The 71795-nt window shown below is 34.0% G+C and overlaps 5 protein-coding genes, 1 long non-coding RNA gene and 1 pseudogene across 12 annotated transcripts in view; 3 read left to right on the plus strand and 4 right to left on the minus strand.

Moving 5' to 3' along the window:
• The window catches only part of LOC112294358 (proteasome subunit alpha type-5), a 3060-nt gene extending 1610 nt beyond the window's left edge, over positions 1-1450 (plus strand). Inside the window, exons 5-9 of the mRNA XM_024544682.3 lie at positions 73-174; positions 312-370; positions 479-581; positions 814-879; positions 1088-1450. Of these exons, the coding sequence (XP_024400450.1) occupies positions 73-174; positions 312-370; positions 479-581; positions 814-879; positions 1088-1180 (423 nt within the window). The 3' untranslated portion in view covers positions 1181-1450. The remainder of the gene's footprint in view (positions 1-72; positions 175-311; positions 371-478; positions 582-813; positions 880-1087) is intronic.
• A 1343-nt stretch (positions 1451-2793) lies between these two features.
• On the minus strand, positions 2794-5732 carry LOC112294359 (uncharacterized). 2 transcript variants are annotated; one of them, XM_024544683.3, is made up of 3 exons: positions 5370-5732; positions 3935-4318; positions 2794-3798 (listed from the first exon to the last, which is right to left on the minus strand). In XM_024544683.3, the coding sequence occupies exons 2-3, from the start codon at positions 4147-4149 to the stop codon at positions 3501-3503; spliced, it is 513 nt and encodes a 170-aa protein (XP_024400451.1). In that variant the 5' UTR covers positions 4150-4318; positions 5370-5732; the 3' UTR covers positions 2794-3500. The 2 variants fall into 2 exon arrangements, with proteins under 2 accessions (XP_024400451.1, XP_024400452.1); XM_024544684.3 differs by lacking the exon at positions 5370-5732 and adding an exon at positions 4842-5143.
• An 8729-nt stretch (positions 5733-14461) lies between these two features.
• LOC112294752 (uncharacterized) lies at positions 14462-20589 on the minus strand. Of its 2 annotated transcripts, none has more exons than XM_024545542.3 (14): positions 20357-20589; positions 19469-19626; positions 19217-19282; positions 18828-18908; positions 18518-18698; positions 17909-17992; positions 17679-17785; positions 17193-17316; positions 16881-16955; positions 16414-16542; positions 16114-16168; positions 15743-15865; positions 15069-15286; positions 14462-14904 (listed from the first exon to the last, which is right to left on the minus strand). In XM_024545542.3, the coding sequence occupies exons 2-14, from the start codon at positions 19495-19497 to the stop codon at positions 14881-14883; spliced, it is 1296 nt and encodes a 431-aa protein (XP_024401310.1). In that variant the 5' UTR covers positions 19498-19626; positions 20357-20589; the 3' UTR covers positions 14462-14880. The 2 variants fall into 2 exon arrangements, with proteins under 2 accessions (XP_024401310.1, XP_024401311.1); XM_024545543.3 differs by having other exon boundaries at positions 19469-19596; positions 20357-20578.
• A 7066-nt stretch (positions 20590-27655) lies between these two features.
• On the minus strand, positions 27656-30373 carry LOC141046398 (uncharacterized). 3 transcript variants are annotated; one of them, XR_012219350.2, is made up of 3 exons: positions 29219-30373; positions 28665-28981; positions 27656-28099 (listed from the first exon to the last, which is right to left on the minus strand). It is a non-coding gene; the product is annotated as an uncharacterized LOC141046398 (long non-coding RNA). The 3 variants fall into 3 exon arrangements; XR_012219348.2 differs by having other exon boundaries at positions 27656-28378; XR_016498007.1 differs by having other exon boundaries at positions 27656-28981.
• A 1202-nt stretch (positions 30374-31575) lies between these two features.
• LOC112294235 (uncharacterized) lies at positions 31576-33815 on the plus strand. 2 transcript variants are annotated; one of them, XM_024544505.3, is made up of 5 exons: positions 31576-31717; positions 32013-32189; positions 32335-32775; positions 32988-33103; positions 33277-33815. In XM_024544505.3, exons 1-5 carry the CDS (start codon positions 31650-31652, stop codon positions 33735-33737), a joined length of 1263 nt encoding a protein of 420 aa, XP_024400273.1. In that variant the 5' UTR covers positions 31576-31649; the 3' UTR covers positions 33738-33815. The 2 variants fall into 2 exon arrangements, with proteins under 2 accessions (XP_024400273.1, XP_090099987.1); XM_090243861.1 differs by having other exon boundaries at positions 32335-32538.
• A 24387-nt stretch (positions 33816-58202) lies between these two features.
• On the plus strand, positions 58203-63620 carry LOC112294296 (subtilisin-like protease SBT2.5; annotated as a pseudogene). The gene is made up of 10 exons (XR_016498033.1): positions 58203-58458; positions 58584-59365; positions 59470-60027; positions 60251-60657; positions 60789-60957; positions 61014-61151; positions 61500-62206; positions 62294-62555; positions 62658-62954; positions 63069-63620. The product of XR_016498033.1 is annotated as a subtilisin-like protease SBT2.5 (transcript).
• Positions 63621-66985: 3365 nt separating this feature from the next.
• On the minus strand, positions 66986-69367 carry LOC112294127 (uncharacterized). Its single transcript, XM_024544320.3, has 4 exons — positions 69294-69367; positions 68267-68442; positions 67837-68020; positions 66986-67597 (listed from the first exon to the last, which is right to left on the minus strand). Exons 1-4 carry the CDS (start codon positions 69358-69360, stop codon positions 67341-67343), a joined length of 684 nt encoding a protein of 227 aa, XP_024400088.1. The 5' UTR covers positions 69361-69367; the 3' UTR covers positions 66986-67340.
• Positions 69368-71795: the final 2428 nt, after the last annotated feature.

Genomic DNA, 71795 nt, shown 5'->3' on the forward strand with positions numbered 1-71795 from the left:
ATTTTAAATTTTTTCTGTGGCAAGTCTCATTGACATTAGGTTTACCATGACCCTGCGTGTTTGGTGCTGCAGAATCACAGATTCTCCTACAATGAGCCAATGAGTGTAGAATCTACTACACAAGCTCTGTGCGATCTGGCTTTGCGCTTTGGAGAAGGCGATGAAGAATCAATGGTATCTGAACAAATTATTGAAACCTGGAATGAGTTCTACCATATATTTCTTTCTTAGGAATGATATTTGTACATGTGTCGTGGCTTGTGTTGAAGATTTATTAGTATCCTAAGGCTTTTGTTGTGTTCACTGTGTAGTCACGTCCTTTCGGAGTCTCACTGCTTATTGCTGGTCATGATGAAAGTGGACCATGCTTGTAAGTGACTCTCTTTCTCCTTTTGTGGTGTTTCTTGATCCTACTGCAATATGCTTGGATAGTTGCGCCGTCTTGGACGAAGTATGTGAACTTGCGGTTGCGATTCAGGTATCACACAGACCCATCTGGAACATTTTGGCAATGTGATGCTAAGGCAATCGGTTCAGGATCAGAAGGTGCCGACACTTCCCTCCAGGAGCACTTCAACAAGGTACGTCACTGTTCTACAGTGCAATTCTTGAAATTGAGTTTTGTAATTCATCTCTACCAGTATTTGGAATAACATTTGCAAGATTCTAGTTGTATGGCACAGTTAGGTTTCACACAATTAACTAACTTGGATGATCGTGCATATGAACTTGGGAGGCTTCGCTGTCTGTTGTAACTTTCAACTGAAATTCCAGTTTTTAAGGGGTTTCTCTCTGGATGTATTTTAAACGCAGAATATGACGCTGGAGGAAGCTGAGACTTTGGCACTGTCTACCTTAAAGCAAGTCATGGAAGAAAAGGTGATAGCAGATAACCAAATTAGATCCTTGAGCACATGTTGTTCACCTTGTTTACATTTTTCCGGCTGGTTACTTGACATGGTTCAACTAGGTAGTTTTGTCGCAATTCTTTCGTGATTTTTATGATGATTGCGGGACATCCACACTGTTTGTCGCACCTGAGCACATCTTGATGTCTGAGCGGAACCATGGTCACGTCTCGTGGCAGGTAACATCTTCTAATGTGGACATTGCTAAGGTGGCTCCCAAGTATCATTTGTACTCACCCGAAGAAGTTGAGGCTGTTATACAGCGATTGTAATCATCTGGGTAGATCAAAACTCGAAGTTTCAGAACTTGAGGATGCGGTTCTTCGGCAGCACGTACATTTCATAAGCTCTTATTGCAGACTCTTCAATCCTAAGATTATCTTTCACTTAGATTCAAGCTTCTACGTTCGTGGAACTGTTCAGAGTGCAGAGCTCTGTTACAGGTGGCCATGGCTCGGACTCCAGTAATTGGTTAAAGTTGGGTATTCATTTTGAGTATATGTACTAATTCAAATTGGGTAACTGGAGTCCATTTTTGAGAAGACCGTTTCCAGTGTTCTTTCTACTTGCGTGCGTCTTGGATTGTTAGTTCTCGTGGGCATGTCCCACCTCATTGTTTAACCTTACTATGGTGCTGGTTCTGGTCGTGGAAACGTAGAATGACAGAGGATTTGGTGCCCTTCCCATCCTCGTCAATGATTCACCACTTCAATTTGATTTCGCTACAGAATTTGTTAATGTTTTGTGCATGTCACTTCCTGATTTCAAATGTACGCGACTTCCTGCCCATAATTATACATTGCGTTCTTAGGTGTTGTTCTGTAGGCTAATGTAAACTTCATGTTTGCCAATTCTGAAAGTGATGCACAAGTTTGAAATAGCAGAGCTTTTGCTATTATGAATCAAAAGTTCTGAGAGAATAATACACTTGTCCCATATTAAGTATATGCATGCCTTTGTGATACAAATCATAAATTCAGGTTGCGTTTCTCTAGACACTGTTGCTACAAAACTGCTGTCATTTTCAGAGCCGATGTATGAAATTAACTACATTGTTTCCTATTTCAAAAAAAAAAACATCTAATTTTTGCAAGTGGAACCAATAAAAACTCGTGTATCACTTCCAATTCCTGCACAATTAATGCATGATAGTAACAAAGGTAGACTTTGTCATCAGTCACAAGTTCCTAACCAGTCACCACAAGCTTTCAGTACACACCATGTGAAAGACCTCAGAATAACTTAACTTCCATCACAAGAAATGGCATTCAAGTCCACCAGTTGCATGTGACAATGAAGCATCAGCCCTGGAAACAATCCCACTATGGCATTGGACTCGTTGGGGGGTGGACTAAGTCCATCATGGACAGCTGTTGGCAGCTCCGATAGTAATCTATTCAGCAACAAAATAGTCATCACTTTGATAAAGACAACTGCTGTGGTCCTCTCTGATATTTACGCGGCATCAACATTTCATTCAGGGAGAAAATCATCTCCACCAGATGACCCGTGTGAACATCGAACTATGAATCCAGTTATTGCATGAAGCTCACGAACAGTCGATCAGATCCACAATTAGAAACAGAAGGGCACATGAGCATGGTACAACCCCACCGCCTTGTCAGGAAGTAGATTTCTGGGTCAGTGTGTCTGAGTGTCTCAGGTTTTGTCTTCGGCTTGCTCACGTGAAACCTTACAACTTTAGAGGACCATTAAGACCGAAAGAGTTCCATCCTGTTTATAGATGCAATTCGAGGCATATCTCATATAGAAGTTTGTGTGTGCGCGATCTAAGAAACGAAATATTCCCAAAATAAAACTTAGGAACAAGGACAAAGCACGCAACATTAGGTTACATCACCTCCCGAATGACCAACACAGAGAATAATTAATAAGCGAATATGTTTATTTGGGGAAAACAGTCTGGTATTCAGAGTGGAATACAACAGTTCCAAGCGGGAAAATCAAGTTACATGATATTACAGGATTTCTGTACAGACTAAAAGCCGTGGAAAATTTTGAGCTAAAATCCTCTCAAGGCTGTGACATACCTGTCAAGCCTCGATCTAAACTGCAAAAACCACAGAGTTGGCGACGCGCCTTGCACACTAGCTAAAGGTGACTGGTGCTACGCATCTTGCACTAAATGCCTCACTGCCGCATCGTGAAGTGGTCCTGATTGTTTGAAATCTACTCTTCTTGTGTACAGCGTACGAAATGCAACACTCAACGTAGATCACTCACAAGCCGATAGACCATGGCTCTACCGGAAGAAACTATGCCTACAATGGAAGGTCAAACAGACCTTTAAGAGCCAATGTAAAAAATAAAAAGTAAAAACCGAGCGAAGAGGGAGGTTTGGGGAAACCAATGCAAGGATCAGGTCATTATAAAACTAGCTCTGCTGCACCGTCATCCTTATTGGGTTGGTCCACCTGCTAGCCACAGGAGTCCATCCGCAGTATTGTTGAAATGTCAACAGATAATCCTCAAAAAAAAATTGACTCGCAAAATACAAACTGGAATTTTTACTCTGAACTTTGTACATCCGATTCACCCACATTCGATCACACAGAAGGGCCCGGGATGATATTATGCAAGGGCAGACACTTGAGATCCGAATGAGCCAAATCCTTCGATTCGCACAGTTGGTTTGGCACTGTGAGAAGAGGGTCCACATGAGTTCATCTGAAGTGAGAGGTTGGAAGTCGTCCTCTGATGCAGAAATGCCGCATCGTGGATTAAAGGGTTGCCTGCTCGACTCGGAGGAGAGCCACAAAAACTTGGGGGAGAAGAGCTGAAGTTAGAAACGCCCCTGTATCCCCCTTTGTTGAGAAATATGTCGAGCAACTCGAAGCAAACCACACCTTCCGACCGAGCTGAAGATTTACTGCATAAGTAGATAGTACCTAGAGTTATGCACAGGTTGGGTGCCTCCGGAAAATGAACGAACCGGAAAACGAACGAAGATAAGCTGAATAACCCGCTAAATAAACACCTTTGAAGAGACTGTAAGAAGTTAATACCTTCGGTGTCGATGAGAAGGCTTCACAAACTCGTTGACAGGGCAATTTACAGTGGTGGGACGTCGAGGTCTGGGGCAAATAACCTCGTCTTCACCTCCTTCGACTCGCAAACCTGTGCGGGATCTTCTCTTCTCGTTCATGTCCGTCCTATTGTCCATGGGGCTCCACACCCTCTGGACGTGTTGCACGCTACTCATGTTCCTCGTGAAATCCATGTTGTACAAGGCCTTAGAAGAAAAAAGATGTTTCCTGCTTTCTACCAGCTCCAAGCAGATATGTTCAAAGGACTTCTGCGGCAGGCTACCAATCCGGTGCTGGTGACCAAATTTTAGACTCAAAACGTTCACTCAGTCAAGGATACTATACAAGCGAGATGTAGCGGACCTGCACGTAAAAGAGGGAAAAGTCGGTAAGTATTAAGATGACACATCCTTCTCGGAAGAGGAGACGTTCAGGCTACAATCAAATTGGAAGAGGATAGTCCAAGTCCGTGAAATATTAAAGCCAAGGGGTTGACAGACTCTCTGCCGTTTGGTTACGACTTGACAAAGATTAACACGCACTTCACTGGCGCCTCAGACGGACAATTTCACATCCACAGGCTCCAAAAAGCCTTTAGCGTTGAAGCTCTAACATACCACTACCTCCAAAATAACTACAAAGAGGCAGGTTACAAGCATGAAGCAACTACGGAAGAAACTCAGGATCCTGAATTCAAAAGATCACATAACCACCTAGTTAAAGAGATAGAGCACGAAGAGATGGAGAAGCTATGAGTATGACATAAAACGCCGTAGCCAGAGACTACAAAAGATAACGGGCGCCAGAGGTGGTCAAGATTATATCTTTATCTGACTACTTCCATGACGTTCAAAATCCATCAGCAGAAGGGAGCACTCCCGAGTACCAGAATGAACCTTCTTTATATTGTACAACTGTCACTCATTTCCTCCAGCTAATGCTCAAACTTGATCGTTCACCATAGCCTCCTTATCATTTCTCACGAAGCGCAAAAATTTCTAAAACGACAGAACTATAGCGCCTCACTTCATACGAATCAAGTCAATCTCGCTCACTCAAATTGATGAGCCAGATCCATAGTCCGGGAAACAGAGAAATTGCGACGAGTAAGAACAAAATCCTATCAATAAGCTCAGGCCATCTCCACAAAACACTCAACAGGCGTCCCAAGAACATTTTGAAAGCCGCCAAACTCGTCTGAACAATACTTTTCGTCTCCCTCGTAAGAAAAAGCAAGCAGTCCTGCAGGCGAACTCCTCCACATACCCAACTCCAACTCCTAATTCCCTCTCCAGCTTTAACATGTGAGAGAGAAAGAGAGAGAGAGAAAATAAATAAATAAATAAATAAATAAGTAAACCCCGCATCTCCAAGAACCCAACTCTCGTGATTCAATATCCAACCAGGAGCATACCTTTCCGCAACAAATCACACGTCGCAGCCCCAAACCCGCTGTCCTCTTCGCACAAGGGTGATATCGTCCCCAACATGACCCAAAACTGCACAAAACTGCCTACGCTTACAAACGGACGTCCCCACGCCTGAATCCGAATCTCGTGTCCAGGCTTCAAACTTGCGCGCTTCGAGCACGCGCACACACACACATACACACTCACACTTCCGCCTCGACCTTTGCCCTTCCGCTTCTACTTCTTCTGCTTCTTCCTCTTCCTCTACTTCCTACTTACAAACACAACAGCGTCAGCCTCGCTTCCTCTGCTTGTGCTGCTGCTTCTGCTCGCTGTAGGTGCCCATGAGATTCTGACTGCACGCGGACAGGTTTAGCTACACTCGTAATTGATAGCCCCAGCGGGCTAAGTAGCTGTGGCGCAATCCTACTTTTCCTCGATTCGTTCCCACCATCACCCGCAAAAAAGCCCTTTTAGCGTTACCCACCTGCCTGACGAGCTTCCACAGCACATCACACAGAGAGTATCGCTACCAGTGCCCGCGGCCCACGCTGCTCGCCGTATCCGACTCCCTCACCGCGAAGCAACGCGGCCGCCGAAAGTGCCTGTGTTTGTTTGTGTGAGTGATTATGTGTGTATGTGTGTTCCTCTTTTTTTTAACCTTCTTGCCCCTTTTGTTTCGGGCAGCCATACGCCTCCCAGCATAGCGTTCTGGATAGGAGGAAATATGTGGCCGCGGGCAGGGGCAGGGTGGAAGAGTTGGTCCCCGAGTGGGATAGCGTCCCCAACGTTCTCTATTGTTCCCCTCGGCGTTCCCCAACTGATGCGCAATGCCTTTTCTGGATTAATAATTGGACCCAGTGCACCTCCACTTTTGCGTATATTTATACGTAACATCCGATGATTATATTTGACGTATTCTCGATATTCCATTCCTACGCCACTCCGAGTCCAGTTGCGGCGCTCCCTTACTGCCCCTTTCTCACCTTAACCCACTTCTGTAATCCTTGACTTAGTGGGAATTTTTCCAAGTGACAGGATTTTAATGAGTTTCCTGGAGTTACTAAAGTTCCCAATGGAATTGCCAACTCGGGTGACATTAGGTCAAGTAGGTGACCCATTTCCAATAACTTAAGCATTTTAGCATATCTGCCATAAGTTTATGAAAAAAAATATTTACATATATATATATATATATATATTCCAATGTAGGGAAATAGAAATCATGAAGATTCCATGCGTTTCCACACAATTATGCCCAAAACCAAAATTAATATTATTTTTTTAGTTGAAGATTCTCTTTGACCCAAATTCAACACAAAGGCCAACCCAATTTCAACTAGTGGTTGGTTACAAAATTGAGAATGCTTGATTTCATGACAAAATTTATGAGCTGGCATAAAATTCTTAATTTGTTATCCAATGGTGCCATGGAGTTGAGGAAAAATGTGAATTAAGTAATGTGAAACCATAAGATGTCAAAACTGATCAGTATTATCATGTCAAATTGATCAAAAATATTTCGCCTTGTAGGTCTGAAATGGGGGCGTGGTCGAGAATGGGTTGGCTACCTTAGAGGAGAGGGCACTTCCTTCACTTTGTGCCACTCTCTACATCTATGTGTCAGTGCCTAAAGCACATCCAATTAAAATATATACATATGTATAAAATAACAGGGTCTTGATGGAACACACTTTGGAAGTGGGGTTCAGTTTTGTTGGGGGGGGGGGACACAGGTGAGAAGGGATGCCAAAGCCAGTATTCTGTGCAATGAGAGCACACAACTAACATGACTAGTTCACATGAATAAATGAATAAATAAAACTTGTGTAATTTCACTTCTAAAGTGCCCTTGCCATTGAAAGAGAGGACTAACTTAGACCCAGAAATCTCTCTCTCTCTCTCTCTCTCTCTTTTCTATCCTTGAGTAATATTCAAACTTCATGGACAATACTGCTGTAGTATTGCTTTTGCCGATTTGGGCAGCAAGAGCTGAGCCAGCAAGCACCCATGTGCCGGGAACTACAAATTTGGAGGGGAAATGGCTAAAAGAACTTGTGGGGAAGCTTCAGTGCGGTCCCAGAGGATAAAGCCTTTGAAACCAAAGGGCCCATTCTTCATCATGTCAACACTGAAAGTCAGTGCAAAAATTTGTTACAGCTGAAAAGCTGTGTTTATTCAATGCAAAAAACATAATTAAATATAAAGTTACTTTTGAGCAAGTTGTGTGTTTTGTAGCTTGTTCCAGGCAAAACAGTCACCCCCCCCCCTGGAACTGTAACCACAGAATGCACAAAAAAGGGATGAAAGTGAGATTCCTCTGTGTAACATGTAAGTCTACTTCACTGGGCACATTTATATATAATTTGTTTCCAGAGGGGGTCATAAAGGAGAAATATCTCTGCATCTGTTCCACTTGACCTCACTACTTGGTGCTAAATCTTTGCATGGTACACCAAATCCAACTTTTATAATATATTTGTTTTTCTAGCAGAGAGATTTATTTCCCATCTCTTGTAGCCAATAATTAACCAATGTTTCAGTTATCTCTTTTAATGCAACAGGAAGAAAAAAAATCATTTTTTTTTGATGAATTGTGTGCCAATTCCATGTGTGCATCCACTTCTGCTTTGGAGAATATATTAAGTGTGTGAATGGGTGCTGGTTGGTGATGGGTTTAGAAAAAATGGGATGGGTGGGCATTGTTGGACTCCCCACTTAAGTTATTAACCCAACAGCAAATAAAAATACATGCGTTGGCAACAAGCAAAGGGGGTTGGACAAAGAATGATTAATGTGTGAATAGAGAGATGCATGCATGGTTGCACTGCATCCACACCCAAGTTGACATCACTTAATTTATATATATACATATTTCAAAACTTTTTTTTTCTTTTTTTTTGTTGCTTAGATTGTGACTTTGGAAAGGGTCGTGGAGAAAGACCACACAGTCAGATCATGGAATGGAAGAAGACCAAATCATAAGGAAAACAAAAAGTGTCTGAAGATGACCATTGGAAACATCACCATTCCTTGTCGTGGATGAAGTGAGAGAGTTAGAGCAGTTCTGTGCATCACAATGAATGAATGAATGAACAAGCATAAATTACCTTTAGAAAACTGCAGATACTGAGGTTCATTCTCTGAAGATCTTCAATAACAATAATGAGCAAGAGCTTGGGATTCAGATCCAGATTTGCATTCAGTGTGGCCAAAAATGGATGGGAGATGTCCATCTGACTGCAAAGAATACACCATGTGGGTTCAGATGATGGTAAGTGAGTATTTATTTATATGTGGTGTAAAAGACTGGAGGTGGAGGAAAAACAAATTAAAAACTGTTAGGTCACATGCATACATACCCACCCAACAGCTATTTTTACTGAAATAATGGAGCTGGGTTGGCAGGGGACAGCCTGAACTGGGGAAAAAATACAGTGGTAGCCATGATGTGAACAGTAGGAATCCAACATGAATAACAAACTTATTTGGATAAGTCACATGTATGGCCTGAAAAGTTACTATTCATGACCACTTTGACAGTAAGAAATACAACAATAATATGCCTTGGGTAAGGAAAATATAAATCAACATAATGCATCAGTGTATGAATATTTTTTATTTAAAAAAAAAAATTGTTCCATGAGAAAAAAATTACGTTATTTGTCATTATTTATAGTTGTTATTTGGGTTGTGGTTTTGGATGGGTTTAATGTGTGACAATGATTTGTGTTTAAATGGATTTTTTCTATTTGTAAAAGTGGAGTGTGTTTGGAGGTGAAGAAGTAGGTTTGATGAGAAATATCTAAGTTTGAATATGTTATGTGATGTGCTCTGGTGTATGTTTTCAAGGTTGTTTAGCTAAGATTCAAATTAATAACTGTGAAAGTATAGAATCAGAATCTTCTTTAGTCTAAATAGTTGTTATTTAAGAATTAAACAATACTTTGTCAGTCAGTGTAGCTACAAATAATAAAACAATTATGCAGTGAAGGGATGGGTATTCCAACAGTACTTCATTTACACAATCAAATGAGTAAACATTAAACTTGAAATATGTAGTGTGTGAGTGTGGATTCTCAATTATATCCTTTGACAGTATCAAAGCATTCATACTTTTTGTGAATAAGAAAATGGGGATTAAGGTATCACCATGTAGAAAAATTGGATAGATGATGTTATTATTTTTTATAATTATGTTTGAATGTAGATGGATAGAGATTGGTTTAAAGGCATGAAATGTTTTATAGTAAATGTTTAACAGGATGTCTTTGACATTCCAAGCAACAAAGTGCAGTTACTTAATCTGTTCCATTTACATTCATGCTTTCCAATCAAATCAAGACATAATTTTGTAACCAAATACAATCTGCATCAACAGTTTATTGTGTTGTATTCTATATATGCAAATGACAAGCATGGTGACAAAATAATTCCAATTCAAATTTTGATTTTGAACTCCAAACCAGGTTTGCAAATTGATGTCACATTTTATTGTTATTATTCCTATAAATTCATATGGAAAATAATGAATTACCCCCCCCCCCGCCCATTGGGAAATGTGTTTTATTAATACTGCTGAACGCTGAAATGTAGGTTGTGGGGACGTGGCTTTAATGTGCCGAGGTAAAGTTTTTGGAGGTATTTTCTTTCGTGTTTTAACTCACCCCTTTTGATTGGCCGAGCCACGTTTCACTCATCCAGTGGCAAAGTTTCTGACTCCTGTAGGCTGTAAGGCTTTGGATGATGATGATCTGAGTGATTTATTTATTTATTTATTTATTTTTGTTTTTGTTTTTTATCTTGCTGTTGCGGCACCTCTCATGTTGTTGCCTCCACTGTGAGTTAATCTGTGTGTGTGTGTTGTCTCCAGCTGGGTGGCTTTATATGTGCTTATGATCTCATGTTTCCCATCTCTGCCAGCCATGCTCTCTCTTTTTTTGTTTTGTTTCTGTGTGTCTTGCATGAGGTCATTCATTATTGCAGATACCCTTCTATTTAATGTTTGGCTTTTATGTATACATACAAAACGTAGTTGTACGTTCTGTAAAATACATGTAGTATAGTATAGTATAGTATAGTACAAGAGGGGGGGGTAATTGGATCTCAGCTCTTCTTCTTTCTTTTTCCAAGGTTATGCACTTTCATGGGTTTTGTAGGATTAGGGTTATGGGGGTCCTACCCACTTACTACAATGGAGACCCTGTTGCAGATATATCAATCTTGCTCTCCCTGTGTATGTGTGTGTGTGAATGTATACATACATGTGGATTGTGTATGATGCCTATTCTGTATATTTTCTGTTTGCTAATGGTCAGACTATATATATAATGTAATAGAACTATAATGTATGCACTGTATCTAATCAAACTAATACATTATTTGAAGAAAATGCTCATATTGATTGTAATAAAAAAATATATATATCCATTTTTCTTTATTGATTGTAAACATGTAAAATCTTATTTGGGAGGGCTTTGTGTACAACAAGATTGGATGTGTGCAAATAACCAGTATATATTTTATAATAGGTGTTTAAAAAAATGGGGTTTTATTTTTTTTATTTTTTGAATACATGGATTTAGATGACCATATAACTTTAATTGGATCTATATGTTACTCAATGTCATGCCATTCAAAACAACTTGTTATTTAATTTACAATTTTAAAAAAATAAAACATCAAAACTCTGATTGTTGATTACATGCATTAGAATATTATATGAAAAGAAATGGTCTCATTTGGGAGTTTCAAACATGGCACTTTTGCAAAACCAAATAACTGGGATTTTTCTAGCATCACTCAAATATCAAATCCAAAATATCACCATTTAAAATTTATTATCACCCAATAGTACCCCATGAATCAAATTTTATTACCTCCTAGTTTGGAGTCAAAGAGGGAAGAGAGCTAAGGCAAGCAACATGGTTTTTGATATTTGACCCACCTCTCTTGTGATATTTTGATTTCAAAATATCACAAGATACTTTGAGCAAATATCACCCAAAGAGGCCATGTTTGAAACCCCCTATTTAAGGGGTTCTATGCTTAGGATCCATTTTGAAATATCATGGTGTGAATAATGGTCTTTGGAGATAACAAAAGGTAAAAATGTAAAATTAAATCACATCTTTTATTTGTATTTGTCATTGTGATTCTACATGTAAAACATATATACTTTACATTAAACAAATTAATGTCTATCCTTGAAATTTCTTGGCTGACTACAGTCTATCAAATATAGAGTGACTATCACCTACATTAATTTATTTATTAACTCAATTCTAATTAATACATGATTTTTTGAATTATTAGAAGTATTTTAATTTATATTTTTTTGGAATATTTTCCAACCTTTATGTAAACTATTTTTTAATATTCATTTTGATTTTTTTTGAAATATTTGACAAATGTATAGATTTTTTAATAAAAAAATAGTTAAATTAATAAATAATGTTTTATTTTAGTTTAAATTTAAACATTCGCAAGTTTAAAATTCACAAAGATCTATGATGATATTATGATTTTAAAGTCTATCTATAGTAAAAATGTCTATTAAATTTATAGTGATGTACGTGTATATATATATATATATATATTTATGTAAATATAAATACAATGTACAACATATAATATTCAAATTTTCTTATTTCATTGGCACAAGAATCAAATGTTTACTACATTTTTTTGAACCTCATAAACCATTAACTGAAACAAATCGCCAAATTAAAACTTTACAGAACTGATTGAATTCAGCGTATAAAATAAATATAAACCACCAAAACATTGACATTTCACAGATTTTTCTAATCATCAAATATGAGTTTTCAAGATAATTCCCAAAATTTTGATGCATTGTTTAACATTTTACTTTACCTTTGTTTTCTTTTATAATAATTTTTATTACATCAGTTATCTTTATTGTATCAATCATTATATTGAGGAATTTAATTAAATTTACCTTAAAATACAGAATTTACATGAATAATAATAAGATTATTTATCGGGAACATGAAGAGAGTACAATTGGGAATTATTGAGGGACTTATTCGCATATTTTAGAAGGCAGAATGTGAAGATGGTGAAAGGTCACAAAGCACCCACACAAATTGGCAGTACTCCACCCTGTTCATCCAATTCATCCAAATGAACTTAGTGATGGATGGATGAGAGTGGGTGAGAGGGATGAATAGCTGCAGCGTCGGGCATGTGCAGCCTGTCTTTGGGCCCCAGCTTGTGTGGCCAGCAGGGCTCCAGTTCTGCACACATTTGCATCCATAAGATGAATGACTTTCGTTCTTCCGAACAGCCAGGGCCAATGGAAAGCGGTGCTCATCCATCTCTGTTTATCATTCGTTCGATATGGATGAGTGGTGACTTCGATGACTGCCAGCCCAACTGCCCCCACTTGTTACTGAAATCGTGGAATGATTGGTCGCTCCCCTCTCAGGGTATAGCAAATCCGGATATTAATAACATTGCCCTATTCTGGAATCCATCCTGGGTGTCAATCGGACGCGTATGTCTTTGCCCTCTGCACTGGCACTCTTCACTTTTTATTTTTTTTATTTAAGTATTTGGTTTTTAGCTACAATGTCACTCGGTGCATGTTACTATCGTCCCTTCTTTACGAGAGTCTTAGAATAGGGAATAGGGTTTTCCAGTAGCAATAAAGAGGGAAACCAAAAATAAGCAAATTAAAAGTAAGAAAAATGACGGGAAATGTTTTTAAAGTTGTAGGTGATTGGGGGATTTGATCTGTAGCATGATATTCTATAGCTCTTAAGCAAGAGTTGTTGCATTAGTGTTGATACTTTTTGAATTTTTCGAGAAACTTATTAAATGTTTTCGAATTCAGGAATTAAAAGTTAAAAAGAATTAGCATGTTTGAAATAGTAATGGTGTTTTACCCTGGTGGTGTCTCTGCTGCCCGACCATTGTGCGAGGCTCTGACAACAAACCCGTCCCCACCGGGTGCTCGGAGGGGGGGGGGGGGTGTGGCGGCCGGTCGGTCGGTCAGGCTCACAGATCGGTGCCTTTAGGGGAACACAAAATCATGACGAAGAGTCTGCCCCCCTCTTCTCAAGACTGTCTCGTCCCCCCCCTGGATCCACCCGCTTTTGGAGCCGACCGTCTGGGCCGTACTAGCCGGGTCGAGTCAGGTCGGGACGGGCTGGGCGGGGATGGAACCGCACTCATGCCCAACACTCTAGAGCTGTAATAATGAACCCTCAGAAGGTTCGTAGATGTTACGGTCTGGTTCCGAAGCAAAAATTATGGCTGGTCTGAGTGGTGGTTCGGGAATCACGAACCTGTGGAGGAGTCTTAAGGACCCTCATAAATTTATCCTGAGGATGGGCACGATGGATGAACGGACATGGATGGAATATTTCGATAAGGTGATTGGAGTATCCTGGAGGGTCATGGACTTTGGAAGTAGTGTAGAGTGTGAAAAAGAAGAAGAATTCGTCAAAATTGACCAGTGAGTTACATATTTGAAAATATCAAATATTGATGGCTGTGAGAGTGCACGGTCACAGTAATCCTACACAAAATAAAATCTGCGAATACTCCACGTTTTTTTTTATTGATGAGTCTGATGAAAGGAATACCCAAAGAATACCCATCCTTGAATATTGCAACGTCAGCAAAAAAAGAAGAGGGATAGACTCTAAAGGAACTGATCTTGCAAGCCGAGCAGGAAAAGAGCGCACGAGCATAGCTCCGAAGTTCAGGATGCTTGAGTGGCTCGTAATTCGGTAGGAGTTCTGGATGTTAAAGAATTCCAGAGCTGTTTCTTTTGTTGAGCTCTTGGTTATCCGCGGACAGCTTCGTACTGATGGCTCTCTTTGGTGGTACCCTGCAACCATCCTCAAGCTTTTTTCTCCCACTTGACATGACAGCAGATTATCTTGAGGAACACAACCTTTTCCCCTGTCTCAACACAGAGTTCCGGGAGATTTTTTTTTCCAAAGCAAGCTCAAGATACCTTGGAAACGTCGCCATGTCAACTGCTGTGAGAACTAAAAATTGTGTCTCCAGCACAAAAGACTGGAGACAGCATAGCAAGTTACCACCAACACGTGACCAATACGAATTTATTAATTTTCTTTTCTTTTTCTTTTTCTTTTCTTTTCTTCATAATACTTCATGTACATTATAAAAATACAGCCAACGCATTTTGCTGGTAAAATGCACAGTTTCTATAACACTAAAAAATCTGAGAAACTGTGCCCACAGTATCTCCCAAGTCGCGGTACACCATGCGAGATGTGATAGAATGCCGTTCAATCATGTACAGAGCCCTGTTCCTCTATAGAAGGTTTTACCTCACGCGGGCCCCTACTACACGTCTCACCATTGCACCATGTGCAAATAAATGCAACTCAAAGTCATTGCTTGCAAGAGTAATTCCTGAAATCTGAAGTTGAGTAGCGTACAGATTCTCGCTAATCCCATGCTAAGCTCGCTCATGCAAGGAAGGTAATTCTTTTTTGGCAACAAGAAGGATGCAGATCATGTGTCTTTGGTCGTAAGCTCCTGCAAAGTAGAGAAAATCATGTCATATTGTAGAAGACGGTGAACTGTGATGGTTGACATTTGAGAGGCCGCAATTAAGGAGCTCCAAACTCTTTCATAGGATGCTAGGTCTTTAAGCATCCTCCACATATGCCTAGCTCCTAATGGTAATAACATTATCGTACCTTGAAAAGAAGATCATTTGCCAAAGTGTCCCATGGTAATGACAATGACATCAGACAACATCGAAGGGGCAAAGGAGCATTCGGGTCAAGCCTCTGATTGGCAACAGTCATGGCTTGCTTGGCAGCAGTAGCTGCAATGCGCATTATGGAGCTAAATCCCGTCTTCCCTCCTGGCGTCGAAGGTGATGAAGGTTGCCCTTGATCACTAGCCTCAAGAACTGTTCAGAAATTAACCAGTGTGGAATGTGTGAGAGAAGAGATAAACATACAACAGATAAGCAAACATTCGCTTCGGAGTCTTACACCCTTAATCGTTGAGAAAGATAATCCCTTGGCAATCATGTTGGATTAGTATCCTTGAGTCTTCTCTTTCATTTAAGATTGTTATTTGAGAAAGAAGTTACCGACGCACCATCGGTCAATCAGAACTAGATACAGCTTGATGTGGTAACATATCTATGATTGGAAAACAGTAATCAGATGCAGAAGTTCAATCCCGGAAGGCCTTCTCCTTGGACATTGTGATTGAGGTGATGTAAAGATAACAACTGAACACAATGGGCGAGCCACCGATGCTGCACAGAATCTTACCTTTCCTGCTACGGAAAGATGCTTCAATTCAGTTTCAAGTGGTGTTGACATAAAATTATAAGATGGATTGAATGTGAGTTTACCTGGAACACTGGAAACAGCAACATCTAGAGCACCACGGCCTCCTGGACCTCGCATGATGAGGCGTTCCGACTTCCCTGAACCGGAAATTTGTTGTAACAATCCTCCCAATCGCATTTTACCCCCTGAACCCTTTCCAAAAAAATACATCAGTCGTTCCGTTCAGCTCAAATCATCTCATCAATACGACTCTCCTAGCAATGTTTATGCTCAGCAACATCCAATTGGCGTAAAGACCGGAATGACCCCATTGCGTGCAATTGACTATTCAAGGTTGAATTCTTCATTCAACATTGCTACTCGATTTGAGACACAGAATTTGTCGAATTAATGTAGTAGATCAAACGATATTAAGAAATGGGTAAGAAAATACCTTCGAAAGCATTTCGAACCATTTCATAACTCACAAAGCCTGAAAACAATGTCACCTTAAACAGCACCAGTGACCCATTTAGAATATCAGTATCCCTCAAACACAAGCATGGACTTCGCATACTCTACACTAAAAATAGAGAAATTAGGTGATCCCACACTCTAGTGAATGTAGCGTAAAAGCTAGTCCCATAAAAGTCTAGCCCGCGATACTGTGCCTCTAAGATATTGAAACATCGCAACATCACTTTAGTCCAGGAGAAAATGCCTTGGTCAATTGCCATTTTTCAAAATCACTTACCCTGGATGGTGTAACTTGTCCTTCTGCACGCAACTCAGTCTCAGGTTCAGGTAGCAACTCAGGAGGAAGTGCAGCCCCTCCGCGAGCGTTCAAGAGGACACAATAGCAGTGATCTGGGTCTGTCAAGATCTGTGCCAAAATGACATGTAACGTCTCAAAAGAATTATATTTGAATTCATAACCTCATTGTCGTAAGAGAAAAAGCTACACCACAAAAAAAAAACTCAAAAATCAACAAAATACCCGCTTCATTTGATAAAGTGAAGTTTACTATACATAACTCTCAGCATAACTGCCCAGTCTATCCGTTGTCGAAATTCTTCATTCTTTTAGTAAATGTAACTATAACGTCTAAGCAACTGGTTGTACACGCAATATCCAAAGCCTTCGTTCGATACCGTAAGTGATGGACACACCACTCATTAAGACAGGAATGTGAAATGACGTCCAGTAAAAAATGCACTCACCACATCTTCGAACGTATTATCGTAGTCGTCCACAACAAAGCAGACATTAGGGTAAGCAGGCACTGTCTCAACTGCCTAATGATAGAGAAGCCATATCAGAACATATCATTGAGCAAGCTATATAGAAACATGCAGATTCAAACCAGCTCATCTATTCCATTCAATGATAGCAGTGAAATCTTAATTGATGTGCATTTCCATAATTAAGACAGCACAGAATATACATTGTGACAGAAATCCTGAAAAATACAACACGAGAATCTCTAACAATACGGTACAAAAGTATGCATATTAAGTTCCAAGAAGACATACTTTGGATCTGAAATCGCTTTGAAAATTTGCACGACTAGGAGAAGCATAGACCCTGTTGGTAACTTTATATATAGGCGCCAAAGGCGCATTACTGTCTTTATCTCGATTTTGTAATCCTTGTCGACTGCAACAGGTGAAAATAGTATACAAGCCTATCAAGAAATTGTGCTATTAACTCAAAGACAAACCCAAAACTGCATAATAAACCACAACAATAAAAGCTTCTGCCTACCCAGAGGCAAGCACAACATTTGGGGCTAAACATCTACAACCAAAAACCATCTGAGACGTTAAAACCCTATAAACTTGCAGGATTTAATAACAAGGATTTGAACTTTTCGTTGAGAAATAAGATTCTATCTATGTGATACTAACCGAAGTCCAATTATGTAAGGCTCCGGCCCTCATAAATGAATAAATGCAAAATATAATGCACTTTAGTTGGTAATTGATGATTGAGAAAGGTGTACAAAAAAACCTTCCAACCTGCAGATCGCAACTGTAAGAGAGAATTCGGTATGACAAATGAGATTTAGATAGAACGACCGTGGCCAGTCCACTTGCCCGGTGGTACTTCCTATCACCTTCACGAGCTGCACATGGAACAAGTTTGCCGTCTTTATTATCACATGATTATCACATGATTATCACATGCTAAACGCCTAGCTGAATATTTTATATAAACATAAAGGTCTGACTGAAATTGAATTACTCACTTCAGGAGCCCATCTGCGGACAAAGAAAGGCTGAACGGAGGGATCATCTGATTCTGAGGGATAGCTGTCACTATATGGCGAGCTCTGCACCACATTCCATTCGAGTTTCGTTCACACACAATAGCGTTTGATTAGTTGAGCTTACGCAAAAGGCAGACAGAACAATCCAAGAAGTCTCCGCAAAAAGTCACTGTCACGATTCTGTAAGTTAATTTGGTCATGATATCTAGTCGATCTCAGGATGCATAGGTTCCAAAGAAATGGCATTACTCCTGTTTTCTAAACCCCACAACATTAGGGTTCTTTCCTAATTAGGTTGCTCATGTACAGCAATAAGAACGGATCACATGATCTGGAAATCGAAGTCGAGCAGGGGGAAAATTAACTGCTTATTAAAACGAAACTGTATTCTCATTTTACATAAAAAGAAAATAAAAACAAAAAGACGTGCCAAACCATTGGGTTGCTTTTGTCCACTACAAGGACTTGAGCAGGCATATCTATTACATTCTTGTAGAATGCTTAATGTTGGCTAAGAAAAACAAACATAACGCAAAACATGTGCTACTTTGGGATGGTCTCAAAAGTGGTGCATCTTGCACAACTAACCTGAAGGCGGACAAAAAACACAAGATCATCGTCAGCTTTCTCTTCTTCTCGATCGACAATCCCGCGGACGAAGAATAGGTCAAGAAGTTCACACCAAAATTGTGGATCTATTTCAGCATCTTCGTTTGAATGCTGTCCAATCGATGATGAATGCTTACGGACGATGTTGAGCAGCTCTACCCTGTAGGATACGCACAAGTTATGTAGGGAACAACACTGCAGAAACCTAGCAGTTCTGTATCAAACCACAATGCCACATCTCAAACTGTATGGATACAGTCAAATTGGAAGTTTACAGAGGGTTAAGGACCTGGAAGGCGTGCTAGTAGCTGACGATGACAAACCGAGACCATTTCCTTTGGCGTTCTTCTTTTTTTCGGTTCTGGGTTTCCTGGAGCAGAAGGAAGTCCGAGTTATAATGCGTCTAACAAACTTGATTAACAATGGAGGAAAAATAAAGATGGAACTAGTAGAAGTTCATAATAAATTCAAAAGAGAGGAACAAAAGTTTGAGAGATTAGGCTTTACTTAGATACTACACCAACTCTCACAAGAACAAAGCTTGCCTGCATTAAACAGGGACCATCACGTTGAGGTCTCCTGCTACTGACAGTGTAAATGAGACCTCTCGCGTTATTTTCAATAACATGACAATTAGTTACCTGCTAAGACACTCAAAGAGAGGGTGAATTTTCTTACGCTAAGACCGTAGAATTGACGTGTTGCCAATCTCCCTCGTCCTCATCAGCCCCTCCAGCATCATGCCTGCTATACAAATGATTTGAGTAACGAGATGCAGAACAGAAACATCGACAGCTAAGGGTAACGGTCCATCCTACTTTGTAATTATTTATAAAGAGTACACAACAAACTGCACAACAGCCTTTATGAGAGGTGACTAAAAACATGTTTGGGCTTGTCAACTGAGAGGGGAGGGGATACTACGAAAACCTGTAAGAGCGGGTCGGATTGAACGCCATGTAAGTGCGTTTCTTCTACTTGCAGAAATCTGCAGTGTCTACGTCGCGATAAATTGTCACGGCGCACTATCTGTTTTTCTTCACTTCCCAACACTTCAGCTGCACGTTCAAGTATTTACCTAGGATCAACTAAAAATTCAAAAAGAATTGAATCCAGTTAATATTCGATCATCTCAATCATAACGCGATATCTTTTGCTGACAACTCTATATCGAGCACACCGCAAGCAGAGGATGCAATGAGCTACACCAAACACGGATGGCTCAGATAAGAGCATAAAATCCAAGTGAACAAAAATTTATTAGAGTGGCTAAAAATCGTCTAAGACGATCTCTGAGATTAAACTGCAGCAGAATGAAGACACAGAGATCGTACAGCCTCTGACGTAAAATAAGAATGTCTCTTACAACCAACGAAAGCGCGCGAATCTACCACGCACGCAGAGAACGAAGCAAGAAAATGGTAAAAGAACAAGGGTCGTAAGATTCGTGCCTAAGCTTATTCTCATGAACCTCACGACCTTCATGAACAAACATTACACAAACAACGCTAAGCGAGTGCCTTCGCAGGTTCCAGAACCTCAATAAACAAGGACAGAATCAGTTCCACTTCCTTCCTTCGCCGCACAACCCTTGGATTTATCGCAATCCATGCGCACATTCAAACCCTAGTAAGAAACACCTCAAAATTTTCATTCGCCTCACTCTCCTCACACGCCACTAGGTCACGAATTCGGTCCTGATCACGCCCTCACAACTATCGCTATGAAACAAACCTCCACGTCCCCCCCCCCTCCCCCTGAAACTGGAGATAAACAAGTAGCCAACAACTGAAGCAACATAAAAGAAAGGTTTCTCACTCGAATTTTCACGCAGACGCAACGAATTTTGTTAAGAGAGCGGTAGAAACAGGCTTCCTCGACGATCACAGCGGGGCCAACGCCGTCGAAACCAGTGGCGCAGCAGTAATCACGGCCTCCTCGCACACATCCTCCGCAACAACAAAGCAAGCAAGCACTCTGGCTCTTGCCAGGCTGTTGAGCTCCTCGATCACTCAGATCCTCCGTGGAACGGAGAGCATCTGCCCATTCCCAAGTTTCAACTTGTTCCCCATCTTTGTTCACGCATTCCCTTGCCCACCCCCCTCGCGTGGAATCTTGGGGGTTGCTACGTGGCTCCTGGTCGTTCGACCAGAACTGTGACGTGGATGGGTTTTTGCTTTTTAAAGATTCGCGGCTGTTGACGTGGCATTGCTGAAGTCAGCCTTTGTTCAATCCAATCCCATGTTGGATTACGATTTAGAATGGATATTTATTATTTTTTTTGAATGATATTATGGTTTGACTATGTTGTTTATGTTATCAAATTATGATACCGAAGGTTATTTTAAAGAAAATGAATGGATTAGCAAACTAGAATTCAAAGTTATGATTTTAATTGATTGCATCTTGGTTTATGCTCATGTTGGGTGAATTGAGTGACACATGAGTCATTTATGTTTTTGAGTTTTTTCAAGGTTATTAGCCAACAAATTACCTTGTTGATGTTGCATCAATTGTTGGATAATCCATGTTGAATAAATACAAAAATGATAATCAAGCAATAATGGAACAAATTGAATTTGACTTGGTTTGGAGTATAGCTTCTAGACTGATATTTTTATCTTCAATTATTTTTTTTAAAAAAATCTAACTTAAACATTCACTTGCTTTAATTTTTTATTTACAAAATATTCATGGATTTTGAAAAATATATATTTGCTACTTAATAACAATAAAGTGTTAAGAAAAATAAATTATCACCATCATCAATTTTTAGATGTCTATGATATTTTACATTTTTTATAATAGTAAAAATAATAAACATATTAATGTAGAATATAACAATGTTTTTATTTTTTATTTTATTTTTTTATTTTATACAACCTAACATTTACAGTGTCTAAACAAACTTGTTTTTACTATCAAAATACACTAAAATTAAAAAAATGGAACAATAAATTAAATTTTTTAAGCATATCATTAAAGTTTATGTTTTGTAAATGGAAAGTAGATTTTTTTTAATGATACAAACAACATTACAATATAAAAAGAATGAATCATAAATCATGTTCTTTAATTCAAAGCCTTCTAGATGGTAACTTTGATGTTCTATTATACTTGTGTATTTTTGGAAGCTCATTTCCATCTTCAATTGTAACAACATACACTTTGTTTAATGGATCAAGGCCATTATATTAATATTTGTACTTAGTATGAAAATCCAAATAGTGTGTATTTTTAATTCTAATTAGTGTAATATACACTATTAAAAGAATAGGACTCTCTAGCTACTTCATTGGATGTAAAATAAGTGGTGAACTATAAAAGCCAAATTATTTATTTGGAAATTATTTTAGTTATATGTAGTACTTGTTGATATTTTTGTCTTGATGACATAATTCATCTATGTTTATCTATTCACCATCAAAGCTTCACTAATTGACTAATTAGATTATAATAAGTATATTTAGATATTTAGTATGTATTAGATACTTTTCTTCTATATCTCATCTTCTTTCTAATTTTGATTTATTCATAGCAATCATCAAATTGTAATATGATATTAGAGCAATCTTAGGCTCTCATTCTTTGTTTTCTTTTTTTCCATTCTCTTGTCTTTCTTTATATTATATTTTAGTTACTAGTATAGAGTTAGTCATGATAGGAAGAAATAATTTTGATAATTCTAAACTACAAGAAGTCACAAATTATGCTATTAGGTGATATAAACTCAAGACACTACTTCAAAGCAAGAAACCATAGAGTATAGTTGACCTTTCTATTGCTCTACTTTCAAATCATCATCCTTTAATTCAATCCAATTGAGGTAGAAAGCAATCAAATCCATATTTCATGCAACACCACCTTCAACTTTATTTGAATAAGATTCTTCATTCAAAGATCAACAATATAATACCACACACATTATTATATCCATGGTAAATGATTCTATCTTTTTTTATATTATGAATGTTTTAAATCTTAGAAAAATCTAAATTAAACTAAGAGATTTGTATCAATTTAGTTCTATAAATTATAGATTTTTTTTCAAAATCCAAACTCTATAGTATGAAAATGATTGACAAAGATAACATTGAATAACATCTCATTGTCATAAAGAATCTAACTAAAAAACTTGCAAACATTGGAGTACTGATATCAAATAAAGAGTTAATTGATAGAGTTTTGACTAGCTTATCTTTAATCTAGAACATCTTTAGAGACAAATGATTTTTCGTAAGGAGCACACTTTTACATTCAACAAACTAGAGAATTTCTTCTTATAAGAAGGTAGTATCAAAACCGAAAATTGCAAAAGAAATGGTGAAGAAGAGGTCTTAACACCTCATCATGAAGCCATATAATTGCAACTACATATACAATGGATGTTTTAATTTGTTTCACAAATAATCTTTTAATTCTAATTATATAAGTTTTTTAAATAATTAATTTTAATTGAGCTATCATCAAACTAAGCACTATAGTAGGAAGTCAAAATCAAGTTTTGATAAAGGTACATGCAAATAAATATTAAAGCCCATTTTACTAAATAGACAATTGTGAGCTAAAACGTCTATGCCTCAAAATCTGCAACTCAAAAGCTAGATCAAGATTTAATATACGGCAGTGGTGCTCAAATCACTTTGAATATATTGTTAAGATACTACCACTTAATAAATCTCATGTACCATCCAAAGAAACAATTTTAGCAAAAAAGTTTGAAATTTGTGGCACAAAAATAAAGTCTAGTAAAAAATCTTAAGATTAATTGATAGGTTTTTGAGCCAATACTTACATTATAGAAAAATTTAGATTTCTTTATTGATGTAAAATCTATGCATTGTTCTATTATAACTATGGCTAGAGAAAGACCTTTATCAATTACAAGATATGGAGGTACTAACCTAGATGATAATAAAGTCCTAATTTATATTTTTTTATATTCATGGTATAATTAAGAAATTATTTTTAATCAAAAAGTTAGTTGATTTTAGCTATTATTCAATCCTTGGACCTACAAACTATTAGATATTTTTTAAAATTCATCCTTACAAAATACTACTCATAAGTAGAAAAAAATTAAAAAACCATTTTTATACTTTAAATAATTTCATTTCATGAAAACCAAACTTCTTATAAGACAACCTTTCTATCAACTCTGTGACTATATTTCAACTAGAAGCAACAAACCTTTGGCATAAGTACAATACCTACCTCAACTTTTAGTCTCTACATAATCTTTCACATCAAGAAATAGTCACATGGATGCAATCTTTATCTTTCATTAGAACCACCTTAGAAACATGCATACTTGATAAATACCATAAGTATCCAATCTTTAAAAGAAGTTTAATTTTAACTATTAAGCCACTTCAATTAGTTCATTTAGATTTGAGCAGGCATCTTCTTGTCAAATCTATCATAGACTCTTGATATTTCTTAATTTTTATTAATGATTACTCAAGATGATCTTGGATTTATTTTCTAGCATAAAAAAGCAAAATATTTAAAATCTTCAAAGATTTCAAACACATGGTTGATAAAAAAAAAAATATAATAAAATCAACTTGCCTATATATAGATAAAGATAGAAAGTATATATTTAATAAATTAAACTATTACTATATTTATAAAAAATGACAACTTATGATAACATGCACTCTTCAACAAAATAGTATTGTCAAAAAAATGAAAACAAATACTTTTATGAAACTATATAGAGTTTACTATTTAAAATACATGTACCACTTTATTTATAGAAAAGTTACTTAAATATCTTATTATATCTTCAATTATGCATTTGATTGAGTTTTTTATAGGATTACTCTATTATAATTATTTTCAAGTTAGAAACATGATCTATGTTAACTACAAGTATTTGGTTGTTCAAACTATTTTCATCTACAAAAAAAGAAAAGAAAAAAGAATCTAAAGCCCAAAAATCCATACTTATAGGATATGACAAGAAATCAAAAGCATGTAGATGGTTTGTTTTTAATATATAAAAGTAGTCATATTAAGAAATGTTTACTTTAACAAGATATAAATAAGAATTCTACCTCTTATACATCCATCTTCTCTGCATAATGCCATATTCCACATCTTTTTGAATTTAAATTCTACTAGCTTACTTTCTATATAGCTTTATATATCATGTTTTGATTGGTTATTTTGCCCAAAAATTTCAAGGTCAATAAGAAGCTATTGTTTCACAATAGCATGGATAACAATAATATAATAAAGCAAGAGATAATAAATGGTGGAAAAATCATCAACATAATCTGATTGTATGAATCACTCAATAAGAATCTCAGAAGCAATTTAGTTGAAAAGACTACTTACCAAACTAAGTACCATTCAACTTGTGTCTTCTTCACTTTCTCTCAATAACAACAACCAAAATCTTGTATTAGATATTCATAATATCTATTTTTTCTTATATTGTAATAACCAATTTGCAATTAAATTAGACAACAATCTTGTATTTTGTGCATGAATAAAGTATATAGAGGTGTATCATCATTTTATAAGGAAAATAGTGACTTTAGAAGAAATCAACTTGAATTATATTTCCACAAGTTCACATCTTGCAAATAACTTTATAAAAGCGTACTTTGAATCAAATTCAAACATCATCACATCTCTTTGGTATTAACTAGCTTCTTGACACTAATCAAATCTTATCAGTAAAACTTACATAATCCATAGCCTTCTTGTAGGTTCAATAATCTTTAAATTAGGTACAAAAAATCTTTTTATAATCTATTCATAGTTACTTTAACTAGCATATACTCCATGCATCAAATCCTTTCTAACTCCATAATATTTTTGAATTTAAAAAGCTTTAGATGCCACAAATTGCTTTGAACAAACAATCATAGATCTATAACATTTACACATGTCTAAACTATAAATTTTTTCTCTTTTATTGACTACTACTACCATTGTCATATTATAATACAACTATATGGTGAAAATATAATCAAGAATAAATTTCTAATTAATATCTATTTATCTTGGTTCAATAATAATTCAAATTATTTAAACATGGCTTTAATAAAAGCCTCTTAGTTTATTTTCTTGTCTTAATAGTTAATAGATTAAAGGTTGATTAGTAATTTTACCTTCTAGACTATAGAGATTCTTTTATTTCTTTAGAAAGACCATAAATTGATAAAATCAAATTAAAAGAGATAAATAATTAACATGGTTGATAATAATTAACATGGTTGATAATAATTAACATGGTTGATAATAATTAACATGGTTGATACTATGGTTAAGTTGAGGTAAGATTGGGCTAAAAAATCCCTAGGATATGTTAGATTGATATCCAGGGATCAACTATTTGTGAAATAGGGTCAAAATCAGACATCTAGCCACTAAAACGATTGCCTAGGGCAAAATAAGAAGGCATTCAAAGATTAGCAATTAGATTTGAAGAGCTAGCTTAGAGCTTATTTCAAAGACGTAAGGCTTTTTTTTTGTAGGGTTTGATTTGACTTTGCAATTATTATTCAAAATCAAGGCTAACATTCTTGGCTAGTTCGTAAAATTGGTATTACATCTTTGATTTAAAATTTGACAATATTTAGTCAATTGGATGTACTGAGTGTATGTAAAATTTTGTAATAATCTAATGGTGCAATTGAGAGATATCTAGATTTTAGTATAATAAGGTATCAAAAGTTGGCAATTTGGAATTGAATAGGATATCTATGATATTTTAAGATCTTTTAGTTAGATCAAAATACAATTTGGCATGGTGTTAGAAGACTCAAAGATAAAGCTACATATCAATTTTGAATTGAAGTTAATAGTTGGAGAAGGAAAAATTACTACTAGAACATTTGCATCAACTTTCAAGTTGGTGGCCAAGTAACATTAGTGTGGTTTTTGGATGTTTTCTCACAATCTGTAAGTTGGATTGGAGTGAAATATTTTTGAACACATGCAAGACTTATGGTGGAATTTGTGTGCAAAATTATGCTCCAAGTGGATAGTTAGATTAAGAGCTATAGCTTACTAATACTTATTGATTAGAATTAGGGCTTACAAAGAAAAAAAAAATTACCTAATTATAAAAGTAATAAGGTAATTGGAGTTTATGTATGGTTGAGATTACTAAGAAGAGTATTTTTGAGTACTTTGTATTAGATTTAAGGACTTTTGGATTAAAATTCAAATTGCATTCTTCTTATAAGAGTGAAACATGGTAGGATTCTTGGATACTTATAAAATACAACTTCACCTTCCACAGCCAGATGCCCAATGCATTTCCAAATAAGACTACATGTAATATGACACCATGCCAATTTTCTATTCTATAGAACAATAATAATAAGGACAAGTTTAAAAATTCTTAATAAAATATTATCATTGATAAACTCAAAGGATTATTTTATGTTTATTCTTTCTTTGTTGAAATTGCTCAAGTACCTCCATTTGATGTTGTACAAGAATTATTTGCAGAGAATCAATAAGATCTACATATAACTCCCTCAAAACTAATGCCATCAACCACAAGCATAGCCATATTCAATTAATTTAAGAAATTATCAAGCAAATCACCTTATTCTACAAATAAAGATACAATGATCAAACAACAAATCCACAATGCATTAAAAATTACAAACTCATTAAAGAAACCTTGATGAACATCATTTGCAAGTAAGATACCTCACATATAAAGTAATATGTATGTATGTATATATATATAAGTCCTAGATTGGTTCTTAGGATTTTTACTCTAAGTAGTTCTCTAACGGAAGTGTTAATATTCTTGTTCAACTGATAGAATTCATTCACGTTTATCTATTCACCCATAGAGCTTCACTGATTGGCTAATCAGATGACAATATGTATACTTAGACATTAAGTATGTATAAGATACTTTCCTCGTGTATATCACCCTCTCTCTAATTTTGATTTACTCATAGCAATCATCAAATTGTAATAGTGCTTTGATCAAGCAACCAGGTCACTTCAATACCACACACTTGATTATGAGATTTTTCTTGCTACACTCTTGTAATTAGTGTGTAAAATCAAATAGTGTGTATTTCCAATTAGTGTGATACACACTGTAAACCAGACACTCATGTCGTGTCCCAAAGGCCCTTGGCAAACAGTATGATACACACTAATTACGGATGTCGGTGTAGCTCTCTCTTCTACGACGTCGTCGAGGTCGGACACACGTTGTTGGGCGTCCGTGGACTATCTTAGAAAAGATATCGCGATCGTTCCGACGCTTCGATCGATGGGTGTTGTCTAGAACGCGATCATCCGTAGCGCGTTGCTGGAGTCTCTTCGTGAATACGTTGGGGATTTTCGCAGTGTCTTGCTCTCTCTGAAATTCACACTGATCCTTCCAGAGGTCGGAACGGAGCTGGTTGATCCTTAGATATTCAGCTACAGCCTGTGCTTTGCGCAAAGATCACACCACCGAAGAATGATGCGATGATCGACAAAACAGGGTCTGCAATTCTCCACCTGGGACGATCGAAAAGATTTCTTTCCTCCAGAGATGTTGATTTATACTTCGACTCACAGCTTCGGCTGCGTATCGTGATTGTATTTGTAGATGTATATTAGAGACTGTGTTCAAAACAATTAAAGACTGTATTTCCATTCTTTCCTTTCAAAATCCAATTAACGAAAGATTTGGGCCAGAAATATTTAATGTCATCAGTTTCAGATACAGATTTTTGCGTTGAGGTCCCAAAATAAGAAGAAAAAAACATATGTGAAAGTGCTGTACGCCGTTGGGAAGACAAAAGTCTAGATTTTATTTTATTGTACTTCATTTTCTTGAAGATTGCAAGCAGAAATTCACATCTGGAGAAAGTTCTTGTGAAATCTATTAATCTTTGCTGACAGAAAAGTAAAATAAATCGCTTCTATACATTATGTTCTATTTATTAGTTTATTTTATTTTATTGTATAGTGAAGTAATTTACTTCTGAATTGCCGCAATAAATGTAACCTTCTCATAGTGTCAAAAAAAACCTTTGAAACCACTAGAAAGAATGCACCGATTTTGAAGACGAAAGCAACAAAACCTACCACAGATTGACAAAAAACAGGTTCTGGCAAGGTGGGAAATTAGAGTTGCATTACTTACAACGCCAGTGTCGTCGTTGCTTTGTCGCAGGTTCTACTTGCACTAGCTAGACTGCCGCAAAATTTGTTTGTAACTAATGCCAAGATTGTTCCCTTGTTTCCAGTGCAGGAAATCATGGTGTCTTTTCTTTGTTTGTTTGTTTGTTTGTTTATTTATTTATTTGTTGTTTGTTTGTTTGAAAAGTGAGCAAATAAGTACATCACGTCTTGCTCCACAATCCATGTCTGATAAATCCTGACCTAAAAACATCGTTTTTAACTCATTGCACTTGTGTGTCCTTCCGCTTCTGCTTCGCCGAATATTGGTGGGACTCTTTGCTGCAGACAAGACCCACTTGTGTTGTTGCATACAATTCATTCAGTATCACGTAAATCAATAAGTGTGTTTATTACATGTGCATACATATATGCATGATTTTATTCTCAGGGCTTGTCGAAGTGCATTGTTAAACTTAAGTGTAATTTTCAGAGTTTCTGTAATTGGTTATTGATTCTTTAATTTTTTAATTTTTTAATTTTTTTTGGCACTTTATGAAGAGTTTGGAAAACTTTTACCTGAGTTTCGATCACAATTTATGTATGCTGGTTGTTGAGCCTTTGTTGGATTTGGTTATATCTTTGTTTTTAAAGATCTCATTGGATGGTTTAAGTTTAGAAGAGGGAGGGAGTCTTGAATAAAAGATCAAAAAGAGTTTTGAATGAGTTTTTTGAGCAATACATCAATATTTTATTACTTTTGGTTGTTAATGTTTTATCAAACATTTTTACTTTTGGAAGTTTGTGTATTGTATTGTCTTTGCATTACAGTTTTAGCTGCTTATTAGCTTGTGGATTTAAAAGCAATTGCTTTTCAGTATGATCTTTACAATGATCACAATAATATAAAGTTGCTAAGTTCAAAGCTTGATAATTTAGGTTCTTCATCAAAATTTCAACATCCTTTTGGCAATACTTGAACAAGTTTGTAACAATTTTTTAGCATTTTATAAATTGAATGACATACAAAAATAGTCAGGAAAAAAAAGCTCAATTCCCTAATGCTTAAATGTGCATTAGGAACCTTAAAACAGTGTTTTTGCTAATAGCATTAGAGAGCATGAAAAAAAAAAAACATTTTTGCAGAATGATGAGTCTTAAGTTTAAATCAGCCACGATAAAGCCAATGATAAGGGTGAAATTAATGTCATAAAGCATATTTGTCTTTATAGAAAAATTGATTAAAATATCATATAAAAATAATTACATATTGTAGTGCCGTGATTTTTTAAAACATGTTTTGATTTATTTCTATTCTTGAATTCAAGTTAAAATATTCATGAACATGATTTTTTTTGTCGAAATAGAAATTTTCTTTGCATAAAAAGAACAGAAATTCATGTATATAAATATACCATATATAGATAAATTTTCATATTTTCTGCAAACATTTTAAACAGCTATTATTATTGTTGTTGTTTTTATGTTTTAATTTTATTTAATTTAATTTTTAATGTAAGGGGATTTATCATGGATTTATCAACGGTTTCTCTTGCAACAAAATGTTTCATATGATAATAATTTTCACAAAATTTTCTTTATTTTTAAAATATTATATTATTATGTTAGTTTTGTGACATATGTTTCAAAGCGTGCATTATAGTTTTTGGAAACTCTTTTTAATAGGATTTTATTTTTATTTATTTTTATTTTTATTTAGATTTTGTAAACTCATGCAATCAAAAAGATTCCTTTAATTCTTCTACACAATTTCTGTGTAGATTGTTGCATCAATTAAAAAAATCCATGTTCAATTTTGTATTACCATATGTTAATGATCTTTCAAAACATGCTGACTACATTGTATACAATTTATGATTTTATAGTTTTTTATAAAACCTATATTGGAGATAAAGTAACATCTTTTCTAAATTTTTATTCCACTCAGAACAAGTCCCTCAAACAATGAATAAACCACTATTTACAAATCCAGGGTAATTAAAATTTTGTTCAAGAAATGTGCTTTAACACAACTCTTCAGGACATTATGCAGAACACACACTAACAATGACAGTATTAGCAGAGCTATTTGGTGCAAACTGCTGACAAACTAGTCAACAAAAATGCCACATAAATGACAACACTCTGCAGTATTGTTTCATCCTAGCAACGCACTATTTTCACATGAAGAACCTCCTTCCACTGCTTCTGAACACTGTGTAATAACTTCCACTTTCATGTGGTTTTAGCCACATGTAGAATGCAAGCACAGTTGGGTTTTCATTTGACTAACTGCAGATATCAGATGGCCATCACTCAACCTCTGGCCTCTCAGCAAGGCGTTGATGTGGAGTAGCAAAAGCTCATTTTGTCGTTGGTTTACCCACATAATAGAGAAGATCATGTCAAGATTGTGTTGCTGAGCAAGCAGTTGAAGCAGTCAGGAGAGAAGCTCACATGGTAGAGCTAGCTATGGTGTTCGAAGTTATGGCTGAGGTTCTTTGTCAGATGATTGGAGTCATTTTCCTTTTGTTTCGGCAGTTGTGTGATTCTTCATGTTTCTTTTCATGATTCGTGATTCTCTTCGTGTAGAATAGATGTGGGCATGGGCGGTTGTCGCTCCAAACATGAGCTCAATCATATTGCTTCAAGAGCTTGCTATGGCAAGCTGATTTATAGCTTTGGGTGAGATCAGTTTCTAGAGCTGCTCACATGGGAGTTTTTGTTCGTGGGCTCTTGAAAGTTCCGGTGAAATCATAGAAATGTTTTTCTTGCCAACACAAAATTTCGACATATCCTCACCAGCTTCAGAAATTAGTCGTGAAATCTCACAGGAGGTAGTTCTATTGTGCAGAATGCTCTGGGTTTGATTTAAGAGGAGCTGAATCTGCACATGACCAAGAGACGAATCGAAACCCTCAGTGTCAAGAATTGGACAGGAAACATTTGTGTGCTGGTTTCCAGTTCGATTGTGCGGCTGTTGCGCAAGTTTTGTTGCCAATTGTAATGTATGGAGAGAGGAAAAGAAGCCTCGTATTCCCAGAGCTGCCGTCATCGGTTGGCGAGCCGGTTTCCAAGGTAAAGATTCCAACCCTCTGCTTGTTGTAACTCTGAATATGAGTTCCCCACCGGATGTCCTTGGTATCGATTGCCATATCGTGAGGCTTTCGTGGTGAATCTGACGTCGCCATTGCACAATATTTAGTTTGTCTCCCCAAAAGCAGAGAATCTATACTAACCCCAACATATTTGAAAAATACAAAGAAGACCTCACGAGGGAAAAAAGTTTGAGGTTCGAGAAGGTGCGTTCTTCGACTTAGTTCCAATGGCAACGAACACTGCTGAATTAGGTGCTCCTGTGTTTCTGTATCAGTGCAAAAGTGAGCACGTCAGTAATGGTTGTGGTGCTCCTAAGCCTCCTCACCTTCAAATGGACGGAGTTTATGAGCGTCGCAAGCTATGCATACAACAGTGCAACATTCAACTCGGTGAAGCAAGTTGGAGATGAGGATGAATTCGCCTTCGGTATTCTTGGAGTCCCTTGGTGCAGGTAACCATTGGTCGCTTTGGAACTTCACTTTGCTTTGAAACTTCACTTTGTTGCAGATATCCTGTCTTGAGCTCGCCCGAAATGTAAGTCTACCATTGCATAACTAATCTCTGACATTTGTGTGATTGTAATAACTGGAAACCAGGACAAGGACAAAGAACATGGTGAACTGGACCAGAGCCGAACTTCTCCAAGAATTATTCGTGTTTGTAGAGATTTATAAAACACGACCTATTGTCAACAACTCTAATGGAATGGGCTTCGACCACTCTTTTGGATTGTGGTTCATTGCTCGAAAATTGCAGCCTGTGCTAGCGATCGAGAGCGGTGTGTTCAAGGGGCATTCGACGTGGGTACTTCGGCAAGCCTTACCAAATGTGCCCATAGTTGCAATAAGCCCTAAACATCCAGGGCATTATGCTAGAAAAGGTTCCGCATACGTCGACCCTAACTGCCAATACTTCACAGGTAGGAAGTTCACCGATTTTGAAGATATCCATTGGTCTTCAGTGTTAACTGAGCACAACGTTACAGACGCTTCTGCCGTGCTAATTTTCTTCGACGATCACCAAAACCAGCTTAGACGGTGAGTCCAAACAATGTGATTTGGGAGACTGATTTGGCTCAAAGGTCTTATTGGACGCTGTTTAAAAGAGAATAGTGTGGTGATTGTATTCATTCCTAGAGACCCGTTTTAGTGCCATCTTTTCGAACACTGCAATGAGAGAAATGAGCCACGCTTAACATTCACGTTCAGTTGTCTCAAACGAAGGCTTGATCAGCTGGTTTGGAGTACAGAATTGAGGCGGTTCGCAAATTTGGCTTCCAGCACCTGGTGTTTGAGGACAATTACGACACAGGCACAGGAGATCACTACTCAATGCGCCAAATCTGCGACCAGTATCATGTTCCAGGTGACTTTTCCACCCTGAATCCTGAACTACCACTAAGCTTCCTCTGCTGATGTGTATATTGTATAATTTCCTGTTCATATCTCAGGGTCTCATGGACCAAAGTCATGATAAGAAATAAAAATAAATAAAAAACTCGCCTCGACCTTTCATGACACGCGAATGCTCTGCTCAAGGTGGAGGCCACGATTGCTCCGACGGAGAGCACGAAGCGCTAGTCCGGATGCGAAGGCAAGGGCGCTGGGAGAAGGCCATCAACATCAGTGAGCTCTGTGGGGATGACGGCGACTGGTGGGGCGTGCAAGGCTATGCTCGGGATAATTTCGGTCACAAGCATCGCAAGATTCCTCACTCTCAACACTTCGAGAATGGCAGGTATGTTGAAGAAATCCTTGATGCTTATTGGGAGGTGCCTCCTGCAGCTAGCCCGCTCCTCACAGATCAGACTCGCTATGACCCAGCAAGGACTGTGTCTCCCATACTCCTCAGTGGGGACCAGGCCCTCTTTCAAGAGCTTGGCCTTGAAGACGTCCCCAGAAATGCCTTCAATGCCTACACACAAATGGCGTATGTAAAGCTTCTGATACCAACTGATCCTGAAGAGGATTTATTATATCAGCAGGTTCCCAGTGATTGAATGCTGCAAAACGCAGTACCTGCTTCAGTAACGTGTGTTCAAATATTTATTAATATTTTATTTTGTTGTATTTAGTAATTTTTTGTTGTTGATATTGGTTGGATAATAATAATTATTATTGTATGAACAAATTTTTATACTATGAATATTCAAGATAAAAATTGGGAGTCAATAAGCACATGTAAGATATTGGTTTTAAAATAATTTATAACAAGCTATATTATTTTAGACTTATAAATGAAGAGATCTTTTTAATGATAGCAAACCACTTGATGTGTCATTTTTTCTCCTTACATTTACTACTTGATTTTAATAGCATATATCTCTAATAACATATAATCTTTTTGATCATTAATTAAGTTAAATATTTTAACATGTTGTTTTCCAACTTATAAAAGTTACATATGTATATGTATATATATATATATATATATATTTTAATTATTTATTTTCTCTTACAACCATCTATTATTACTTTAACAATTTATAAATGTAGAGCAACATATAGAAAGGTTTACTTAAAATTCTGAATCAAATGCTTTTTGTCTAATAATTCTAATAAGAAACATCCATACTTATTGGTGGTCTTGAAATCATGTTTAAAAATACAAAGAATAACATCAATACAAATCATACTTCTAAATAGATTATATCTACAATACATTCAATATGATTTTAAAAAATCTATTTTAAAATATTAGAATGTTTATAATTATATATAATTAGGGAAATGATAAAGTAACCCAAATTTTTATTAAAGAAATCCACTCTATCTTAACATCATTGCACCTTTGTAGCTTCCATTCCTATTCTCAACTATTCTCCATTTCCAACCGTTGCTAAGGATGGGAGCAGGAGACTAGAATCATCAAGAATGGGGGCAATGGTTGGAAACAAGGGAATGGCTGAGGATAGGGATGGGGTTAAATGGTACAATGATGGTTTAAACATATAAGTTGATTTAGTAAAAATTTGGATTGCTTTATCATTTTCCTATAATTTTACACACACACACACACACACACATACACAATATAATTATTTTTTTCAAAATTTATGCCAAAAAAATTAATAAATATTTCGTTTTGATTCTTTCAATAATTTCTATATCTTTAAACATCTTACTGGTTAAAAGCCTAATATTATTCAACATCAATTCATATTTATTCTATTTCAGAAAAGTGATCCAATTGCAATTGTAAAAGACAATCAAATCAAATGAACTATAGGTACTACTAAATTGGATCCAAATCCAAGTTTTACTTGGATTCAAAGTTAGTTGGTGAATTGTAAAAGGTTATTAAAGCTTGACATCTTTTTCTTTTTTGTTGCATTTTCATATGTAACATTTTCTAGTTTTTGATTTATGTGGCACTTGTGGATTCAACTCATTTTGATACTTGTAAAGTCAAGAAATAACAACTGCATGTATGTATGTATATATATATATATATATATATTAAAAAAAATTAAAAGTGACATTGATAAGAGTCGTACTTCAACCACTCTCTAAGAACCTTGTCCACGGCCACCTTTGACCTCTAATGCTATTGTTGAATGTCGTGCATAGAAGTATAACAATGTTAAAAAGCAAATCAACACTAATTTAGAGACCATTTTTTAAATCAAAATATCATAGTCCTGTCTGGTTTGTTTCACTTATCCAATCACAAAAGGAGCTCTGGCGATTATTTTCAGACACTTTGCGGTGGTTTCAATTTGGTTTCAATTCCTGATCACTGGTCCTCGACAACTTCGCATCTCATTGAGTTTCAGTTATGCAATGCTACATAGCAACCAAGGCATAATTGGCATTATTCTCACTTCGTTTTGTGAGATTTAGCAAATAGTATACCCAGTGCCCACAACTGGGTTGCAACGAAACCAGATGTTTACAGCTGGTCACATGGACTTTTACACAGGATTGCGGCATGCGCTGGACAGACTATGAAGCCGCCTCAGTTGCAGAAGATTTTAGAGCTCTTCTAAGATTAGGGCGATGTGCATGCTACAAACTGAAGCGCGAGAAACTGATCCAGTCTCCAGTTCGGAAAGGAGAAGATATCGATTGCAGTCTTGCTGAGAGTGAAGACAGTATTCACAGAATGGTTAAGCTGCTGCCTCTGGAACTGCATCATTACGAACCCAGCTGCAAATCGTGGAAGAGACGTTATTGTACAGTTGCGCTTATTTTAGTTGTGCTTCTGAAGGCAGATGTGGCGACTGTTATGGACTCGGCCTATGTACAGCTTTCCCCGACCTTGGCCTTGGAACATCGCCCTCAAGAGTTGCAGGTCGGCTCCCGGACCCTCCTCGGCGCTTCGAGGAGAGTCGTGTGGTATCGCAGGACTTTCGACGTCGATTTGATTGCTCTCGAAATGTACTCATGTCGGTGACGGGGCTCAATGGTTTAGTGGCCATGGTTGTGTGAGACGCAGAGCCCAAGGATAGTCTAGAGCGTGGCCGGTGGGCCTTCTCGCCAAGGGGAGACTCTAAGGATGCCCCTCTCCTTGAGGAGGATTGGAGGAATTCCGTGGGGTGAAGCGGAGAAGTCTGCAACAGCATCTCCAGCGGAATGGGAAGCACATTGGTGTTGGCGCATTGCTTCCTATCAGCAATTGCATTTGAGCTTGCAGAGCAGGTGTGAAGAGCGTGGTGGTGGACCTGGAAATCCACTGTCGTCAATCCTGCAGCACATCCATGAACATCTCAAGGCGTTCAACGCCGCTTGAAATTGAGCAGATAGGAAACCAGAGATTGTCAAGACAGATCACGTGTGTTTACCACCGAAATTCACTCATTGGAGTATGGTCATGGCCAGTTTGCACCTGCAAGATGATACACGAGAACTGGAGTTGAGTCTTACCACCGTGGCCAGTAATAACAGCTGCTTGTTGATGTTTGAGCACAGGCTGCACCGATCCTCCTTGCCCATAAACTGGGTTGAATTTGCCCGAAACTTCAAGAAACTTCTCAGAGGTAATCTCGTGGACGCGCCCGGACGCAGAGTGGAGGTTTATGTTCCTATCGTCGCAGATGATTCTGAAGGTGGCTGCGCTGCCTTTAGAATTGTTGCCTACGGTCACGCATCCCTGCAAGCAAGTGTCAAGGAAGAGACGCAACAGATTCGCGGGTGACAACCGTGTCCTTAGCCTCACCCTGAGAATCTCAAGTTTGACCCGTGGTGAAGTTTGCTGCCTCTGAAACGATTTCTTGTGGCTATTCAGATCCATCGAGAACAGTGGGTTTCGCGAGATCGACTATCCTGTTGCGAATTGACTACCACAAGTTATGATAGAGGTAGAACTACCGCATGGGATTTGGACCTGGAGGGTCACTATACCAAATGACCCCTGAAAAACATTGACACCACAAAACTTTATGACGATTCTCAAGAGAACAATCAATGCTACGTATGCGAATCACCAGGTGGGGCAAGCACATCACACAATGCTAGCCATGTTGCAATTACTCCACGCCGTGGGAATACTCTTCACAGATCGTGTCTTCATTCTCTTATGCCGGAAATTATAGGGACAGGCGTTCTTTTTTAGATCAGCTAGTCAGCTAATGCTCCGGCCGACAATGTGCTCTGGGACTCCGACGCAGGAGGTGCCGGAAACTGAAGGAATCATCTAGCGTAGATTGCAAAGTAATTAGGTGCATACAATCATGTAAGTGACTCGGCTAGACCTATTATCTAAATATATCTGACTTGAAGCAGAGGATACTAGGATACTGATCGCCATGGAAAACCGGCGTTAGAAGGGGCATGTATGACGGAACCACATGCCTGTAATATCCAAGCAAAACAGCCGTGCAGATTGCGGGGAGTCTCAGCTCCCGAAGCGCCGCATATGAGTACCAGAATGAATGTAGAATGTTACCTCTGACTTCTCCCTGGTACTCGGAATCCATTATCAATCCTGAGAAGCCGTGACAGATGGGTCTCCTTCGATGACCGACGTGTGGTAGTAACAGACAACAGTGGGGGGTTTAGAAACATCAGTTGTCGATTACGAAATATCAGCTGTGAAATGTTTCCCGCAATCCTCAACTTTCGGTAGGGCTGATTTATAGCATGAGCAACTGATGCATCTACAAGAGCAAGGCGTGTGTCGCACATTTTCATCCGTTATCAGAGCTATATCAAACCTTTCAATTTAATAAGAAACAGACAATTTGATCCAACCTCATCATCATCAGCATATCCCTCTCAAAAATTACGTAGTTCATAAACCAGTTATTCACTCTTCCATGCCATGATTCCAGGATCGTAACGAGTTTCTCAACTGTGGGTTACGAAGTGTTCCTAAACTTGCGCTGTTTCTGTTGGAAAGTTGAATTTGAATGGTTTCTAGTGAAAGACAGTGTGATGTCCTATATTTGCTAGTTGAACAATTCACATGTACTCGATCTGTTGAATCGTTAATGTGCAAGTTTACATCAAATCATGTCTCGAAGTTAACCTTGAATAGAGTAAGACGCCCTTTACAGTCCACCCTCGATATGTGTTATCCCGATAAGTGTTAAAATTGCATGTGCTCTCCAAAATTCCCCTCTCCAAAAAAAAAAAAAAAAATCCAAAAAATACACAGGTAAGTGTTAATTGTTAAGAGATTTTATAAAAATTATGCTCCCCTCTTCAATGAATTCAATGAATTGATGAGTATTAATTTAGATGAAAGTAAGGTTGTGAAATTTTATAATTTGGATAAAAAGTAAGGCTATGAAATTTTATAAGTTGGATAAAATTGAATTAGGACTATCATGTACAGATCATCATGTTGTAGTTGGCATTTATAGTATTGTATATAGCTCATAGTATCTTCACACATTATCCATTCCATATCATGCAAACATTATTAGCCACATTAGAAGAAAGAATTGAAAGAAGTTATTAATTTATTGGAACAATTAGCATTGGTATTTAAAGAGAGTGAAACTAGACCCACAACAAATGGACACAAGTTCATCAATTATGAACTGGAATTTGATCTAAACAATCTCTATAGTCAAATTGAGGAAGAAATCATATGTATGCTTGATGAAAGAGATGATATAATTCACAGTCAACCCATTGAAGAAGCTAATAATATGCAAATTAATGATGTGGTTGTAGATAGAGTAAGATTTAAGGATATTGAAAGTGCATTAGTGACCTTCAAACAATATTTGGAACAAAGGCCTACTAATATTACACCTGCCATTCAAAGCATTCAAATACTTCAAAAGAAATTAGAATCTTAGTGAATACAAGAATCTCATCAAATTACTTTAGATTTGTTCTTTTTTTATGCTTAGATAGATGATGACATTCATATCTTATATATTTTTATCCTTTATTTATATAAATATTATTATTTTAATTCCAAAGATATATAAGTATTATTCACATAATTGTTATAAATTATCTCTTCTAAAACCATAGAGTTTAGCCAAGTTTCAAATAACAAAGATCAAGTGAACTCTTTAATGACTTTTCAATCTGATTCACTTAACAGAGAAAAAATTTATTGAAAGAAGATTAAGGCTATGAACTAATTATAGCTTTCACTCATTGACATGGTTAAGCCATTTGTATTTAGGATCTATGATCTGATAAAGGCTTGGGAGATACTATCCAATTTATATTCTATACATACCATTACAAATGTGATGACTATATTAAATTAGTGGGAGAACCTTGCAATGGCCAACAGTATGACAGTGGCATCTTTTATGCAAATCATATACAAGATTATCAATGGTGTTAAAAAGACAAATAATCTCTCTTAAATATTTATTATTATTCATAAAATTCTAAAGATTCTACCATGAGGATTTAAGACATTGGTACAAATTCTTTGAAATGAGTATACACCACCTATTCTTACAAAGTTAGCTAGTTGATTATAGATGAAAGAAACTAAAATGAAACTTTAATTCTATTTCTACAAAGATACTCTTGTTTTTTGAATTAAGAATTCAATCCAACGTTGCTATCAATAAGGTTTAGTTTTCAATCCTCAATAACTAGATTAACACAATCACCAAAGAAGAATCAACAAACTTAAGTATTAGCAATATTACAAGGTCAGACACCTTACTTGAGATTGCTTGGTACCGGCACCAATTCTTGTTAAAGAAAGAAATTGATTTAGATTTCATGCAAATCTTCTCAAAAATTATTTTACTAAGTATTACAATCCAATTCTAGTATTTTTAAAAAATGATTAGGTCATCAATAGTCGGGCCTCAAAATATTTTTTTTGAGGATCTTGATTTGTTTTCTTCTTTTGAAAAGCTTTTGCAATAGGTCACTATTACTATAGCCAATAGACACACTCACTTTGTCAAATAATAGGATGAAGTTATCTTACAAAGTAACTTAGATATCAATATATCACACAATGTTTATTATATTCTGGAATTGAAGCACAATCTTATGTCAATGGGGCAATTTATTAGACATAATAATAATATTTTGATTTTTGGAAGAGAGAACTATGGAATTCTTATGAAAACACAACCTCCAAAACTCATCATTGTAGGATTTTAGAATAACATATTTTACCTAAACAAGTTAATTTATAATAGCAACCAATTAGTTATGGGATGAAAAAATAACTTATTCAATAATAGGAACATTAATTTTTCAACTTTAGTATTGTGCAATAAGATAGGCATTTCTAAATTTTAAATTTTGAGTAACTCAAATTACCTCACTTATTATTGGTATTATCAACTTATGTACATAGACTTCACAATTCTATACTAAATAACATCAAAAGGTAATCTCTATGGCATATCTAGCTATATAACAAATCTTATACTTTATAAGAATGGTCTTAAAAAGAAGTAGATTAGAAAACCAATACCACAGAAATCAATCATTCACTCAAATCAGCTGCTAGGCCTTATCTATGTAGACATCTATAGATCCTTCTTGGTTCCTTCAATTACAAAGAATAAATATTTTATTTTATTTATTGATTACTATAGTAGAAATATGTGGATTTATTTTTTGAAACAAAAAAGTCAAATTTTTGAATTTTTTTATAAATTCAAAATAATGATAGAAAATTCAAAATAAACATGATCATTTTTAATAGTTTTGCAAACAAATAGAGGCGGAGAATTTATTTCTACTATTTTTTTAGAATATTATAGATTTTATAAAATATTATATCAATTACTCAAGATCATATTTTAGATCAAAATAGAGTAGTAGAAAGATAAAATAGAACTACTTTAGAAATGATAAGAATGATGCTATTATCGAGTCATGTTCAAATTTTCCTATGGCTTAAGACAACCAATACTATAATTTATTTGCTAAATAAAACACTTATTAGAATAAATAAGAGTAGATTATTACTTGAACAACTCTTCTTTGACAAATATTAAACAACCTTCTAGATCAAGTAACCTAGAATGCACTCACATGCCTCAAATACATCTATACACTTCTAGCATGTAACTAAATTTAGTTTAAAGAAAATGATGATTTTATTGAATATTACTAATTTTTTAATGTGCACAATATTTAAGGCCCCATACACATTCACAAAAAGACAAGTGTATTAATTAGATCTTCTATTTAATAAAAGTAGCAAAACATTTACAAGGTTGTATGTGTGGATTGAATGTATTTTGAATATCTTTTGACCTTGTTCTCAATATGTTATGGGCCTACGTTTTTTTGTTCTCTTTTATTTTCTAAATAATAGATTTTTCTTTACTCTTTTCTAAATTAAGTAATAAATTTTTTCTACAAGAGATAAATAAAGTTCAAAACTTCTTTGCATCTTCTTCTTTAAGTGACCATCTCATTGTTCTTTCTTCCTCCCCTCTTTTTTTTTCTCTCCTCTTCTGAATAGAATAAAAGAAATTTGCAAGACAGAACTTGGTCTAGGCCAAGAAGTAATCTCATGTGGATCTACTTCCAACCAAACTGCCACTATCCTCTTATTGCTTGTTTTCCAATCCTTTCCTAAATTAAAAAATAATTAGCATCAATGTTATGCACATCCACAAATTCACAAGGAACAACTTTTCAATTTAGAAATTTCAAATGAACATCCTATTTTGCACAAAGAAGTTATTGGAAATAATGAATACAAAGACCTTAAGAGAATCCTTCACATATAAAGAGAAATGGGCCAATAAGAATACAACTTCTCAATATTTTTAAATTTTTGCCATTGATTAAAAAAAATTTATGCGTTGGTTAATAGATTGCCATACTTCTAACCATATGTGGCAAAAATTGTGCATAGTTCTTGAACAGAATGCAATAGAGAACATCTAATTATTATAACAATTATTTTTTGACATGCAAATGAAGTTGGATATTGAGATGATTGATCACATGAGCTCTATCAAGAAATTTTTATACCAACTCAATGCTTTAGGAGAGTCCATTTTGGATCTAGCCATAATCTATAAGATCTTAAGTACTTTACTATACAACTTCAACTACCTTCTCTCAACATAGAAATAGTATTCCAAAACAAATAAGCAAACAATAGAAGCTTTCATACTATATTTATTAAAAGAAGAAAGCCAAAATAAGATTTTAGAAGGCATGAACAAAGATGAAAAAAATCTTTCTTCACCAATTAAGACCAAGGCTAAGTTTCAAATCTAAATCAAAGACCTCTTTCTATTAAAGAAAAAAAGAGGTAATTTACTAGGATTATAGAGCTCAAGAAGAAAACTAAGTTCCAAAAATGTAGAAAGAAAGGAAATTAAGAGTGTAAATTCCTTGATGACAAAAAAAAATAGATCATTTAAGAAAATAAAAAATAATGGCATAAAGAAGTATGAGGTGAATACTGCCATTACTAAAGAATTTGATGAGAATCATAGCATGACATTTATGGTAGATGTTGACAAATCCATTGATAACTTTGATGCTTAGTACATGGATGGAGGCACGAAAAATCATGTAATAGATTGTTTGGACTAGTTTGTCTCACTAAAATCCATATCCTAAGGAAAATGACCTACGATAATTGTTGACAACAAATGGCTCTTGGTTTGAGGCATTGATTGTATCAACATATAATATAAACTTGACAATGTATTATTATGTAGTAAGATAGTTATTAGGTGAAAGATGAAAAAAAGTGTTTTATTATAGAAGAGCCTTATTAAAAATATATAATAGAAAAATATAGATAAAAGATAGGCAGGTAATAAATCTTGTAGTATTAAAAATATTTTTTATAAAAATAGATTCTACTTACTTTGTATTGCCATAAGTTAGAAAAGTAAGGTAGGTTAGAAAAATAAAAGATATAAGAATATATAAAAAAAATTATGAATTGATTTTAGCAAAAATTACTTTAAGAAAATAAAAATTAATACTCAAAGAGAATTAGTTGCCAACAACAATTGAAATTAGACCTTGAGGCACAAAAATGAATACCTATGGTGTTTCTATGGTTTCTTTTTTTCAATCAAAGAATAAGACTAAAGAAAAAATTAATAAAGAAATTTTTAAAATTTAATTTCATGTAATTTGAATTAATATTGAAGTTTTGAGGGATTTTCAAAGTTAGTGATATATTTGATGGTTTAGAATTTAAAAAATAAAAATAAGTTTATAAATTTTAGGATTTTATGAATTTCACAGTATATTTATAAGTGAAAATTTTGAAATTTGTTATTGTGCTTGTTATAAATGTATGTGAAAAATTTAAGATCAATGAAGTAATTAGATTGAAGAATACAAGAGTTTTTGTGGATTATGGTCTCAAATAATTAAAATTTAGAATCAATGAGGAATTTTGAGTTTTGTCAATATCTATCACTTTGATTAATTCTAATCTTTAGTCTTGTTTCAAGAATTTTTTTTCTTCTTGTCTTTTGCAATAGCCATTTTAATTTAATATTATACCATCTTTAAATGATTTTGTAGTTTGATTGAGTGATACAAGAGTGCTAACTTCTTCTTGTTGTTTTTTTAAGAAGTGAATGGATTATTTTACTTCTACTATTGTATTTTGAAAGTTGCAGATTATTCTCTTTTAAACTAATTTTTAATTTTTTAAATATTGATTTTTTTCTTAAAAAAATATATTATTCTTTTATGTAGAAATTTTAATTTGATATTAAAGGTTGCAGATTATCAACTTTTAATTTAACTTGCAAGTTTATTTGAGTTTTTTATAAAAGAAAAAAATTATAAATGCTACTCATGGCAAAAATAAGAATAGATTTGCAACTATTGCAGATCTTTATAAGCTTGTTAATACTTTTAGGTTTGAAATCATATGTATTTTTAACATGAACCGTAAAAGTAATATTTCTATGCTTATTGAAGAAGTCAATAATAAGGTCCAGATTCTATGCCAAGAAGTTGTGCAACTAAAAAAAAAATAGATTAAGTTTATAATTGAATGCCAAATACCTTGTTTCTACAAGTATGAGGGAGGCAAAGATAAGTATGTTACAAAAGTTTGACAAAATAAGATCAAAATTTCAAGGATTTCTAAAAGAAGTGAAACTTCATTTTTAGAAGTCTTTATGGCGACATTTGAAAAAAGTGATGGAAAAAATATAGTAGAGACCAAACTCCTATCTTTATGGCAAAGATCACATTCAACTACTAAATATGTTGCAGAATTCCAAAATCTTACTTGTAATATGACTTGAAATGATAAAGCCTTTATTAATTAATTTCAATATGGATTTTGCAATAGAAATTTGTTTAGGATAAAAAAATCACAAAGTCTTTGCCTTGTTAGTTTCAAGAGCTTAAGTATGTTTTATAAGTAAAACCTTTGTTAAAAAAACAAAAAATATCTTTAATAAAAAAAAAATCCATACATGTAAAAATCATAGATGGTTGTTTGTTTTCCTTTGGAGATATTATTCATAAAAAAATTCTATTAGATATAGAAACTAAAGATTATAATAGCTTAATAATATTTAATGCCATTGGATCTCCTTTTATTTTAGTTATTTTAAGATTATTGTGGCTAAAAAAGTATAATCTTCAAATAGATTAAATATTAAGAATTTAACAAGATTATCTTTTATGAATTTCTTGATGATTTTAATATCTATTGTTAAGAAAATATTTTAATTTACTAAAAACATAAAAAAGTATGAACTTTATATTTGTTGTATGTTACAAAAACAAAAAGATATAAGATTATATGCTAAGATAAAAAATTATATATTTTACATAATTAAATTGAATTTCTAGGATATATCATTTTAAAAAATGGCCATATAATGGATCCTAAGAAAATTCAAATTATTTTGAATTAAAAGATTTCAAAATTAATCAGAGATGTAGAATATTTTTTAAGATTTGCCAATTATTATTGAATCTTCATTAATTTTTTTTTTAATTAGCAGCTCTTCTTATATATTTGACCTATAAAGACAAACTTAAGTAGAGCAAAGAAGTTGGAATATTTTTTGAAGCCTTGAAAATAATATTTATTTTTGTACCAATCTTGTAGTACATTGATTTTTTTAAGATATTTTTTATGGAAATAGATGCAATAAACTTTGCTATATATATGATATTGTAATAAATAGGAGAAAATAACAAGTTCTATCTAATAGATTTCTATTCTAAAAAATTTCAACATGTGAGATCAACTACAAAATCCACAATAAAGAGCTTCTTGCAATGTTAGATTTATTTCAAGAATAATATCAATATCCAAAAGTTGCTTCCAATCTAATCACTATTTATATGAATCACAATCATCTCAAGTATTTCATGTCATCACATATTTTAAATTGTTGCTAAATCCAATAGAGCATGTCTTTATTAAGACTTGATTTCAAGATCACTTATCAACTTAGAAAACAACAAGGTTTGTCAAATATCTTTTTTAGAGGTTTTGATCTTATATCAATACAAAGAAATGTAATTTTTGATCAATAAAGAACAATTCTTTCAAAAATGGAGCATTTTCATCTTAGAGCAATGAAATCAACATAGATTGTTGATTCAATCTTTTTCAAATAAGTTCAATTGAGTATGTCCTTTGATACTCTAGTTCATGACATTAAAAATAATTCTTTTAAGTCTCATGATACTTCAAAGTTTAAATTCAAGAATAATCTATTCTATTTTTAAAGACAATTATATATTCCAAAAGATAAAATATGATTACATGTTCTTCAAGCTCATCACAATATTTTTAGCAGCTAGATATTTTTGATACAATAAGACTTTGAAAATTATATCTAGAGATTTTTGGTGGCTTCAAATGTAAAGAAAATCAAAGACTTTGTACAATTATATAATGTTGTCATATTATGTCTTGTCTTGTTTAGGAATGCACCTGGCACCTAGTTGTAGAAGGTGAGGTTGTGTTTCACAAGTATCCAAGAAATCCTAATAGAGAAGAACATAATCCAAATTTCAATTCAAAAGTGCTAAAAAAACACTCTTCTTAGTAGCCTTAATCATACATAAATCCCAATTACTTTGTTACTTATGTATTTAAGCAATTTAGATTTTTCTTATAAGCTCCAATCCTAATTAGTGAACTTTAATAAGCTATAACATCTAATCTGACTTGATGTAAAATTTTACATGCAATTATCAATGTATGTTTTCTATGCGCTTAAGAATTTTCAACCCATTCCAACATATAGATTGTGAGAAAACCTCCAAAAATTGTACTAATGTCACTCGGGTGCCAACTTAAAAAGTGAAGCAAAAATCCCAGTAGCAATTTCTCTTTCTTTAATCATTAACTTTGTCTCAAAATTGGTATGGAACTTGATCTTTAAGTCCTTCAATACCATGCCAAATTTTACCTTGATCCAGCTAGTAGATCTCTAGATATCATAGAAATCCTACCTAACTTCAAATTGCCAACTTTAAAAATCCTCTTGTGCTAAAAACTAGATATCTCTAAATTACACTATTAGATTATGAAAAAAAAAATTATACACTTTGCACACCTAATAACCCAAAAAATACCAAATTTTGAACCGTAGATGCTATGCCAATTGCACAAACTAGCCAAAATTGCTAGTCCTAATTATATTATATAAAACCCAAATCATCAATATAAACCCTGACTTTGAACAACAATTTCTAAGTCCTCAAAAATCCTACAAAAACAAAAATTATGCCTTTGAAAAGAGCTTCAAGCTAGCTCTCAAACTCTAATCTTTGATCTTCAAATAAATTTCTAATATGCTCTAAGCGGTCGTTTTAGTGACTAGAGGTCTGATTTCGACCCTGTCTCACAAATGGTCGACCCCCGAATATCAACCTAACCTATTCTAAGGAGTTATTAGCCCAATGCTACCTTCAACTTGATCCTAGTATCAACCATACCAACCATTTACCTCTTCTACCTTGATTTTAATAATTTATAGCCTTTCTAAGGCAATAAAAGAGTTTCTATATCCTAGAAGGTAAAATTACTAACTAACTTTTATCTACTTACTATTAAGATAAGAAAATAGGCTAAGAGGCTTTCATAAAAGCTTTATTAAAATATTTTAAATTCTTATTGAACTAATATAATAGATTATTAATTAAAAATAATTTTTAGTCATATTTTTACCATATAATCGTGTCACAACATGACAATGTTTATTCAAGATCAAAAATTCCTTGTCATTAACCTTGTAGACTTTTTTAGCCATTATCTATTTTAGAACAACTATTGTCTTCTATTTCTATATATTTTATTAAATATTTTTTAGTCTCAAGTTTTATGATTCTATATTTGTAATATTAGATCATTTTATCAAGATAGTATATTTTGTATTATACACAAAATGTATCAAAGGTAAAGAAATGGCTAAGTAATTTCTTAACAACATCTATTGCTATCATTGATTGCCTAAGAATATTATATTAGATATGGGGACTCAATTTGTATCAAAATATTGGAGAATTATTTTTAAGATTCTATAGATAGATATAAAATTATCTTTGGCTTTTCAACATCAAATTAATAGACAAATAAAGCGAGTCAACTAAATTTTGGAGCAATATTTGAGGTGTACTTTTAACTACTAATAAGATGATTGGATAAGTCTTTTGCCATTGGAAAAATTTGATTATGATACAATACATTCTTCTATATAATAAATATATTTTTTTTTATTAATTATGGTTATCATCCACAATTTGATACTTTTGACTTCACAAAAATTAATAATTATGCAACCAAAGACTTGAAAAATTGTTTATTTGAGCTATATATAATAATAAAGGCATAATTAAAAGAAGTTCAAGAACAACAAAAAATCAAAGTAGATGCTTATCATAAGGAGTAACATCAATTCTATGTTGGTAATAAGATATAATTACTTTGTTGCAATATCAAGATTAATTTCTTTTATGACAAATTGGATTATCATAGGCTTCAATCATTTTTTATTTTTGAAAAAATAAATTTAGTTACTTATTGATTATATCTATTGGAGTCTATAAAGAAGAATCTTGTATTTCACATGTCTCTTCTTGAATCATATAAGACAAAAAATATCTCAAGAAGAAGAAAAATAATAATCAAAGATTTAAAACATAAGAAATCTTAGACTTGAGGTAGTGCCAAATATATTAGAATATCTTGGTTAGTGCAAATATGATATTAGCAAATGTACATAGAAGCTAACAAAGAATCTTATAAATATAGTAAAAAAAATTGATGCTTTTCATCAACCACATGCATTAAAACTAAGATAAAGAATAATAAATCTTTGTTGTAAAAGAAGCAAAATCGAGAGAAGATAGTATTCTACCTTCTACCTTATTAATAATCTTTATATATTTGTGGCACCAAAGAGATAGAGAAGTAACAACCAATAGATTCAAATCAAGAACTATCATTTGTTGACTTACTAGGCTAGACATTGCAATTTTCATAACCTTGAAGATGATGTAATAGAGATGAAGATCTTTCGAAATGATATATTCTTCTTCAAATAGATGGCAAGATACAACACATTTGGTATTATGACTTTGGAAGAGAATCTTGATGTTTTGTGATTTTATTAAAGGTAAAAAAAATTCCTAATGGTGTTTCAAATGTTTAATTTGAAGGGAGTTATAAAAGCCTCAATAATGATTAAATAACAAGATAGTCTTCATATCTTAGTATGAGACACTATTATTGGCTAAAAAGATCTATTAACTTCATTCAAAAGAAACAAAGATTAAAATATGTAACAAACATAATTTATTATATATTGGACTTCTTCAACATATGATAATTATTCCTTATAGAACTTATTTCTAAAAGAGAGGATAATATTGTAGATATATATATTTATCAAGATAAGAAGTATTAAATAGAATATAAATATAAACAAATTTAATATTATCTTATGGCAAAGCTTCTTAGAAGCTTCATAAATGTGTAATTGACTTTATATATGTTTATAGTTGATTGATAGATTATAAACTTGGCCAAAAAATTAGCCATATATCATATGTATGGATAGCTTGTGGTACAAGCTAGCTATATGGCTTGTATATAAGAAACTTATATTGTAAATTAAAACACATGTTTCATAAATTGGACACATGTTAAAAATCCTTTAAAACTTTGCCACATAGCTCCTAATTAGATAATATATATAGAAATAAGAATAAAGTCTTTTTCAGTCTTGAAAACATCTTTCTAGTTCTTAGTCTTGTTTTAAGACTTTCTAGTCTTTTGTCTTTGATAATAGCCATTTTAGTTTAATATTATACTATCTTTGAGTGATTTTTTAATCTATTTGAATAACACAAGAAATTATTAAACTTTTAGTTCTTTGAAATTCATGTCCTTGACATCTTATTTGAGAAATTAAAAAATTCTCTCAATTTAGTAGATGTCAATAGCTCCATCAAGAAATTCTAAGTATTATTTCTTTTCATTTAGTACCTTTTTTTTCATCATAAATACCACTCTTTGTAGAAGTTGATCCTGACTCTCATTTAGGTATTTTTTTTTCCTCAAAATTTTCATTAATTGATTATTTGCAAGCATAGATACTCAACTTAAATTCTTTTAACATCCATTCTATAACTCTTCCTTGAATATCTCTACTTCAATTTAAGTTGCAATTCTTTCATTGTGCTTGATAAAGAAATTAAAATTTTATGTAATTGAAATATGTTATCAGTCTGAAATCTATTCTTCTTGGTCTAAATACAAATTCCTTATCAAGCATTCAAAGGTACTAAATTCAAGGATTTTTGGTCAATTCATGATGCTAAAAACTATCTTTATAATTAAGATTTATTAAAGTCTCTCTTATTACTAATATATGCAAGGGAAGATGGAATGTTGAACATCACCCATCCATTCTATTTTACATTCTTATTATTAAAAATATAATTATATCTTATACTTATACTATTATTTAAGCAAAATAATGTAATTTTTTTATTGAGCTTGTATTACCTTGATTTAGTGTCATTTTGTATTTATACTTAATGTTATTTTATGTCTATTAGTCCATTCTTCAAATGCCACAAGAAAATTCGACAATACATAATACATCAATAAAGACTATGTTAAAATAGACTATCTTGATAGAAGTAACATATGTTCTTGATGGAAAATAAAATTAATGCTTTGAAGAATGAAAAATAATAAGCTTTCTAAGATAATGGCAACATTGCACAAAGATTGATCGAAGAAGAAAGCAATCACAAAGAAACTGCAATTTGAAGAAGATCAATAGCACAAAGTAGAGATTTAGAACTAGAGGCAATATTAAAGCAGCCACTAGTATATCAGAAATGGACATAGAGTACAAAAAATATTCAATTAAATAAACCAAGAAGTTATAACGATATTTTCTTGCTTATTCTACATTAATTCATAATCCAATTACTCCTTCAGTTTAAGATTTTAACATTCAAAGATCTTCCAACTTCTCACAATGACAAAAATTTAAGTAGCAATTAGTAGAAGTATGTGATTGTAAATCAAACAATGAATCTAAATTTCTTTCTTTTATCATTTTTTCTTGTAAAAATGATTCTAACCATATAATTACCACCAAGCATAGCTATAACATGATAAAAAAATGTAATACATGATCATTTTTGATAACAATGGATTTAATTGAAGTTTTTTTTTGTGTCTAAAGCTTCTAGCAAAAGAAGCTCAATAATTCACAGTGTAAATTGGAAAGAATTTAGAGCCAAATCACTAGTAGATATCAACAAAGATAAAAAAAAAAAAAAAAATCTAGAGCCATCAATTATAAATCAAGGAAAGACAAGCAATGCCACACAATGCTACAGAAGAATTGATACTATAAACTTAAGAAAGAAGAATAAAGGCAACTGTAGTAATAAAATAAAGAATCAAAGAATTACAACTTCAAGCCTCATTGCTATAGAATAACAATAAGATTTGAAGAAGTAGCAATATCTATATATATATATATATATATATATATGAAAGATTAAAAAAAAATTGCCTATACTATTGGAGTAGAGAAAATTTTCCTTAAGAAAGCACTAGGCTTTTGGTTATCACTAATTGCTCAACTAAGTCTCAAGATAAATAAAAAAAAAAAAAAAAAAAAAAAAAAAACCAAGTTTATAGATGAAATTATATTCATACAGGGAAAATTACATCAATACAAAATCCCTAAGTACCAAAGATCATCCAAAATATAATAAAAATATTATAAAATCTTATATATCCTTAAGATGAAATTATTTCAAACTTCAATAGCTCATATCTCACGATTGGACCATAAAAAAAAACCAAAATTTTACATGAAGTATTAATGTACTTTCAACAACTACTAAAACAAATTTCAATTGTAAATTCATTAAAGATCTTGAAATATTGGAAAAACCCTAACATTGGCTTCAAATCCTTGCTTACATATACTTGTGTGCAATTTTCTTCATATCTCAAAAAATAAGTACTTAAATACCATAGAATTTTGATATATAGCTTCTTAACCTAATAACACACACTTTTAAAAATTTTGAGCCAAAAATTCATCTAGAAACTCAAGATATGGGTCCAAGCATTATTATCAACAAAACAACTCACTTACTACCTTTGAATTACATGTGTTGCCCTCAATGCTTTACAACTCCTTCATAAAAACTCCAAATGCAAAAATTCTTTTAGAAAACCTGTAGGCCTTTAAAGCATCCTTGTGGGTATATCTCTCGATTTCCAATATCTATCAAAAAATTCCTTGTATCTTCAAAAGAACAATAATATATCTTAAAAAGACACCTTAATTTCAAACAGCTATAACTTCATCACCTTAATTGCAAATCCTCTAAAATTTATGCACAAATTGTAGCCCAAATCCTAAACCTTAAAAATCTTTCTTTTGATTCTCAAGTGCTCTTTTTGAAGTTGCCAAAGCCCTTGTTATGATCGCAGACAACCTGTTGAATGCCTATTGGACATGGCCTTCGATCAATAATAGTGAAGATCTTTATATTTTTCCTTCATCCATCCATACCTTACTTTTATCCCTCCAAATAAGTTTTTTGGAGGTTTGGATCTTCATCTTTGAGCTCCAATCTTCTCTTTAAATTTTATACTAAATATCTAAATCCTATATAATTTAAACACTATAATCAACATATGTAAACTTCAAAATAAATTTTCTTACATCAACTCTCTTTAAATTAACCTACTCACCAGTCTAATACACATCAATATTTATAAATATATTATATGTTTTAGTTAATTTTTACATAAAATAAAAAATTACAATACAATAATATTACTAATAATTAGCAATCGTATAATAAAGATAGCATGCATGTTAGAATCAACTAAGTACATTATAGGATGTATATTAAATGATAGAAAAATACTAGATATTCTTTCAATAAAAGGATTATCACACTAAGGATATTATGTGTTGTATAATTTTTTTTTTTTTTTTAATTGGGCTTATTTTTAATTAATTTTTTTTAGGTAAATTTGATAATTTGATATAATATTGAATAAGATGATTAAAAATGGATGATTTTTGCCAAAACCGTCTTTTATTTATATTATCATTATTTGTAAAGCTTTTAAAATAGTATCTTTTAAATAAGAGAAGAAAAAATAAAATAAAAAAATAACAACTTGACTTTGCTATAATGGAGGGTTTCAGAAAATTTGGAGTTTTTTTTTGAATATATAAAATTCGTTTGGGTAGGACTATTTTATTCTTTCTATTGGCTCTTCTTTTCAATCCATCCAAAGAAGTGTCATTGTCCCAATGGCTAATATATTATGTTTTGTGGTCAACCAAAATTCTTTTTCTTTATTTGTAAGTGTCATTGCAAAGTTGTAGCAAACTAACACTTCTAGTAACTTTGATCTAAGCTCCTCTTTTTAGATAATTGAGATAATTTTTATTGTCTTGTTGCATCAAATAGTTACTAAGTTATTCTTTTAATTGTATTTGATTTTTACATCAATCAGATAAAGATTGTCTAATAACATATTATTTACTTTATTCACCTCTTTGTTCTTAATTATAGTTAAAATAATATATTGGAAGTGCCCAATTATTATTTGGTATTGAATGCTTGTCCCACCATTGCCTTAAGCAGCAAATGTAATTTCTATCTATCAATATGCAATTGTTGTAGCACTATCATAACTTAGACAAAAAAATTTACATGGTCCAAATTTGTACATGGTTGTCAATATAAATAAGAGATTTTTATATCTTCGTAAAGGGTGATAACAATTACCTATCTTTCAAACCTTCAAAAAATTGAATTACTATTCTATGCATTATCCTTGGCTCTAATATTTGTTCTTGATTTTGAACCTCTAAAATCTAGATCTTTAACCAAATTTAACTCTTCTAATTGAAATTGATGCAAATCTGCACATACAATCATTTGATCTACAAAATCTACTTATTAGTTTAATCCAAAATTACCCATATAATAGAAGATTTGATAATATAGGATTTTGCTACCTTCAATAGCAAGGATTACAACATTAGACATATGTTGATATAAAAAATGTATATTGGCCTTAAATTAGTTTCTTAATCAACTTCTAGCCCTTATAATCCTACTTCTAATCTTCTACGTCCTTCTACAACTTTTTAACAGCAATGATAGTATAAACACTAATAATATACACATGAATCTTTTGCTTTTAAGAGGGGGCTGAAAATCCTCATTCAATCCCAAATCCTAATTTGCCTTCTAATCCTAGACTTTGCCCTAACTATTTTTCATCCATCTAAGTCTTCATCTACCTACTAAACACAGTAATTATCTTTGAGGCAATAATTGCCAATGATATATCCAAAAGTAATGGAATGTATTAACCTACTTTTTTTATCTATTAAATATCCATCTGATAATATCACATTATTATATATATATATATATATATATATAGATATGATTTGAAATACTTTTAGCTAGTAATTAAGATATATAAGGAATTTCTTGAACTCTTTATGATCTTGAATTATATAAAGTTGTAATTGTATGTCAAGTTTAAAACCATTTTCTAAAGTAGAAATTATCTAATTTATTTTGCGGCTATTGTAATACATCATAATTTTATCTTTAAATAGTAATTTGTAAAATTAATTGAATAAGATGGACTTGTATAAAAATATTTTAATTATATATATATATATATATATATATATATATATATATATAAGATTTTTATTTTTTTATTATTAAATAGAGATTTAAATTTTTATCAACTTGTAAAAGATCTTGAAATGTTATCATATTAAGATTATTAAATTATGATAAAAAAAAGATATCATGATTGTTACAAAAAAAATATACAAAAAAAACTCAAAATTGATGTATATAATAGAATTCAATAATAATTTTAACTTAAATTAAATTAAAAAAATAAAAAACAAATTAAAAAGTAGTATTAGTATCTATAATAAAAGCAAAAGGAATTGCAATTTAAACAAAGTTATACAATCCTATATCAAATGGTGATTTTGTTGTAATTAAATCAAATGGTGGGTATATTTAAACTTATTCGAGGATGAAAATATAATAAATAAGGATTATTTTTTAAAAAAGTTTAATCTAAGTGTTTTATTAAATATGATGGATTTTAGAAATCACAATTGGATTTAGATTAATAATAAGGATATTTTCGATTTTTTTAGATGATTAAAAAGAAATAAAATATTTATACCTTATTTTATTTAAAATAAATGCAATAAGAGTAGGACTTTAGAGGTATAAGTTTGCACTAATATATTTGATATAATTTTTAAAATTTTTCTTGATCTTTGCAATAAAAAATTATATATTAAGTAAATTTTGTTGTTTAAATTTTAGTAAGCTAGTATGATATTAGTTTTAATATTTTCTCTAAGCATGGCTTTTAACTCACAATAAAGATAAAAAAAAATTAAGAAAATTTATTTTTATTTGAAGTCTGAAATTTATTCTATTTGATTAATCTGAATATTAGAAGTGCAAAGGAATTAATACAAACATATTGCAAGAAACAAATAGAACCAACAATAAGGTGTTGGAATGCAAAGAAATCTAGAACTAGGAACAATCAATAAGGAACGTTAATCAATTAATAGTTGAGAAGTTAGATTAAAAAGTTAAGTAATAACTAAAAGGTTGGACTTGAAGTTGAGATTTTGGTACAATTTTTGAAAGTAGACAAAGTAAAGGCATATCTATTATGAATTATTTAACATTTTTTATAGCCAAATTGGAGGTTTACAAAATATATTAATAAGATTTTTAGTAAAATTTAATAATTATTTTTATTATTAAAGTTAGGATTTTTTTAGTGTTGTAAGAAATAGTAATTATAAAAAAACTACACTTGATGTATGTTGTATAGATGATCAAAGAGAAATAAGATTTATAGAAGATAAAAAATACATTAATGAATATTTAAAAAAAATATATTATTAAACTTTATTACAAATATTTTTCTAGAAATTTTATTAAAATCTATATAGTGTTTTAATGTATTCTTAATATTTTAAAATTTTAATTAGATGCTATGATTTTAAGTTAGAAAATAGATTAATATATTTTTTTACATTTAAGAAAAAATATTTGAGGGTTTGAATAAAATAAAATGAAATAAGTAATTAATAAAAGCAAAAAGATATATTTTATAGATTTATATTGAATAGATAGAGATAATAAATAAATATGTACAAAAGAAGTTGAGTAAAAGGATTGGTGCATGGAGTTCTTTGATCTGATGTAAATTTTATCTTTCTTATAATAAGATTATAATAGAAGAGGTTTTAATTTTGATCTGATAATTCTATCTCTTTAAAAATATAAATATAAATATAAATAAATAAATATCATGACCATTAATTTATTATCACAGAAAAAAACTTATATATATATATATATATATATATATAAGAGATTTATAGTATAAAACATTAATTTGTATATCTTTTATGTTTGGCTGCATATTTTAAGTGGTAGAATTCTTTGCTACTAAAATTTGAAATTGTTGAAGTGCCATTATATAACTTTTTAATTTAAAGTAAAAATATTGGTTGTTGTATTTTACACCAAAATCAATTGTATGACTCATTTTTTGAAGATTATGCAAGTGCAACAATAATTTATTTACATCATGTTGCAAGCTATGAACCAATCAACTAGTAAATGCAATATTATGCTACTTGGTATTATTTTCTAGTTATTAAAATTACAAAAAATATTTTAACATAAATCAAATTGTTTTTATTATAAATGAATAAATTTTTAGTTGATGTAAAAATTTATTTTAAATTTTCTTTATCTATTAATAAATTGAAAAAATACATCAAAGTTATCTAATAGAAAATCTTATTAGTCTCAAAAAAAAAAGAATTAAAAAAGAATAGGTTCACTTGATAAAAGCTTGACAATTTTGATGTAAGAGTTGCATAACTAAGAGGTTGGAACTTAATAAAAATTTGTACTTAGTTAATAAATCTTTAAAATTAGGATCTATGATCATCAAACCTCTTTAGAAGAATAATTATTAATTTTCTAATTATTGCAATCATATTTGTGTATATTACTTTAGAAGGTACAATTATTAAAGAAAATCAAACCATTTTATATCTTCATAATTATTTATTCTTTATATTATTTTAGGCAGTAGACAAAGTTAATGCATAATAAACATCAATATTCTTATTTTTTCTTATATTTGTAATATAATACTCTTTATTTCTATTAATATTTTTGTTACTTTAAAAACTTGAGAACTTTGTAATAAGAAAGATAAGCATTTTTATATTATAATTATTAATAAATTCTTAAAATTCAATCAAATTTATTATTTCTAATTATTCAATAATCCAAAAGTTGATAAAATTATTTTTTAAAGATAAAATTTGTAATTGTAATTATATTGTTTGAATAGATTATGTGCAATCTTTTGTTAAAATAAATTTAAATAATTTTAATAGTATTTACAAATATTTTTAGAAATTTTACTTAGATAAAATCAAATATGTATATAATAAAGCTATTTCTTCCAATCTACACAAATTTTAGTGTTCTAATAAATATATTTTTGTGATTATAAGTTAAAATTTCTAGTTAAATTTTTTTTAGAGTTTTTCTTATTATAAAAAAGGTAATTTTAATTGAATTTAAAATTAAATATAATAAATAAATAAATGAATAAAATTCTCATATGAAGGATCAGAATTTTCTGAAGAATTTTAAATATCAATATTAATGCTAAAATAAAGATCGGATTTTCGTTTTTGGAAAAATATTTATGAAGAGTTATAAGTTATTGACAAAGCAACCAATCATCTCATTAGACATTAGTTTTTTTTTTTTTTTTTAAATAATAATAACAGCCATATTAATATTTATCATACAATAATTTTAAATTTTATTACTCCATAAATGAAAGTTACTCTAAGTTGGATAGGATTCAATATCCACAATTCAAAATCCAATCAACACAAAGTTGCACTTGAGAATCCTATGTCTTAAAACATCAAAAAAAAATTACATTGAAAAAACATCAACACCTAGAAACAGAACCACATCCATCAACACCTAGAAACAGAACCACATCCATCAAAAGTTTGAAATAAAGAGTAGCTTCTCTGAAGTAATATCAACATCAATATGAAAAAGCAACATTGTTAGAAGCTAAACTATATAAACAATGGGTTCACATACCCACTCGCACCATTTTAATGCATATGTCTGAAAAAGGTAAACTCATTAGAAGATTGAAAAGACTCTATCGGCTGGCAAGTAATTTTGTCGCACATTTATGACATCGATCAAAGCATGATATCAGCAATCAGACATCTACAAATAAGAAGTGTTCCATAATTGGAAAATTCTATCTGCTCCACACGTTGCACAGAGCACCATATAACAACGATGCACCCTTCGTTTAGAAAAAGAAATAGACCACCGCATCGAACACTATCCCCAAGAAACAGTCCCCCACCTCATGCTGGGCGTGGAAAGATTCTCACTTCTTCCGGTACCGACAAAGAAGAAGAACGCCTTGTAATGTAATGAAAACAGTAGGTCGAAGTGGACACAAACAGTGTCTGTGGGGCAGACTCGCTTGTGTAATAGTTGAGTCCGGCTCTGGCTTGTTCGGGACCCATCTATCACCACAGACACAAGACTCAGACTACCCACATCCTGCAGTATATCGGAATCTAGATGTCGACGACGGTGTGATTCTCACGCTGGCCTGCAGTGGAGTGCGTCGTTGTCGAGAGAGACATGAATTAACACAGCTCAGTGATCGCTGAAGCCGACTGTGAATCGATGGTGTGTTGGACAATATCCACGTGATGCAGAGTTGAGCTGGTTCGGTGCTTTCTGTATCCATGGGTGGCTGGATTAGACAGTTAATTTTTATTATTTTTTTTTTTTTAATTTTTTTCTGGTCGCAGGTGACAGAAGCTTTTCCCAGTGAATTCCAGAGCTGTTCTTGTGCTGATTCTGCATCGGGATTGGTGGACCAAACTCTTGAACATCGTTGACACGATCGATCAGTCTGTCAGCCCCTACCTTCTTCGGGTCCTGAACATATTTCTTCGCAGACTTTGATTGTGCTGAGCGCGACATCATCGTTATCACCGAGACCGTGAGTGTTCATGTAGTATTTGTTATTGAGAGATATCACTTTCCGTATCTTTATGGCGTTTCGGTTAGATCGGTGCTGCAGATTGAACAGTGGAACATTTTTGGAGCGACATTGCGGGGGTATGTAGCTTTGAAAACATTTTTCGACGCGCCGATGCCATAGTTAATTGATTTAAATTTCCGGTAGAGACGGATGAACAGGCTGGTAATCAGGAAGCATTGCCATGTTTCCACTGTCCAACTCAGAGAATCACAGTTTATCCCTCCTTCAAGCTTGAGCATCCTGTGGATCATGCTCGATGTTGGGTTCCTTGGTTTCTAGGGATTGGTAGGATGTTTGTGCATTGCGTTGGATGCTATAGTTGGGGAGAGTGACGATTCGAATTCGTCACGGTGATGTTGCAGAGCTAGCAGGCGCAGCAAGTCTAGTCTTGTTTGTCGCCAAGATGGCTTGGAAAGAAAAGGGCGTTGGGGATCCAGTAGACAGCATGTTCCGAATTCTTCTGTATTACACTCTTGCATTGTGATTTTTAACTGATTCGAATGCACTGCCAATTGATCAGAAGAAAGTGTACATTATTGCGATCAAGTAAGTATCTCGTCCCTTCTACAGGTTTAATTTTTTAACAGACAATCCAAGTATGGTCGTGTCGGAGAATGAGGACAGAAACTCAGACGTATGCTTTTGAACAGATCCAGATTGAGGTTTGGCGATTCATGGTGAACACCGGAGCAAATGGCAATAAAAAATCCGATTGTCAGCTTTTGACGAAGATATACGAATCAAAAGGGGCCCTAAAATCTATTTCGTTGCGGCGAGCTTAGAAATTGTTTTACAGTTGAATCCAGGGATCTAAGGAGGATGATACAAGCGTTTAGATGATGCCATTAGTAGGACACAGCTGAATCAGGGGTAGAGTCGCTTGTTGAAGCACACACTGTTTGCAATAACCTTGTTACCTTTCGGAAATCTAGCCATACAGTTGCGAGCTTTAGTTTGCATAATGAATCCATTTTCAGGTAGTATGTTAAGATTCGAAAATCACACTCGGGGAAGAGGATTGTGACGGTGGATTGTAATCTGAATGCAGAGATTCTGCAAAACTAGAAATGGGGATTCAAGCTTTGGGCATTAAAGATCAGCACCTTGTAATTTTGGATGCTGCTCTGGGTTTTGGAGCCGACTATCAAGTGTTGCAAGATTATGATAAAGTTTTCGATGGAATGGCTGTTGCATTGAACGAGACACAGGTAAAATATGGGTCTGATAACCACTTTCGAAAATTCGCAGACATTCTTGTCACATTCGTTGATGTTTAGTTGCTCACAGCTAGAACTCCTTTGCGTGAATTTAAACTCTGTCATCATCACAAGCTTTTGAAACGCAGCCAAGCTCGCAAGAATTGTTGCATGAGGAATTCGGTTCATTTGTTCTCAGCGCTTTCGTTGACTCCGCGTATCTCTTGATGTGAAGGCTGCAGTGATGAAATTAAATCCACTGATCAGATCCATGGAGCTAGGCGCAACCGTGTACGCAACCACAACACACTCGCATGATTACATGCTGCTCCCAATTCCCCTCGGCGCATGGAACGAGTCTGGCGGCACCCATAGTGCCGGTGAGGATATTGTAATAGGTGTCGTAGACACTGGAATCTATCCCGATCACCATAGCTTTGCAGCTACCGATGGCGTGAAGCCCTATGGTCCGCACCCTATGTATAAAGGCCAATGTGGAACTGATCTACGTTTTCCCAATGGTTTCTGTAATGGAAAAATTGTCAGTGCTCAGCAGTTTTTCAGGGCCCATTTGGAAGTGAACAAGACAGCAGTGTCCGACCCAGACTATAACAGCCCCTTGGATCGCAATGGCCATGGCACGTGAGTAGTGGTTCACCACTTGAGACTTGTTATGAGCTATGCTGTATAGTTTGTTAATCTGCATTACGAATTGGGCAGGTCCTCTCAATATTTCATGCTAATGACAAAAGTTGGGGCAATTGTCTTCTTAGGCATTGTGCTGGTATTGCAGCAGGCAATTATGGAGTGCCAGTGGTCGTCAATAGTGTTGAGTACGGGATGGCCAGTGGCACCGCTCCTCGAGCGCGATTAGTGTTCCAATCATTGGATGTTAATGTCGGCTCCCTCTTACATATCTCCACACTATTTTCCATCGATGACTAATATCAGGTCCCAGCCTTGAGCAACAAAGTCGCCCACAAACTGCGATACGGTGAAATGCTACTAAAATGATGTCTGCTCTCGCTTTTTGGTTTAGCTCTGCGCTGTCTTTGTGCTGCAGAATTGCTGTTTACAAGGTTTTGGATAAGGACGGTACCGGGACTATGTCGGACACTGTAGCTGCCATTAATCAGGTCAACTTCATTCCCGACGAATTAGATTTCTCAGACTTGTACCTTTTCGTATAACAATTCAACCATCTGCGACGATATGGATAGCTTTGCTCTTACTCGCACAATTGTACAACAGCCGGAATATTGGCAAGAGCAACGGCAATGCATGAGCAGTCTGTTGGATATCGCAGTAGAATCAGAGTTTGGAAACATTAACCCTTCTTCTTAGATTATTAGAATCTTTCTGTCTATTTCCTTCTTTTTTTATCTTTCTGTCGCTAGCGAGCTTTTCTTCTATCCTGATTGATTCTCGCGCAGCACGGAAGATTAATGGCTACGTTGATTTGTTTGTGTGCTACTCTTTTCTAGGCTGTAAAGGATGGAGTTCATGTGATCTCTCTGTCATTGGGCTTCAGTGCACCAGTTGGAACTCACACTCTCCCGAACATCTTCGAAATGACAATCTTGGGAGCTGTCAAGGCGGGAGTGCATGTAGTGCATGCTGCTAGAAACGCAGGATCAAAACCATCCTCAATAGTATCGTATGGCCCGTGGCTGACATCCGTCGGTGCTACGACGATGGATCGTTCCTATTCGGCCTATTTATACACGAACGATGGAAGGGGTTCACACGTAAACATTTCGAACCCTTACCAAGACTCTCACCCGCTTTCTGTAAACTTCGGGGTTTGTGTTGATGTATTTTGTCGAGCAGGCGATGAGAAATTTCGACGGGATCTTTTGCAGCTGGTACGCTTGGCATGATGGAATATCCCTTGGTTAGCGCCAGTGATGCTGTGACGGAGCAGAGTTATATCAACCAAGACTTCAACTGTGCTGATCAGACAGTGCTTGTCAAGAAACTCATCCAGGGAAAGATCCTTGTATGTTTGTATAATGTCATTCATAGTAGCTTCACAGGGTCACCCCAAAGCCTTGCTCGCGCTGCTGCCCAGGCGATGGGAGCGGTTGGGGTGGTACTGGTAGTTATTTTTGGGTCCTTCTCAGAAACAAACTCACAGAATTGGGATTTTAAGGACTTTCCAGGCATTGTGATCTCGGGACAGGCAGGTCAGGTACGTGAATGCATGCTCATTATGTATTCGATCCTGATATGTTTTGAAAGTGTTGTTCGATGCTAAGATCTGGTGATTTGCTGATAGCTATTCTTGGACAACTTCCAAAATGCGAATGACGGTGTCAAAGGACGGTTAAGTGGCGTTGGCAAAGCTGTGTACAGGGGACTACCTCCCAAGATTGCTCGATTTTCAGGTCGTGGTCCCAATGTGTACATGACGACATCAGATCTTTCGATGGATGAGCATGCCATTGCTGATGTTTAGAAGCCTGCCGTCGTAGCTCCAGGTGTAAGTATCTGGTCAGCTCGGTCTCCTATTCCCTCAACAAACGAGCCTTCTTTTGAAGGTAAGGATTCATGCTCGTAAACACGGAAATATGAGTATTCTTTGACGAATCTCTTTTCCGCCGCTGTTGTAAAAACTCAACTCCGGGATCCATGCCCTGCAGACCAAAAGTGAGCCATGATCAGTGGGACAAGCATGGCAACACCCCATATTGCGGGAGTGGCGGCGATCATTAGACAAAACCACCCCAACTGGAGTCCTACTGCGATCACATCAGCGATCTCAACCTCCGCTGTCTCATTGGACAGCCTCGACAATCCTTTAATCGCATACTATGAAGAGGTTGATGAAGAGGGAAATGTCATCCGCCAATTCGAGCGGCCCGGAACCGTCCATGATTTCGGTCATGGCTTTGTTGATGCTTGGGCTTCGCAACACCCCGGTCTGATCTTGGACGCAAGTAAGTATCTCTTATCTAGAATCACCATACCTTCGATCATGAAAACCGTTGTGCTGCAACATCCTCCAAGAAACCTACAGCGCTTACTTACCGCCGTCACTGGTCTATGTGCAGCTCATGCCGACTACATGAACTTTCTCTGCTCCCTCAAATTTCTCAGTCTAGACACAGTGCCAAACATGTCCGGCGAAAAGTGCCCTCCCGGTGTTCACAAACCCATAGACCTGAATCTGCCAAGCATAAGCATTAGCACTCTGATCGGTACACTAGTTGTCGCGCACAGTAACCAATGTGGATAACCTTGAAACCTACACTGTCCAGATCACCCAGCCTGCCGATATTGAGGTCACGGTGGATCCGGCCACCTTCACCATCGCTCCTGCAGCGACGCAGTTGCTCACAGTGACTGTGAAAGCTCTCAAGAATTCGGTGTGTGTGAACCAGACAAGCTTCGGAAGGCTGGACCTCTTTGGCAACTTGGGCCACGCCGTGAAAGTGCCGCTCACTGTGATCTTCAAAAAAGTTTCAGAGTGACAGTTTTAAGTTCATCTATGGAATGATGTTTGCATGGCTTGCTGAATAAAAGGTTGATGCGCAACCTGTAGTATATATTGCCCACTGGACTACAAAGATCTTTCAACATTTTGCCCGTCATTCATCCGTGTATTTGTGTGTACATTCTTAAGTACAGTTTTAAACATTTCTGTTGCAGAAATAAGTAAATTTAGTTTCAGTGGTTTCCAATAATACAAAAAAAAAAAAAAAAAAAATGTAAAAAAAAATGTAAAACTAAAACCTGGTGTAAATAGAAAAGTTTTTTATTTATGAGAATGTTTAATGGACCCAATTCTTACTAAACTTATCTATCCATGTGTTAATTGTGATGAATGTGGTTGGTTTTCATTGGTTTTGGATCCAACAGTGGAGGAATGAATTTAGAGGTCATTTATTTTTTTCATGATGGTTAGGATGGGTGGGTCAATATATTAAAAGCCTATGTCTATTAAAACTCCTCTTTATTTATGATTCATTATAATTGATATGGTATCCTTGTACTATCTACTGTTAAACAAATAAAGTCAAAACATCACAATTATGATTTGAATTACCAAACCTATCTGATGTATCTAATTTCTATTTTTCAGTAGCTTTAGGTCATTCTAATCCATGTTCTACCATAGTTTAGCAGAACCAAATTTCATAACCAAATATTGACCTTGATATAATTTCTAAATAAATCAACTTACCTAAATTTAAGAATGAATGTGATTGGCCACAAGTAATTTGCTTTACTACCTTCTCTTATTATATCAACACCTTTGTTTAAAATATCTTTAAAAATTCTACAAGTAATTTCCATTCTTATTTTATAAATTTCAGAGATTAGTTGAAAAATTGACAAACGTGAATTTTACAAGATATGAATTTAGTCATAAATATTTCTAAATATATTTTATTTTATAAATATACTCTTATTTTTATCCAATTGGCCTAAAAGCAAAACCTCATTTGTAATGTGAAAGAATGTTTTGGTTGATATGCAATACAAAAAGAAGATTTGCAGTTACAGAAAAAACTTATTGTACAACAACTATGAATGTAAGCTCTTTATTAGTCATAATAGTTAAATGAGGAAGATTATTTATGAACAATGTTGCAATCTTTTTCAATACTCAAATATAATTAGTTTCTTTTTCCTCTTTTAAAAACATAAAGTGAGATAAAAAAATAAAATAATGAAATAAAATAAAAGACTAATCCAATCAGCATTATACAAATAATATGAAGAAGCAAAATTTCAAATTTCTTGGTTTAGTACATGTAGTCAAAGAAGAAAATAAATGGAAAATCAATGATCAATTTGACCTATAGAGTATAGACATGAAAAAAAATGCATGATGGCATTGGTTTAGAAATTGCAACAATAAATGTATTGGAAGTTATTTTTTTCAATTTGTCTAGCAATATTGGAATAGACAAACATCCTTAAAGTATTACATATCTAATGCTCAAGGACTGATTATAGATGTTGGTGTTGGTAGTAAGAATTATGGAATTAACTTAATAAAGAGCAAGTAGAGTTATTGCAAGTCTAGGTCCTACCGTGAGAAGTTGGCAAATTATTTGTTCCAATTTTGCCAAAAGTTTTTTAGTAGTGGCATAGACAAACATGTTGGTAGATAGATAGTTATGAAGAGGATGTTGAATAATGAGTTTGTAATTGCTTGTTGTTGTACATTTCCTTGTATACAATACAAAGAGACAACTTTGGAGCTTCATATAAGCTTGCCATTCCATAGTACTTCTTTTATCTACTTATGCATATCCTTGGTCACACTTCAATTACAACCTCCTATTTCCAACAAGATTGCCTTTGACAACATAGTAGCCTTAAGAATGGATAAAAGACAACACACTTTTGAATAACTTCTATTTAGATGAGTCTTCACACTCAAGTGAGGGCTAAATTTTGAAAAACAAAAAAAAATATTGGAGATGTGTGGTGTAAGTATTGAAAGTAAGAATTCATCTTAAAAAGTTGCTAACAACTTCCAAAACTATTATACTTATAAATTTTGTACATTTTTTACCACTTATTGATGTTGATTTATTTTTGTATTTGAACAAAGACTCATAATGTAGTCAAAGTTGTTAGCCAATTTATAAAGGTATCAGCACATAATTAGCTCCATCTTTATTAGAATTTTCTTATTAATTTTGAAATATAATTAGATTAATTAAAATTTATTATCTCTTTTTACTTTGGCTATTCCTAATTAAACTCACATTTCCAAAATACATCAGATTACAAACATAAACTTTATTTTTATTTTTATATTAAACTATATTCAAATTTATAACCAACATATAGAATTGAAATACATCAGGATTGATGAACCTTCATTTATAATCCATAAAAAGTACAATTTGTCTTTTCGTTTTTCTTTTCTTTTTTCTTTTTACCTTCTTTAATCCAGATTCATAAGATGTGTGTTTTGATTTCTATTTAATTGCTTGTACCTTGCTTAAGCGTAAACAAAATTATGATAAATGTATTTTTACTTCATTTTAATGAATGTTATTTACATTATATAATAACAATAACTTAAATTAGTTTTTAGTAGAAAATAATACATGCTTAAAATTACAAAGATACCTTAATGTAATTTAAATTAAAAATAATAGAAATTTTAAGAAAGGATGTATTCAAATAATAATTCAAAAACACACAAAAATATTGCAACAGTTAATTTTACAGGTTTGAAAATATCTCGTTCTCAACTTTAGCCTTCTTCTTAGCTTTCTCACATAATTTATTTTTATCTGACCTCAAAACCCCGCCGCAATTCTTTTTCAACTAAATAATGTTGTATACAATCTTACAATCTCCTTAAGTATAATTTACTATCTTTACTGCTAAGCTTTAAACCTAACTTGAAAATAGTATATTTTTAGCTTGGATAAATCATTTTTATTATAAACCATTAAATTTAAATATGGATGTATGTATGTATGTGTGTATATATTGGAAAATGAGAAATTAGCTACTTCAGTATTTGGGTCTGTAATTTAAAACTACAATTTATTTAAGTTAAAGTACACATGTAGACATGTATCCTTCAAGTAAAATATTTTAGGATATACCAAAAATAATGGAATTGTAGCAACGACATTTAATATTTTTGCAACAAACAATATTTAAATTATATCTTACCTCCAGATTCAAAATACTAAAAATTAAAGTGTTTTACAATGAATAAAATGATAAGGCATTCGCAACGAGGATTCACATGTAGTACAACAGAATTTGAATGAATTCGACATAGTGATTAAAAACTTCTCACAATGTTGGCTTTTAATAATTGCAGAAACAAAATGTTTTTTAGTTTGAAACTAATTACACCAACAATCTGTGTATAGTGCACATGGTCAAACTCATAAGTTATTCCCACAAATAGTTTTAGGACATCAGAAGCGTATCAATAATTTAATCAAACATGTCTACTTTGTTCTTATTTTGGACAGAAGCATTGAAAAAGGCAGAGAAAAATAGATGAATTGGGAATACAGATCTGCCCCTAAAAAGTTGCTCAGATTCTGCTTGAGCGGTACTTCAAGGGTTGAAAGTGTCGTAGCTCAACAGACACTCAAGGTGGGTCTGCTGAGAGGTGAATAGTCAAAGTTACAGAAATGTGGAGTCCCCTCTCACAAATCGATGCCTCTCAAGTGGCAGTGGGGAGCCTCATACTAAATGACCCTTCAGCCAAAATTGTTAAGCCAATATTGAAAGTCCATCAACCTTCAGCTACCTGTTATCTGAATGATAATTTCACCACCTCCAAATAGTGAACCCCTAGAAAGAGCTGCGTCTTAACAACCAAGTTGTCATAGGCCGTCCTTCAACCCAAGTTCCTCATCAAGAAAGTCATCATCCTCAAATAACTTGATAAAGCGTGCTTGTTGCAATTCTCTTTGTTTTCGACGCCATTGACTGTAAGCCACAAAGGCGCAACCTGCCAATGATAACAACGAGAATACTACTATAACAGCTGTCCACCCGTGGTGCGTTCTATTCTTTTCAGGTTCGTTTGTGAATTCCGGATCCGCCGCCACTCCATAAGGGATTCCGGATTCTACGATGTCTGCCAAAACAGTTTCCAAAATTCAATAATCGTGGTACTCGCCTCAGCCGCTTCTACGTCATCAATCTATGAAGGTGTACATTCGGTAGAAAATTGGTAGCCTCAGAAATGTCCAACTCACGAAAAAGACGCAATACAAATAAGTTCACAACAATAAATTGTACTGAGAAAACAGGCATATGGGCCAGTTTAACTGGAGGAGTGACTTGATCCAGTGAAATAAAGGGAGTTTAACTTACTGCAGTCTGGACACGAGAGGGTAAGGTTGAACTCCTTTTCTTTCAAACGAAAATAAGCCCCATCTGAATTTGAGTTGAAATCGGACGGGCAGAGCTCCCACTGATCGAATTTGTCATCTTTAAGCATATCCTTCTCAAAGAGTCCACATAGCTTACATTTCTTCCCTACTAAAGTTGTAAGCGGCTGTAAAACATTAGCATAAAGTCAGAACCGTAAACAAAACAAAACCCACAACCACTAAGTCCCATGATTGCAAATTTAACAGCAGAAATATTCTGACCATATCACAGTCTACACGAAACCGTGATGACTACGAAGTTTTCCCTTCAACTGTTTGCGCAAAATACCGCTTCTAACGGTGGTTGATAAGAAAAGGAACGATGGTATGGAACCATATTTATCCAGTTTGCAGAGTGAACGGTGAGCTACCTGCCAAGATTCCTGTCCCGAAAATTTATAAAGTTGACCCTTTACTTCAACATCGGGTAAATGCACGACATCTTCGCCCTGACATTGGAAATACACTTCTGGTTTTGCTCCAAACCACTCATGCGTACTAAAGATTGTCAACGAGTGTAACGTAACATTTCCATCTGCTTTAACACCTGAAAAAGGACAACATGCAGAAGTTTCATGTAAGGCCACTGGACCGAAAAACAGGGACCATAACACATCAGAAACCTAAAGGACAAGTACAAACACCCCATGTTGATACTATAACCGAAGTGAACATCTAGTGTCTCAAGAATCACGAAAAGATGAATTCGAACCCTCACAAACTGTGTGAATGTAGTTATCCCCATTCGAATGGTAAGCATTGTAGAATCAACCTTCGATAAAGTTCCACTATATCACAGTTTGCAAGTGACGCACTAGCAATTTAGTAAGCGTCTCTAAAAATGGAGTGATCGACAATGTGACCTCATCACAAACTCTGCACTACAATGTTTCATCTAAAATAAAGTCCCATCAGCTGAGGCTCATCCCACCTGAACACAAAAGTAGCAATTCCTCCCTTTATAGTCGCTCAATCGAAAGATTCCGAGCCCAACACGCATTAATCGCGATCTATGCACTTACCAAACGACGAACACATCGTGATTTCACAACCACACAATCTGAACGTAGATGCACGACGGGAAAAACGAAAATTGCGATGGATCTTAATACTAAATCCACAGAAACCCTAGAGCGAACAAATCCAACTTACCCCCGAAGCTCCAGCCTCAAAAAAAAAGTTGAAAAATAGACGTCACCCAAGTAACCAAAGGAAGCTGGACCCGCGAAAAATTCCGAGAGTGAAACCTCTTTCGCATTTGTTAAGACTCACAACAAGGGCTAACCAACCGCACAAGAGTTCGAAACACCAGCAACAACCCACGACGAAACGAAAAACAACAGACCATACGACGAGACTAGGGCATGAATGGAAGAACAGAGCTAGAAAAGCACGTACCAGAAGCGCTGAGAAGAGACAAGAGGCACACAGGCACAAGAAGAATGCGGCACCATTCCATCGCCATTGCCGGCGACCGCTAGAACAAAACCGAAGCTTCTTGATTGACCATCCTCATGCAGCTCACTTCATTCTCTCCTATTACCGCGCACCCACAATAATAATACTTGGTAAAGTCGGGGATGATACCCTTTTGGGTTACCCGAGTATCCGAAACCACAACGTCAATCCCATTAGTGACGGATATGATTCCCCATTCCGGGTGTCAATCCAAGAGCTCCGCTTGATGCCCTGGCTTACGAGGACCTGCCCGGGCCCTGCACTTGTGGGTGGAAGCTTGCATTCACTTTGCTCTCATTTAGTCAGCAGGGAAAGGGGGAAATGGATCTCAAAATATCACAAATGTTCTTAGGGTATTGGGAATTAAAGGTGAGCATGATATGTGTAAAATAATCAGATATTTGATTTATTTTTGGAAGACAAAAAATAATATATTTTTGGAATAATTTTATGGAGGATTTGCATTCGCCAAAGTCATACAAAGGCCTTTCTTAGATATTCAGTTTAAAAAAAACAGAATAGTGTTCAAAGGAGTGTGAATGATAACTTGATTTTTTGGAATTTTATTATGGGGAATTTCCATTGTCAAAGTTATACATTGGTTATGCTTGGATCTTCAATTTTAAAAACTGAATAGTGTTTAAAAGGGTGTTAATGGAGAATTGATATTTTTAAAAGAGGATTGAAAATAGAATTCTTGAAGGATTTTTTGTGGGCCAGTTTTACCTTTTTGCACCTCCTGTTGTAACCAAGCTAATTTTAAAATGACCAAGTCTTTGTTTGTTGCCATTATGGCATACTCCAAGTGAATAATAATTCTTCTAAGCAATGAATGGCCAAAACTCAAATGCAATCAAGAGCATTTTACTTTCTCTCCTTGATTTTTGCAAAACAAATCAATCATCATTTTTAACAAAAAGCAACGCATTACGAGTTTGTATGATTATCAAAGAAGTTTTTCAACTAGGTATTTGACAAAAAATTTAAAAAATAATGTAGAAGTGTACAAAATTAATAGTTTTTATCAGGTGGATATAAATGTGCATAATTATAGATATTTGATCTTGTAGAACACATTCTTCTAAAAGGAAAGTATGAAAGTGAAATTTAAATAAAATTATTGTATCTAAGATTATATTATTATACAATACTGAATTAAAAATTGAATCAAAAGAAATAATACATCTTTGATTATACCTTTCAAAAAAGTATTATTCAAAAACTTAAAATACAAATAAATAGTTATTTTTTACAAATTATTCCAAATTGTATATATATATTTATGCAACAACTAGTATGGCCTATGTACCCCTGATATAGCCAGCCAGCTGGTATTATTAATTAAAATTTTGTTTGACTTTTTTGGGTCTGGAAAGTCCCCTGAATTATCCCAAAGAGCACCTCAAACACTCCACATAATTTCATTCATATTTTGTCTTGTCTAGGATGACCCATTAATTAGGGTCATCCTATCTTAAACCTGGTTATTTTATGGTTATGTTATACTAAATATTACCATTATGCATTACAATATTATGTATATAATACTTCTTAAATGTTCATACCATCAATAGCAAATTTAGTTGGGTGTATTCATGTGATGAAGCTGGGTAGGAAAATACTATGCACATCCAACTAAATGATAACCATAGCAGATTAGATAGTGTTATGTTATAGTCTATTTTTTATGTAGACTAGTTTTGCCTTCACAGAGAGACTATGTTCTAAAGATATGTTGCATTCTCTCATTCAAAGAGATTCTGACAAAAACGTTGCAATTATCCTCAGTAATGTTAGCTCATGGCTGGATGAACTTGTGAAATGCAAGTTCCTACCAAAAGGATATTTTGCTTCATAATATACAGATTTATAGCTAATAACCGTGTTGTTTCATTTGAGTAATGGATCAATCTATATATTTAATAGGCAACAAGGATAATGCTATGTCGTTAAACAACATTCTATAATAAATGGAGCTTAATTGAGCTTCAGAGATCAAGTGCACACAGTTAAGTCAATATTCAAATCTAGATTAGGACAGATTAATTATTGATTGCAAGTGTTGAGGAGATTTCTGTGTTTCAATTCCAAATTTGTCTTATGAGTGATTCGTTGATTGAGGGCCTGGGGACAATTAATGAGACTTGATACACACCTAAGGCCAGTAAAATCACCTCCAATTTGAACACTGGAACCTTGTACTAGTCTATCTAACATTGTCACAAGATGTGGAGATGTATCATTGGATAATCTGCAATTCAAGTATAGAGTCTAATTTAAGATATCAAGTTGTTAGAACGATATTTCACATTACATTTATGTGAACCAAATGGTTGTTAATCATAAACCTAATTGGGTTACTTCCAAATTTTCTTCAGTTGTGTTGCAACATTTCATAAGTTTTCTCTCTCACTTGTGCTAGGTGGTGTATATGGTGTCATT

This window comes from Physcomitrium patens, chromosome 17 (assembly GCF_059467195.1).
Source record: "Physcomitrium patens ecotype Gransden chromosome 17, ASM5946719v1, whole genome shotgun sequence".
In the NCBI taxonomy this organism is placed as follows: domain Eukaryota; kingdom Viridiplantae; phylum Streptophyta; class Bryopsida; order Funariales; family Funariaceae; genus Physcomitrium; species Physcomitrium patens.

What these genes read in the sequence shown, in the direction of transcription:
- LOC112294235 (XM_024544505.3), top strand. Translation starts at nt 31,650, where the DNA reads ATGGAGAGAGGAAAAGAAGCCTCGTATTCCCAGAGCTGCCGTCATCGG. An exon ending in CTTGGAGTCCCTTGGTGCAG is followed by an intron (nt 32,190 to 32,334) that starts GTAACCATTGGT and finishes ACTGGAAACCAG; the next exon opens with GACAAGGACAAAGAACATGG. An exon ending in CACCAAAACCAGCTTAGACG is followed by an intron (nt 32,776 to 32,987) that starts GTGAGTCCAAAC and finishes TTTGGAGTACAG; the next exon opens with AATTGAGGCGGTTCGCAAAT.
- LOC112294127 (XM_024544320.3), bottom strand. Translation starts at nt 69,360, where the DNA reads ATGGCGATGGAATGGTGCCGCATTCTTCTTGTGCCTGTGTGCCTCTTG. An exon ending in GTCTCTTCTCAGCGCTTCTG is followed by an intron (nt 68,443 to 69,293) that starts GTACGTGCTTTT and finishes GTCCTTTTTCAG; the next exon opens with GTGTTAAAGCAGATGGAAAT. An exon ending in CCTCTCGTGTCCAGACTGCA is followed by an intron (nt 67,598 to 67,836) that starts GTAAGTTAAACT and finishes CTGTTTTGGCAG; the next exon opens with ACATCGTAGAATCCGGAATC.
- LOC112294752 (XM_024545542.3), bottom strand. Translation starts at nt 19,497, where the DNA reads ATGGCGTTCAATCCGACCCGCTCTTACAG. An exon ending in GTCAATTCTACGGTCTTAGC is followed by an intron (nt 18,909 to 19,216) that starts GTAAGAAAATTC and finishes CTTCTGCTCCAG; the next exon opens with GAAACCCAGAACCGAAAAAA. An exon ending in AAAGCGATTTCAGATCCAAA is followed by an intron (nt 16,956 to 17,192) that starts GTATGTCTTCTT and finishes CTCTATCATTAG; the next exon opens with GCAGTTGAGACAGTGCCTGC.
- LOC112294359 (XM_024544683.3), bottom strand. Translation starts at nt 4,149, where the DNA reads ATGGATTTCACGAGGAACATGAGTAGCGTGCAACACGTCCAGAGGGTG. An exon ending in CCTTCTCATCGACACCGAAG is followed by an intron (nt 3,799 to 3,934) that starts GTATTAACTTCT and finishes CTACTTATGCAG; the next exon opens with TAAATCTTCAGCTCGGTCGG.